The sequence below is a fragment of the Electrona antarctica genome (assembly GCF_951216825.1).
Source record: "Electrona antarctica genome assembly, chromosome: 15".
In the NCBI taxonomy this organism is placed as follows: Eukaryota; Metazoa; Chordata; class Actinopteri; order Myctophiformes; family Myctophidae; genus Electrona; species Electrona antarctica.
The window spans coordinates 21,626,958-21,699,046 of NC_136796.1; the positions used below are offsets into that span (position 1 = coordinate 21,626,958).

A 72,089-nucleotide genomic window follows, 5' to 3' on the forward strand; every position below is an offset into this window, starting at 1 on the left:
TCCGACCGATTTGACACCGGCCACTGCACCCCCTGGTGGTGTGGAACGTGTGTGTCTAATCTGAAGTCGGTGGGGCGAACCGTTCTCGAGTGGATTACACGTATGTACAGACAGACAGATAGATTGTGTATTCTGTTGTTGGAATCATATTTCAAAAAGTATTCCACATTTTGCACTTTTTTCCCCCCAAGATTTATTTTTGGAACATTATCTAAAGTAAAGTCTAAACGTAAAGTGTAGTCGCTTCTTTTGGGCTTGCTTTCAAAGACCTGGTTGCTTGTTTTTCCCTCACAAAAACTGTTCTGGCAACACCAGTGTGTGTGCACGGATCCCGGTCGGGACATCACATCAGGTAACGTAACATCATCATCATCTCTGCTGTATCACTCCAGCTGTTTCTATGTCATAAACGGCACGTTAATAATCACCTCGTTTGGTTTTAGAATTGCGGGTTTCATTTCATGCGTAAGTGTGCTCACTGTGGAGAAGTGTGTCGAGGAGGAGGCCTGCGCGCGCGCGCGTGTGTGTGTGTTCGCGCTCGCGCGCGCGTCGCAGGGCTGCAGTACAACACCGACGCAGTGCTGCTGCTGACACTGATAAGAAGTTGCGAATTGTATTGTGAATGTGAATATTAAAACGTTAAAATGTGTGTTAGTATAGGCCTATATGGCGCTAGCTATAGCATGTTGGCATCGCAGCTGGCGCTAGCTTGACTTGTTGATTAGCAGCACTGATTTTTTTTAGACCTTTTTCTTCTCACAGACACAACATGAAACATCCTGTTGCAGACTGCCTGGCGCCTGCACAGTGTTCTATGACTACCATTAGTATTAGTAGCTAACTGACTGGCGGGTTGAAGTGCAGTTTGACTCAAGCTATTCTTCCCAAGCTATAGCAGGGGTCTTCAATGTTTTCAACCCAAGGACCCCTTAGCCTGAGAGAGAGAGGTGAATCAGGGACCCCCACTGCATATTGGGTTCATGTTAAACGTGTATTTCAGACGTTTGATGACTTAAACCCTCAATAATTCACCTTTTGTACTTGGTCTTCTCTTTTTTCCCTGTACACCAAATCCAAATGAACTTCTTTTCCGAATCGGCGCAAATAGCTATAACGTTACCCCCAGAATAGGGATGCGAGGGTTCAAGTGGTTAATGTAAAAATAAAAGAATAAAGTCCCTAGTATCAGCTATCACAAAATATTGGCGACCCCTGCAGTATCTCTGAGGAGGACCCCCTATAGGGGCCCAAAGGTCATCAATATATGTCCATACATAGGCAAAAACTGTCCGTGGCAAATGTTCTTATTTTGATCATAAGACCCAGTTACTGAATGCTATCTACCTAGTCAACATTGGACTGTTAAGGCTCATTCATAGTCTGGATTTGCGGTGGTGAGGTGACCACCGAACTACAACATGACATCACGAGCCGCGGTGAAGAGAAAACCACCGCCACCGCTCCAGCCCTTCTCTTTGTTTTTACTCACCACCGCTCAACGTTATTTCAGCTCCGGTGGTCAGCTCACCACTGAAAATCCAGACCAAGCTGGGGGTCTGGGGGTCCTCCCCAATAACCTTTTTTAACATAGGCTAGTAGATGTAAGTTCTGGTGAAGCCAGGGTGGCGATGACCCTTCTGGGTCACAATATTCCATAGTTTCAAATAGACTAGAGTTGTTCCGATATCCAGTATCGGAAAAGCTGCTCTCTAAAATGCTAGTATCAGCAAGTATGCCAGTAGGCGTCTTACTGGTGTTCTTACTGTACTATTTACACTAAGGCCCCTTTTCCACCAAAATAACTTTGGTTCTAGAACTGGTTCCGTTCTTTATTTTTGAGTGGTGCAACCACTCCTATAGACAGCTATCTGTGTCCCTGGGTAGCTTTAGCTGGTAGCTTTTTGTTGGTTTTCACAACCAAGTGTCACTGTTGCGCAGCCTAACTCACACACACACACACACACACACACACACACACATTAACTCTATATATGATGATTTGGGGTGTTACAGTGACAGTACAGTACAGTACAGTACTAGCCTGGCTAATAAGCCAGACCGAATCAGCCGTTGGCAAAAAAAAATAGCCTGCCGGCAGTGTGATTTGAGTCTGGCTTATTAGCCAGGCTAGTACAGTACAGTAGATATGAAATGAAATGAAATGAAATCTATATTTACCCAGGGTATCTGGGCTAAGCTCAAGAACTTGTTTCCAGCCAGGCCCTGCTCATAGAACACATTTCATCGTAGTGGTTGATGCCTTGTTCAAGGGCATTTCAGCGGTGGTAATTTTAACGGGTCGGACGGCTGATTCGAACTGGGAACCTTCCGGTATCTAGACCGCGCCGCTATCCGTTCGGAGATAGACCCCCTGGGGACCCCCACACGGTAACTCTGTCATCTCTCAACCATTTCGGACGTGGGGCAGCTCGCCGAAACCCGTCGCCCCCCCTGGGTGCGTTCCTGGGGGTCTGGATGTGTTCCGGGGACCCCCCAGGGACCCCCACACGGTAACTCTGTCCTTTCTCTAACCGTTTCGGCACCTCTAACCGGAAAGGCACCCTGGCCGCGTCCCTGTGGGTCTGGAACTTCCAGGGAACCCGGGGACCCCCACATGGTCCCATGTGTGATTTTTAAGATGGTTTATATCACATCTGCATCTTCCCAACTGAATATGACTTTAGTTCTCACTTCAGGGCAATAAGAAGAATTTTTTGGTTCCAGTTCTGAACCAACTTTTAGGGATCTGAACCAATTCATTTGTTTCATAATTTAGCAGGAAAAAATACGGAACCGGTGGAAAAGGTGCCTAAGAGTATACTGCATCATTTTTATTTATTTTTTTATTTTTTTAAGATATTTTTTTGCGGCTTACGCCTTTTTATTGGTTTTTGAAGGGACAGACAGTAGGCTGACAGGAAACGGGAGAGAGATGGGGGAAGACATGCAGTAAAGGCCGTGTCGGGATCGGGAGTCGAACCCGCGGCACACTGCGACTGGATTACCAGTCGGGTGCCCAGACGGTTACGCCACCGCCTGGGCAGTATACTGCATCATTAACGATATTAATGGATTTCTTATTTATTTCTAGATCAGTGGTTCTCAAAACCTTTTAATTTCAATGATCCCCATAACAGAGGTGTTCCATTTGTACACTCTAGTTTCATTTGGAAACGAACTCAACGAACCCAGATGGTCCCTGGATCCCACATTGAGAACCACTGTCCTAGATTTGATATAAAATTAGACACATTGACGCATTGGTACTCCGTATCGACCAACACGCAAGTTAAGGGTCGGAATCGGCATTGGGAATGACATTGTTTTATTGATACATCTCTAAAATAGATATGTTTGCTAAGGCATGATGCAACCCAGTGACCACGTGACAACACTTTCAACTGTTCTCTCTCTCTCACTGAGTACCTGCTGCATGAGTCTCTCTCTCTCTGTGTGTGTCTCTGACTCTGTCTCTCTCTCTCTCTCTCTCTCACGCTCTCTCTGTGTGTGTGTGTGTGTGTCTCTGTCTTTCTAAATATTTTTATTTGCAGCTAAGTCTTGTTCAGATAATTATTGTTGAGGTCAGGTTTTCACTTTAAATTCACAGTTCAGCACTGACTTAATATCTTCATGGTTGTGATTTCCCTTTCTTTTTTTTCTTTCAGGAGAAGAAGCATTGCTTTGGAGGGGGGAAAAATGCAGTATTCTAAATAGGTATGTATATGCTGTTTTTACAGACACATACAGTGCCAACATTTTGCTTTTGGATGACCAAGTGTGCCCGTGCTGTGCAATAGATCTACAAAGCTTGGCTCTCCTGAAGAAACGACAATTCAAACATTGTTTTATTTATGCTACTAAGAGCTGCACACACTGATAAATGTCAGGGCCTCATTCATAAAACTGGTGATTTAAATTGTGTGCACACAAAACAAACAAATGGTCTATGCAGTCCGCGCACAATATGCCTACAGTACATGCACAAATCATGCACCGGTAATGTAAATTAACCATACATGGTTCATGCAAAGGTGAGCAGCTCCGTGATGAAACTAGCATGTTGCAAAGTTTAAGCCGACAAGGCCCTAAGGTATAAAGCAGAGACTGGAGCCCTATCAGAGCACTGTTGTTTAATAACTATGCACTTACCAATGTGTGAAGTCTGTGTGTTTCCTACGATGCTTTGTCTCAGAATAATCATCGGTTGAGTCTGGCCACCAATTGATTTGTCACAATCATGTTTGCGACTTTGCGTGATCACAAATAATTCGTTTGTGGAATTAAAATGGTTTGGATTAACTATTGGTTCAAGGTTCAAGGTTGTGCTTCATTGTTACATCCTGTGTAGATGTAGGACAGTGCAGCAGCATAGGTAATGCTAATAACAATAATAATAAAACCGTGACAAATATTTAATAAAATAAAGACTAAAGAGAGAGAGAGAGAGAAAGATTGTGCAAAAAAAGACAACATCTGTGCGTTGTAATAAGAGTACAGAAATCCTGCTGATTGTTTTTGGGAAATCAGACATTTCCGTGTTGGCCTGCTCACCCACAGTGCAAGAAATTATCCTAACGATTTGACGTTTATTTAGTCAATAAGATGGTGTTGATGATAAGAGGTGTGTGGACAGTTAGTACAGCTGAGCTACAAGAGAAATCTCACCTGCAAGTGCACTTTGTGGATATTGTCCTGAGAAGGCTCAACACCAACATTCGCCCTCTGCTGTGAGTCAAAACTTTATTTAATTTACAACTAGCAGTGTCGTGCTTTTAACTGTGTGCACGAGCCCTGGTCTTTATATGTTGTTCACGTCTGGCTGTTTTCGTCGCTGTTCATTTTCACTTTGGTGCTGAAACCTTGTCATGAGGTGGTGCACTCTGTGTGCACACACACACACACACACACACACACACACACACACACACACACACACACACACACACACACACACACACACACACACACACACACACACACACACACACACACACACACACACACTGTGATTGAGTTGTGTGTTCAGTCATTTAAGTTCTTCTGGTGGTGTCTTGCTCTAATATCCTGTTAATCGTGGGTGGATCAATGGGTGGGAGTGCATGTCATATTGTTAAGGCTGTGTTCCTTCTCGTTGCTGACTGCGGTTCGAGTCTGAACCAAGATGCTAAACTGCTTGTCCCCTCCCCCTTCCTTCCCTGTCCAGTGTCAGACCTTTCCTGTCTCTCAGTTGTTCACTGTACCAACCAAAATGTACCAACCAAGATTTCAATTATTTTTGCCACAATAATCGTGACGTGTAATTTTCATAATATCGTCCTATTCCTGCTACTGCATTGTGGTGCCACATTGTGGTGTGGATACACACAGAGATTTTGTTCACAAAGTTTAATTTGGGTTTCCAAAATCAAGGTTTCGGCTTTGGGCCCAGTAACCAGTCCTTTTTGACTGCACGTTTTTGTTTTGTTTTTTCGTATCCCCTATTCATGTTTGGGTCAGCTCTTTCATCGTTTGTGTGCTCTGTCATTTGATATGTTAAACACCTAATACTGATTCTTAATGCACTGTTAAGTATGCTGTATGCTGAAAATAGCCAGTCTACGAGTTCACAACACATAGGGTTGTGTCGCGTTGTGAACATGTAGATCTGCTATTTTCGATCTGCAACTAAGTGTAAATCAGGCCTACCGGCAACGATTAATAACATTCCTTGGAATGGCTTGTTTGCCACACAAATAAGAATACTGATAGGCTCACCCCAGTGGAGCGAGACCAATTCAGTTTAACCATTGTACAATCAATAGTCCACCTAGTCTCTGTGAATGCTGCCATGTGGTTGGAAAGTTCCTGATGCATGACCTTATTAAGCCATCATTGTATTGATTGATCTGCCTTTGATTAGGTCATGGTGGTCATATAAGGATTTCCCCATTACCTTGAAATTTGAGCATGATTCTTAATAATATGGTATGATGATGACCATTATACTCTGTCTTCCTAGGTAAATCATGACCCCTGGCCGTCACTGAGTACCTTGTTGTGGACGAGCAGCCTGTGTACCGCATCCTGAAGCCACGGTGCGACATGTTCACCGACTACGTCTCAAGGTCACCCAAGACAAGTTGATCTACTGGTTTTGCAAAAGTTACTAGACCTGCAAAAGTTCTTCAACTCCACAGCTTTGGCCTCACTGATTCCGCAGCCCCGTATTGGATCAAGTATGACTATAGGACCAGGACACTTTTAGTTTGGGCCCTCTCCACACACACTATCTTGAGATGTTGGTGGAGTAGAGAGACCTGAAGCCTAGTGTAGATGATGAGCCACAAGGAGTGTGTTATCAGTGAGTCCCTATGCTCCAAAGGACAAAGTCTCACTTTGAGTTGGGCTTTGTGGACAGAGCCAAAGCCTGGTATTAGACACACTGGGACTGGGATGTTATGGGAAAGGGTAGCGGAAGCTATAGGCTAAGAGAAGAGGTGACATTTAGCGAACAGAAGTAGCAAGGCTGAGCAAGTAAAGATGAATTACATGTGCGTGAATGAGAGGAAAGACAGCAGACTGGTGAAGATGACTGGACTAGAGGTGGGTGTGTTTAAAAGACTGGGGTTAACACAGTAATGTGAAGTGAGGTGAGGAGAGGGTGGAGAAAAATGTCCAGATTGATTTGCGACAGAAGGCTACCAACAAGAGTGAAAGGGAAGGTTAAGGTTTCTAGTTCTGCCAGCTATGATTTAACTTAGTGATGAAAAGACAGAAAGCTGGAGTTGGCAGAGTTGAAGGTGCCAAGATGTTCGTCGGGAGTGGCGAAGATGGACGCGATTAGGAGTGGAACAAAGTAACGGAGGAGAGGCTGAGTAGGTTTGGACATGTGGAGGTGTGATGATGCTGGGCATTCTGTATTTGGAGCAGGATGTTGAAGACAGAGCTAATAGGCAAATTAATGAAGAGAGGAAGGCCAAAGAGGCGGTTTATACTGCAGATGTGGTGAGAGGACATGCAGGTGGCTCGTGACAGAGGGAGATACAGATGACAAGAAGAATCCGCTGTGGCAACCACTAATATCAAAGGACTTACAGGTGTGTACATATGAAGGAATTCAATAGTGGTCTATTTATACAGAATGGACATTTCATCGGTACGGGGATGGTTTTTATTTCCAAATAAGGACTGAAATGTGTTTTCCTTAGGTGACTCCAAATAAGACAGATATTCAGAGCGACGACAAGCTGTGTTGATCTAGCTACAACATCACAGACTACAGCACAGGAGGTTTGTGGTTGGAAATTGAATACCAGGTCTTAATTATCATTGTCCATATACACATTTTGTAAAAAATATGCAGAAGATGAAGCCAAGAAACCAGCAATCGCATAGACCTGCGCATCTGTTATTTGATAATAAATGTCCCACAGAGAAAAAAAAAACCATATTTACTTTTTCTGTTATCTCCGTTTCTCTTTTCTCTGTCTCTCACAAAAATGCACACACTGTCAAATTCTGTGTCTCTTTGTTTGAATGCCACTATCTATGGATAGATGGAAGCTTATTGTAGCAATTGAGTTACTAGTACCTGTACACATTGCCTGGTGGTGCCACCTGATGGTGAGGGTGTAACACTGCAGTCCCTAAGTTGTAATGATGACTTGCATGAATTAATTGACTTGCATGGGGACTAGAACCCCTATCACCCCCTCAAGTTTGGGCTCCAGGCTTAAGTGCACTACAGCCATTTCCATCCCTGATTAACGTGAAACCAGCTCATCACCACAATAACAGGGAAATCTTCCTTGTAGAGCTGCAACTATATTTGTTTCTTAGTGATTCTTCAATCTATTACTTTTCGTATTAATTAATAATTGAGAAGCACTTTATTTTTAATTTTGGTTAAATGAATGAATTGATGTGAAATTTACATTCTGATAGATTTTTCATAATGGACTAAATCACTAACCACTTAAGTCCTATACTGCCCTACAACGGTGTTGCACATGAATAGCATAAATAGACTATCTACAAGCTTATTGTGTTGCATCGTGATGTGTTGTAAGCTTATAGATTAATTGATACACCTGATGATCAAATCATAAACTGGACAACTTGATTGGTTGTGTTTATTTAAAATTCATTATCAATTATGTCTTATAATTGATTAAATCAATTTGTTTCATTAACTGTTGCACCCCGGCTACGTCCTTGCCATCATGGTAATACAAAGAAAACATTCCTATAAAACAAGGTTGTAGATATTGTCTCAAAGTATTTATTTTAGTGATTAAATTGATAAAATAATACATTTCCGAACATGGCAGATCTACGAGTTCACAATGAGCAGCAATGTGACATTTTTAAAATCTTCTCTTATGAGTGTCCCTGGCACAAAACATTTTCAGATGGGGCGTCTGCAGCCAAAAAATACTGTATCAAGTTGGGGGGTCCTTGAGAACTAGTAAAGAACTACTGATTTATAAAACATTTTTAAATCAGGCTTTAATGGGGTTTCTATGAATGGGTTAATAGAAAATGTAATGGATAAATTGAAAGAAAAAAAAACAATGGAGAGCTTGTACAGTAGAGATCTGCTATTTGTCGAATAGCAATAGTAAAGTAATGGTACTTGTTACCCCAAAATTGTACTGTACAGTACTTGAGTAAATGTACTCCGTTACTTTCCACCGCTGTGGGTGAATATGTATTCCGTGTGTGCACCTGTGATATCCTGTCCTGTGTTGCTTATAGTCCTACACAGCTTGGTTGACATGGCAACAAACGATTGAATGGTGAATGTGAAGAAGTTGCTATGACAACCGCAGGGTCACAAGGGAATGTGGCTGTGGTCTTTTATTATTTTTAATTTTCCTTTCCATTCACAGAGCTGGTGTTCCTGCATAAGAATGAATATAAAACTATAAACCCCTATATACGTCCTCGTACTACGAATAGCAGAAATAGCCAATTTACATGGCGCAGCGCCATGCGTTGAGAGCTCGTTGAGAGCTCGTTTGTTTAGCTATTTCGGAAAAGTTTAAACCTATAATGACATGACAACAACAGTAGGGTTGGGACCCTGCGTAATACGTATTATCCTCTATCGGGTGGAAACCTCATATGTAACTTACTTTTCAGGATTAATATTCAAAAGTAGCAGATCTACAAACTCAAAACGAGAGCTTGTGGCCGTGGATCTGCTATACTCTTGATGCTTCGGTAGGGTGATCAAGTAGGACGTTAATTTACGACAAACAAACAAACATGGAGATATAAGAGGTTTCTGCCCGACAGCAACGATACACTGTGTACAATTCGAGGGCATTTGGTAGAATCTGCCTCAGGTCTTAAAGGGTTAAGTGATTATGGGTCCCAGGATGGGTTTGTGAAAATAATAGTCACCCATAAGACTATAAGTATTGGCCACTGGTATACAGTAATAAGTAACACAAGGTCACCTCACCAAGTGGTGCTTGAGGAATGAGAATCCCATCAAATAAAACCCTTAACATGCGGTTCCTTTCTGTATTGACGTGTATAGGAGCTGTGTGGTTGGACGCGAGAACGCCATGCTCGGCAATATACCGGACACTCAATCTCTACAAGTACTGTATGACCAGAGAGAACCAAGTAAGAGTCCATAAGAAAATAATATCTTGGTACACACACACACACACACACACACACAATTTAACAGTAGCTGGGTAAAAGATACATCCATGCACATGCACACATCTGTGGGAATTTGACAAAATAAAATATGCGAAGAGATATAGGTCTCCAATATTTATTTGAAAGATTAAATAAATAAAAGGGGGAAAAGATTAAAAGATGTCATTTAAAGCTCTTTCAACCTAGTGTCCTGCATGTTTTGGCCATGTCATTATAGGCAAATGATAAAAAAGCGAAAATAGCAGATCTACTTATCTACAGATCTACTCTAGTTGTGTAAAGATGAATTTGTGAATTTCCAAAAAAGATATATTTTTAAACAGTCAAATATTTATCCTGATATCTCACTTTGCAGACAAACTGTACAAGTTTTAATAATGTCAAATATAGTCTGCAACTGTAATTAAAATTGGTTCGCTTTCATAAAAAAAAGCTAGTAAGACGTTTTGGTAACACTTTACTTAAAGGTCACATCTATAATGCATTATAATCTCATTTATAATGCATTAGTGCTTATAAGGCATTGTAGCACTCTTCATGAATGTGTATAATCACATATGACAACTTATAACAACCGTTTAACTTATTATAAGTGCCGGAATGCTCAGTATAACTACTGTAGCTTAACTTAGTTATAAGTGTCTGTTTTAAGTTGTTATGCATAATTATAAACATTTATAACAAGTATTATGAAGCATTATAAGTGCATTATAAATAATGCATTATAAATGTGAATATAATACATTATAGATGCAATTATAATTCATTATAGACCCGACCTTTCAGTAATGTGCTGTTCCACTGGGTTTATAACAGCACTTATAAATTATATTAGTATACGTATAATTATAAACCTTACAAGTGCTTTATAATGCACTATAAATGTGGCTATAATGCATTCTATAGACCCGTCCTTAATATAAAGTCTAACAACAAGTATAACAAAAATATTTTTTATATACCTTGCCCAAACAATGCTAAGATATAATGCTAAACCTTTCACTCCTATTAGGCCCCTGCTCCCCTGCCAACATCCATCCGTCATTGTGTGCATGGCAGCCATGCATGGCCCCCTCGCTGTGTTGAATCTTAACAGTTCCTTCTTCAATCAGCAGGATAATCGTAGAGCCATAGATCAGCTCACAGCCAGGGCGGGCTGTCCTAACACAAACCCACTCTCTAAGAGTAGTGGATACAGACGCCCCCTCACGCCCCCCCAACACACCCCCGGGTCACGCTTTAATGTCATTAACAGGTGGAAGTCAAAAATAGAATGCGGAGATGTAAGCAAACAACCCTGGGTGAGCTGCTGTACTGCGAACACACGTGTGCGTGCAGGCGCACACACACACACAGTCACACACACACACACACACACACACACACACACATGCATGCACATACGCACACATTCTCGCACACTTGTGCAGAATATATGCATCCACATATTTTTGTAAATGTGCAGATTTGCATGCACACTCGCAAGCACACACACACACACACACACACACACACACACACACACACACACACACACACACACACACACACACACTTCTATTTTGGGTGTACTTGGCAGTACTTGGACTGACATGGTTCCCAGCTTGCAAACATATACAAAGACATACACATGTGAACACCCACAGGAACACACACACACATGCGCACGCACACACACATGCACACATGCACACATGCACACGCACATACCGTGGCACGTGTAATGGCACGCCACTCTGACCTCCACCCCCTTTTCCCCTCTCTCTCTCTCTCTCTCTCTCTCTCTCTCACTCTCTCTTCGTCTGCACCCCCCACCCGCCAACTCAATTCCTCTCTTCGCCTCGCCCTCTTTCACTCCGAGCAGAGCCACACACACACACACAAAAACAGGTCAGCAACTTGTTAATGTCATTGTTGTGATTTGTTAAGTGGCCGAGAAATGCTGTCAAGCACGTGTGTGCTGCTGTGGCACGTTAAAGACTTTAAAAAAGAAATTGAAGGAAAAAAAGAAAGGGGAAAAGGATTTGATTCATTTCAGCATGGTTTGTGTTGTGTGAATAAAACGAAATGGCTTCTGTCCTGAGTGTCCTCTTCTACGCGTGACGTTTGGTCTGGGACGCTTGTTCCTATATCAGGTTGTTTGTGGATTTGCTGACAGTTTTAGTATTTGTTCTAGCCACTGTGCGCTAATTAGTTCCTTCTTTTGCTCAGGTTGTAGAACTGACATTTTGTAAAACAAATACTATATATATATATATATATATATATATATATATATATATATATATATAGTATTTTGTGTGTGTAGCTATCTCGTCTGTCGGGTGGAAAGTTACCTCATATGTCCAAAACCGTTACTTTTCAGGAGTCAAATTCAAAAGCAGCAAAAGAAACGGATCGACTAGCACAAAATGCGTGGCGCTTCAAGTTTGCAGATCTGCTACTTTTTTTTTTCATGATTTTTTCTGCCAGTGGTCCGGGCTAGATCTAGATCTGCTACTTTTGATGCTTTTGTGTGACGTCGTATCATCAAGTAGAGGGCATTCATTTTCGGGAAAACACAAAACCACAAAAGTTAGAATATTGTTGCCCAACAATAACAACGATATGAAGGAGTGGAATTTAAACAAATTGTTACTTCATTATTTGGTTGGAAAGTTTTAAGCTGGAAATGTAGCTTGTGCACAAGTCTCTTGAAGCAGTTTGTTGAGTATACGCCTTTCTGTAAACAACTAATTTGACCTGAGTTTCTGCAAACATGTTTAAACCGAGGAACAATATTCAAAACGAGGAACAATATTCAATAATTCAAATCGAGGAACCGAGGAACAATATTGCAGAAGCCGTGTTTCTCTGGCTAGTTCTGTAAAATATTTGCACAACTAATTTTTAATAAGGAAGATGTATCGATCCACAGTCATCGCCATGGCCAAAATTTGCCTTATTGTTTCTCAAAACAGGAATAACAATGAAGAGTCTATAATAACGGCATGGCTTTGTGTAGATCTAGATCAGGGGTGTCAAACTGGCGATCCACGGGCCGCATGCGGCCCGCGGAGCCGCCCAATGCGGCCCGCCGGCCATTCTTTTTTTTTTTTTTAAGTGGTGTGTGGGCACACAAAGTGTTAATTGCTTAACAATGAACAGCTGAGTACCAGGAATGTGTGTGTGGGATGGAAGGAAGGAATAGCTATGGTCTAAGCCAGGGGTGTCAAACTGGTGATCCGTGGGCCGGTGCGGAATGTTGTCACTGATGGGCTCGTTAACAGTCTATTCAACTACTAGTTGAGTTGTTGTGGATTACTCTCCTCACACTCTGATACAGCAGGACATGGAGAGGCTAACCATAGTTGTTACAGCTCAGTAGAGTTTAATTTCCCTTACCAAGTGAGGAATATAGTCTACTTACACACGATAGTGAAAGCAAAGAGATGCAAAGTGTCAGATTTCATGATGGCTACATGTCAATTTGCCATTTTGGATATTTTTGATAAAATAATGATTGCATTTTTAACTATTTTCGAGTGGTTTATTGGGTCTTTTTCCACATCTCATACCAAACATCTTGTAGCCTACAACTGTAATACAAATAAAGTCAATTTATGTCAATAAACAGTCTAGAAAACAAAGCCAAGTATCAAGTAGTGTAAGTCAACCCATGTGAGCTGCAACTGGCCGCGGCCCTCATCAAGTCACCTTTCGCGCAATGTGGCCCTTGCCCCAAAATGAGTTTGACACCCCTGATCTAGATGAATAGATGAATTGTGACATCACAACCCAAGTGTCTAAATTGGGCTTTTTAAGCGATAAACATGTCAAGCAGGACATGAATCAAGCTTTCCCTGCGGATTCTGCCAAGCCCGTTCCCTTGGCTGTGCTTTCGCTAGATAGCAGGTAGGGACAGTGGGGATCTCGTCAATCCATCCATGTGGGTCAATAATTAGATGACAAGGCATTTTGCTACCTTAAGAGAGTCATGACATGACATGACATTGATGAGCAGTTCTTCTCTCCAGAAGTTTAGCTATTTTCAGCTTGAAGCATCCCAGGGTGCTCCGCCAGAAAACGCTGGGCGCCAGGATTGCTTAAACACAATGCTCGGCGTTGAGAAGTGTGAGGTCATCTTTACCATAGAAATGCATGAGGGCAGAAAGGTGCTGGCAACATCATCATACCAATAACTTAAAGGAACTACATCATGCATTTTAAAACTGTTTTTAATATTAAATATCATATTGTTTACGTCCCTCAAACGCATTTCTAATGGTTTGAGCCTAAATCACCACTCTGATATAACCAGTCCATGTCATTTCTTTCTGGCTTCTGAAGCAGTTTTAGCTGCAGTACCACAATGTCCTGAGGTGGTGGGGGCGCTGAAATGCAAATTATTTTATCTTTGAGTCATTATAATACTGATGCTAGATAAACCCAGGCTTGTTTCCGTTCCTTGCCAACTTGGAAAATCAACAATGGCGGACATTGTAAACAAAGTGGAAATGCACATTTGGAACTGAAGACTGAAGTGGGGGAGGAATTATACAAAGTAGGGTGATACTGATATCACGCGTACAACCAAATCAGTTGAGCTGGTACTGAGTGCAATTTCCAGAAAAGCCCCTATATGATGAGGAAGCCTGATTGTTCAATATTGCGTATTTGTGGGGATAGAAAACACGTAGGGGAGCGCAAAAAACACCAACATTTTGAAAAGTTGAATTTTATGTTGTAGGTCCTTTAAATCGTCTTTTTGGATATAATATGGTGTCCATATGACGACGACAATATGAAAATATAAATGACATTTCTGTTTAGCTTTTTAACCGTTTCCGTCCATCCGACGTGTCCACACGTCCTATCCAACCGACGCATGTGTGTGTGTGTGTACACTTTTTACTCACTTTTACTATACTGAGGGTCAACAATCTTCTCTCATGCTTAGAATGTTGTGTGGGTATATAAATTAGACCCAACAGTGCCATGTTGCAATTAAGCAATATTACACGAGAGGGTGTGGGTTAACGTGATTATTGCCACGACAGTGATGCGGTCAGGAACGAGACAAAGTCGAGTTCCGCAAGCATCACTGAAGTGCTGCTGTGGGAGAACAGAGCAGCTGAATTCTTTGTTTTGATTAGGTGGTGAATGGTGCTGGTTTAACCCACGGCTAGAAGGCTGTTTAAACCAATCAGATTGCTTCCACGAAACGACCTGTGGTATAATACGTCTTCTCTGGACCAGAGTTTCCTGCAGCCATTTTTAAACCAGTAGTCACCAACCTTGGTGTCAAATTTTACAGTGATTTTAAGATTGACAAACATAAACTCTGTTGGTAATGTTTTCTCGTTTTTTTTGTCAGGTGAAACCTGACTAATGAAAGCTCATGAAATGTAGACGACAAGATCGACACCTAGTCATACTGACGGCCTATAGCCTGATTGGCTGCCACACACGCTGCCTAAGCCAATGGGAGTGTAGTATGATTGCCTGACTCCTAAGCTATGCCACACACACCGCGAAGGGCTGATTTCCGCAATGCAGCGAGCAAGCTTTACCACCGCAGCCTCGAAGCGACAACAACTGCTAGCAGGAAAGCCATAACAAAACACAGTCATTGAACCACGCACAGAACGTCGGAAACGAACACAAACAACGGCCACGAGGCGCAAGGTTGTGACACACAAACATACACGTTACTAAAATAATAATCATACTTATTTGGGGGGGAGAGAACACAACGCAGACAAGAACACAACGGAGACAGCGCTTCTTTCACCTGACAAATATCACTGTGATCATTTCTTGTTTGGTTTTTTAGTATTTTTGAAACTATTGTTCCATTTTTTTTTTAATGCTTTTATCTCAACCTGTCTCGACAACTGTAATGATTGATTGATTGATTGATTGAAGAATTTATTAACAGTTTGCAGAATTACAGTACATTTCAAGCACAAACTCAATACAAAGGCTGTTAACTGTGAGTGGACGACCCAATTAAGCATTACACTTGTTTCCAATAGGGTCCACCATGTTCAAATCATCAAAACATTTAGTGACGTACAAATAGACACTTCTATAGACAGAACAGGAATTCATCATAAAGGAGGTAAAAAGGGAAAAGAAACATATACAGTGAGGGGGAAAAAAGGGGTGGGCGGTGGGGGGGATTCACGTTCAGCTCCGTTAATTTGTTTGTTTTCCTTGGAGGAGCTGCGTTGGGTCCCCAAGTCGGCTCCGTGGCCGTACCTTGAGTTGGCTGTGTGGCCGTGACCGTAAATGCACTTTATGTTGTCGTTAGCCAACATGCTGCAGCTTTTGCTGCTGTTTTAAATGTGCTAGAGCACATTTAAAATAAAAAATAAAGTGGATTGGATTGGACTAATCTAATGACTATTGTCCTGGTCCTCGCTGGTGTCGCACATGGAAACTATTGCAGCGCTTGTAGGTTGTTGTGAGCTTGTAGATCTGCATTTCTTCTGGTATTATTATGCAGACGTAAAATCCCTGATGCTCTTATCTGTGTGCGTGTGCGTGTACGTGTGTGTGTGCGCACGCGCGTGTGTGTATATGTATGTGTGGTGATAGGGGGTGTACTGTATGTCTAGACACTCTGCATCCAGAACCTGTGTGTGCATGTGCGTGTGCGTGTGCGCGCACACGTGCATGTCCATGTCATCACACACACTACTGGAATGCCATGCAGGAGGGTGCTAGATTCAGGCTACAGGACACAAAGGATTTGAAGGCATTAACAACTCCTCCAAACGCTTTATACCAGGGTTGCCATGGTGGTCTATTTCCCGTAACTCTTTTGTCCAGAGTTGCGGGAAAAATTGGTGAGTTTTGGTTGTGTTTCATAAAAAATGTTGGTCTTGTTTAAAAAATCACACCCGTGTGAACTGAGTGGTGCAACTCCCCCCCCCCCCCCCCCCCCCCCCTCTCTCTCTCATTAGCAGGCAACAGTGCGACACTATCTCTCTCTCTCTGTTTCTGGCACAACAGCGCCACCTTTGCCCCTACTGGTACTCTAAACATTGGGACATAGTCCCATAGGGACATTGCTGTTCCTTGGAGTGGTTGCACCACTCAAAAATGCTGTGGCTCCTCTAACAAGCCAACATTTCTTTCATGTACTATATACTATAATTGTTTCCACCAGGCCGAAGGCATGGGGAGAGTTTGGGTTCCATTTTCGAATTCTTTTGAATAGTTCAACTAGCCAATCTACATTGACACGTTGTGAGCTTGTAGACTGGCTATTTTAACTATTCAAAAATGTTTTGCAAAATAGTAAAAAAAGGCAAAGAAGTTTAGGGATAAGGGGTTTAGCGGTGAGAAAAATGGAGCCCCAAATGTTTTGCACTTGCACGTCCGTGTGTGTGTCCGTCCGTCCGTCCATTACCAGCTAATCTCCGGCACCGTTAACCCGATCGATGCCAAACTTTGCACACACTCCCTAGATGCCAATGATGAAGCGCTGCCCCAAATTTTCCAGAACGGCCTGTTATAGCGCCACCAGGAGGCCGGCTTTTGTAAAACACATTTTTTTACATTACTTCTCCAGATTTTGTCCAATAATCCCGCAAATCGTTACACAGTATCTCTATAGTTATGTGTTCAAGATGGATCTGTCCAATATTTCATATTCCATCCTAATTGGCTAATATTGGCTTTCAAAGTTTGCAGGATTGGCCCGTTTTGAAGAAATCATCAATCAGCCTCAAATCATGAACGCAGCGTGCAAGTTATGTGAAATCTTTCACGCACTTTCCTACTAGGCTGAGGAATATATCCCACCTTTTTCAAATTTTTGGAACAAAATGCCTCAAATCATCCAATTGCCATCAAAGGCGTAAGAGCAAATGGCACCCTTTTCACATTGGCCTATTATAGCGTCAGGCCACAACCTGACCTTGCCTGGTGGAGACCTGTGCCCCGAGGGGAATTTTTTCTAGTTCCCCATAGGTTTGGGGGAATGTGAATCACATTGAGTGACAGAATAGGTCTGGTGTCTCTTATCAAGCCCTGTGTGTAATGCTATAACAAATAACCAGAGCATAAATTATTATAGACCTATACTAATTATAATGATATATGCATCTATATTATATATTTCTTTATTTGGAATATATGAAGCACAGGGGAAACTATTGTGCCTTTCTTCATCCTTGTTCCAAATTAACTACAGGGGCGGTCTGCATAGAAAATAAAGGAGAACTCATTAGACCGAGATTTAAGAAAAAAATCATTTATTTTATTATTTCATATTTTAGTTTTAGTGCTCATGGTGAATTTAAAAGTAGCAAACGTTTCGGTCCTGGGACCTTCGTCAGTGCTAGCACTATTTTCTACGAGTGAGCGAGTCTTTTCTATTAGGAATATATGGCCATTATTGAGCTTGTTTTGGCTTGTTTTTCGAGGTGAGATTTGGCTTATTTCTCTTGCAAGATTTGGCTTGTTTTTTTGGACTTCTCTATGACAGCATCTAACAACGGCCATGTTGGACTATATGGGGTGAAAGCTCTGTAAAGTTTCAACATGTAGCCTATTGTTGTGAAGCTTTGTTGTTGGTGAATGATTTTAACCACAAGAAACCTATAGCATATCCCGGCAAAGGTATAGGCAAATCTACATACAGTGGTTAGCCATTTAAACCCCATGTGATTGACCGGAGTCCCTCAGGGCTCTATACTGGTGTATTTTCTGTTTTCTGTTATTGTGGGGAATGCTTTAGCTGAAAATGCTTTCGCTGCCTGCCTGGGGTTTAAGCGTTTAAGCCATGGTCATTTTGACTAGGCTATGGAATTAATGTGGAACATGTTATAGAATTTCCTTTCGTAAAGCTTCATGGAACATTAGGTTATAACGTGTATTAAATATGATACATAAATATTACATACTTCTTTTTTTGTTTGTTTGTTTGTTTGTTTGTTTGTTTGTTTGTTTCCAGTCTGTAGGAACCATCACCCCACTGCCTCCTGACCCTCCACCTCCATATCATCTCGGTGGATTTATTTTATTATATTTTTTATTTCTCGTCTTCCCACAATGAGCCTTCATTCGGTCGTGTGCCTTCTCTTACCCGAGCCGCCATGTTTTCCCCAACCTGCCTGAGCCTGACTGACGCCCACCCACTGCTGCTGTCGTTCTCAGATGCACAGCATCTTTAGTTTTGTAATCCAAAGCAGCATAAATTAGCCGTGTTATTTGTGAGTTTGTTTTCTATCCTCATTTTACTGACTCATTCATCATCCCTCCCTCCTTTTTCTTGCTAATTCCATTTTGCTGGTTCTTCTCTTCTCCTCCCACTCCTTTTTTCTCTACGTCTGAATCAGCACCTAAGATCTGCTCATCTCTGTCGTCCCCATACCTCAACTCCCCTATGTATATTTTTCTTTGAATTCCTTTTCATTTTTTTTTAAAGTTGTTTGTTTATAATTGTTTTGGTTTCTTTTTTGCTTGTTACCCAGGAACATTACATAAAATACAACCCCCCCCCCAACACCACCACGTCTCTTGATTAACGTACATTTTTAAGTGTCTTCAAGAGGCCGAACCCTCTCCACCCAGCTGAACATCTGCTCTGCATTCTGTTTTGAATCTTTGGTATGATTTTAAACCATTCTTTGGTGCTGTTGTAAAAAAAAAAAAAAAACCCCAACCATGTGGTCGACGTTTTCCGTCCATGATGAGGACGGCCGGACGGTGGGGACGGGCCAGGGCCAGGGAGGCGGTGGAGGGGGAGGCCAGGGCCCCGGTGGCCTCAACTCACTGATGGGCGGACGGGGCGCCAAACAGCGCCGCAGGGCCTCTGGGTCCCGCGCCATGAGCGAGGGCATGGAGGGCAAGGTGACGCAGTGTGCTTGTTTAATCACTCTCCCATCGGTGTCCCCAAATCTGTCCCCCAAATCTGTCAAATTATTTTATATATATATATATATATATATATATATATATATATATATACATATATATATATATATATATATATATATATATATATATATAATATACACACACATACATATATTCCTTTTTATTTAATTGTATTTTTAATTTAAAAATGTTTCTACATTTTCAGATTTACAAGCTCACAACCGATGTGTGAGCGTGTAGATCTGCCATTTTTGTATTTATAACCGAAGTATGAAATTGTGCTATAGTTGTTATAATGTGAAACGAGATAAGATCGGATCAGACCAGATCAATTTAATCAATCCGTTAACAAAGTACAATACACAATATTTCAGACAACTTACCGAGGAACTGCCATTGAAATGTGATTTATATCTTCAAAATGTGTGACGGACCACATAAGATATTTATTCTATTCTATTCTATTCTATTCTATTCTATTCTATTCTATTCTATTCTATCATTAGATCAAACTGGCATTCTTTGTGGCCATTGTGGGTGTGGTCCTGATGGTGCTGGGGGTGGGGACAGAATTCTGGGTGGAGCTTGCGCCACCTAAGAGCTTCTATAACAACCAGGTGAGTCATGTTGGAATCAGTGCTAGAGAGAGAGAGAGAGGGAGAGAGAGTGTAAACACACCCCCATAGACATCCGCTCTAAGTGAAGAATATTCGGTAACACTGAATGAAGACTTGAATTCAGGGAGATATTGTTTTTGTCGCATCCCTGAGCCAATCATGTGATGACCGGCTACTGAGTCTCTTGCTGACTAATGACCCAGTCATCAAATTATTGGCTTAGGAATGCGACAAAGAATCTCCATGAATTCAAGGCTTCATGGGGTGTGTTGACAGAAAATTTGTTTTTATGTGAACTACTCCTTTAACACCTACCTTATCAGTTCCAAACATTGAGTCTCATAATTGGTTGTTGATGAGACACGCGCTACATGAACCACGTGATGGCGTAGTCGTAACTCTCTCTTTCACAGGCTCTGCTTGTAATAAGACACCAGCCTCTGAACTCGCTCAGGGTTTCTAAAGCAATGATAAGGGCTGGGTTTCCCATGTTTTGGTGGGGGCACCCGGTCTTTAAGTACGAAATACTTGTACTTGTTCCACCACTGCAAGTAGGAGTCGGGTGGAACCCAAACAAATACAATCAAAAGGGAGATTTGACATCCTGACAGCTGCTGTTCTTTCTTCCACCACCAGACGTGCGTGGCGGCTCACTATGGCCTGTGGAAGGCCTGCACCAAGACTCTGTGGGTGGCTGATATTGACCCAGAGAGAGAGAGCTGTGGGCCGGCCGAGCTGCCTGGACTCCCTGGAGGTACAATGAATTCATTAAGTACATGTGCACCAGTAGTGGAAAGTAGCAGTAACTAAGTAGATTTACTTAAATAGGCCTACTATACTTAAGTACAATTTTGAGGTATTTGTACTTTACTTGAGTATACCCAAATTTCCAATCTACCACCTCACTACAAGCTGACAGTGTGTAGATCACGCTGTTATTTTATTTACTATTTATATATTTAATATCTGTTGCTGTTCTGTTAGATTGCTGAAGACCCAAAAGTTCTCAAATTAAAGAGAGATGACAACTGGTCTTAGTCACATTTGAAGACAACCATGGTTCTGAAAGAGTTAAATAACAGAAAGAAAAATAGAACGAATCAATACCAAATCAGAATACCATTTAAACTGTTCAAAGTGTAAATTCAGATATCTTCTAGAATCTAGTGTTTGCAAGCCCTGCCTGAATTTAGTGAATTTAGAACAGCTCGTTGGCAGCAATGGTATTAATTGTAGAGAAAAGACAGAATCCTTTGAGAACACAGCTTTGATCACACTAATGAAAAGTGACATGTGTTTGTGTGCCCAAGAATCTGCACACACACACACACACACACACACACACGGTCATGGTCTAAGACATTTAGCATCACATTTTATTTAGGGGCTAACTCTAATTACTGTAACACAGTGGAATGCTAATTGGACAGGAGGAATTGGATGGTCACCTTCAGGATGTCATTGATGGAGCATCATGTCTGATGGTTAATAAATTATTAATCCATTATTAATAATAATGGATATGGTTAAAGTGGATGGTGTGAGAGAGATTTAGGCAGAGAAAGAGCACGAGGGAATGAAGGTGTAGAGAGAGTAACAAAGAGGAGGATGCAGGGTTATTTGAATAAGATTTCATCCAGATTGCGGTCCTCACACGGCATAAGCATCGATATTTACACTTCTCTCAGTCTCTCTATCTCTCTCTCTCCTGCTGCCTCAATGTCGCCATAATCCTCTACCTCTCTCTCTCTCTGTCCCTTCTCGTCCCTGCTCCCCCCTATTCTCTCGTCCACTCTTTTTTTCCCCAGAGTCAAACTGCACCTATTTCAAGTTCTTCACCACGGGAGAGAACTATGTGATGTTCCACAAGACCACCCAGAAGAGTGAGTCACTCGCATGCTTTCTTGTCCTCTCTCAGTTTCAATCTTGCGATGTCCGTTCGCCCACGCGCTCTCCATTTCCCTTCCTCTCACCTCAGTGCTTCTCCTTCACCTCGCTCTCTTTGTGTTTCTCCACATACTTCTTATTTATGTCACTTCTCTCTCCTTCCTGCCTGCCTCTCCTCTACCTCGCCGTCTCTGTCTCTCTCCCCCCCCCTCTGATTTGTTTTTATTTTGTCCCATGACGTACATCACCGTCAATCGTCATCGTCCTCTCACTTTTCCTTTCCTTCCCTCCATCCTTCCATGGCTCTCTTATACCTCTTGCACGTCTCTCTTCTCTCTCTTTTTGCCACGTCATTTGTTTTGGCTCACACAGATGACAGACTGTCTTCTCATTTTAAAACAGGATTTAGATGTGTTTCTCGCACTCTGTGTGTGGGCGTGTCCGGTCGCCTTGACACTGTCTAAATACCTCATATTTTACACACAGTCTAAGCTAAGGGCTTCAAACTACATACGCCCACCAAAGTCTAGTAATTTAGATAAAGCTATTAATTTGACAATTAACACATTGGCTGCTATACAGTCCAGAAAGGCCTAAACACAGGGTGCTGAAGGAAAGCATTGAAGGAGGACCCTTTTCCAAGGCCCACAGCAAATGTTCTCTTATAGCGAGAATCACACTGCATACCTCAAAAGAAAGCTTAATTTATCCGCTCCAAATGTATTCTTTATTTTACCATCTTCCGTTCTGGAGATATTGACCTTTATGTAACACCTGTTTTTGTCTGAAAGTGCTGTTTTTGAACAGAAAGCTGAGATATGGACCGATATGGACCGTTTTATCATAACCATGATAACCATGCGCTTACGCAAACAGTACACTAAGACTACACTAGACTGACGAAACACTCAACACTGAACACTGAAGTACCTGATCTAAACTAATCTAACTAAATCCTACTGCTATACTCTACTACTAAACCTAACCCTGACCGGAAATAAAACGTGTTACGTGGCCTATACTAAACGAACTAAACTAAAACTAACTATATACTAAATATACTACTAATCTAATACTAGGCTACTACTAATACTACCACTACTACTACTACTACTAAAACGGACGGCTATAAACTAAATAAATCGCTACTATAAATCTCTCAGGTGTTACCGATGATACTATTTAAAGCTCTGTTCCATTTAGTGTACAGTGATTCTCAAACGTTTAAATTTCAAGGACCCCCATAACTCTCAGAGTTACAGACCCGTACGGGGCCATTTGGCACCCACTCAAGGACACTTTGAGACCCACTGGTGTAGCAGAGTGTTTGAAGTGTTGGAAGTAGGGAAGGGGCCCAAGTTCTTTCCAAAATGGTGTGTGTGTGCATAGAACCCATTGCCATGGCATACTGGAATAGTTGTATTGGTTTTAGAGCATGCAGACCAGTGAGGAAGGAGTTGCCATAGCGCAGCCTAGAGATGACGGAGAAGAATCCTTGGTAGTACACGTAAACTAACCTCTGTGTGTTTTAAATGTCAGTGTTTCTTACCACAGTGAGATGTCGTATATAAGTATATTAATTATACTAAACAACGGACAACATTCACCAAACAGTAATTGATGGTTTGGTGTTTGGTAGGTTATATTGTGAGCTTTTCTGTGTATAGGTAAACAGGGTAGACTATCCTTTTAAGAAAGAGCTTTCGGGTTAAGTGAGGTCTATGATTATTTTTGTTTAAGGAGTGCCATGTTTTATTCCTTTGGTCAATTTGTATATCAATTGATTGATTGATACAGTATATTACAGTATGTCATCTGTCGGGTGGAAACCGTCCAAAACAGTTGCTTTTCAGGATTCAACTTTAAAAATGGCAAAAGTAGCAGATGGACGCTTTGCGCCCCGTTTCGAGCTTGTAGATCTGCCACGTTTGATGCTTTTGTGTGACACTGTAGTATGACTGAGTGCTGCATTCATTTGTGTGAAAAACATAAAAAGGTAGAATATAGAGATAAGAGGTTTCTGCCCGACAGCAACTATATTTCCACCACAAACTGAAGAGCTCTTCAGACTACACCTAGCACTTGCCCTAGCCTTCACGATCTTGCAGGCTTATGCAAAGGTTAAAATGTAATTTGATAGCATGTTATGTAGACGCAGATGCCAGGTTCATTCTAATTATTAATTCATTATTAATTATTTTTTATAGTATACTATACTGTTTTGAGACTGATAGGTTCTTCTAGATTATTATTTCTATGCATTTGATGTATTTCCTTGGTTTATGTAAAGTGCTCTGGACTAAGAGTAGTAAGTAGCCTTGCCGAGCCATGAGGCCCATAGGGCAGGAGCCTATCTCCTGTTTCTGTAGCGTGAGGCAGCTTGATGTACAAGTACACCCCCTGGACATGACGCTAGTATGTCGGAGGGACTTACCCCCAATCCAACCCTTGATGCTGAGTGTCAAACAGGGAGGCACTGGGTCCCATTTTTAGAGTCTTTGGTATGACCCGGCCAGGGATTGAACCCCGACCTCCTAGTCTCAGGGCGGACACTCTAACCACAAGGCCACTGAGCTGATCTGGACTAAGAGCATCATGCTAAATGCCTAATGGGGAGGGGCGGAGTGGTGCTGTGGAAGGCTTGCAACCATAGGCTAACAACCCGTGTGTAGTTAAAAGTTATATAGAACAGACGTTTGAACAGTGAAAACTTTTCAAATAACTTTGGCATGGCTTTGTAGATTGCGGTGGTGGCCGTGTTGATCCGGATGAGCATGTAGTGTATCTCACAGCGTGGTGATGAGGCTGGCCAATCACAGCTCTGTTTTGTCGTGGGGATCGGCATGTGATCAGGCTAGCCAATCTCAGCTCTTGTTTGTCGTGTGGAATTCTGTAGGTTAGTATTTGTGGTGTGGCCGAATTAGCTGTTGAGAACATGATGGCGATGTTGCACAGAAAACTTTGACCCATACATTAATCTGTGTCCCTCTCAACATGCATTTCACTGTGTGACATGTAATCGGCGGGTCGATGGCGATGCTAGGAGTTGATTTTGGCGAAAATGAAGTAAATTAAGGTAGTGCAAGCAAATGTTTAGTGCTTGTAAGCAGCGCACATTGAGGTGAGAGCACAGGGCGGTGTTGCGCGAGGTGCGTGTACAGTAAGTTCTCTGACTGTGCACCGTGGCGTTGTGAGATGGGCCTCTAAGCGAGCAGCAGTCTTGCTCTGTGCTAAGTGTTTACAGACAGACTGACTGGTTTTCTTGAATTGTAATATGATACATTTCACCTTGGGCAATGTTGACATCGTGCTCCTTCGTTCAGGCCTGAACGTGGCGGCGGCCATGTTGGCTCTCTTCAGCCTGTTCCTGATGGTGATGGGGGCCATCTGCATCACCATGTCTCTGAGCAAAGACATCATCTTCTTCCTCAAGCCAGCCTCCTTCTGCTTCATCCTGTCAGGTTAGTGGCATGAACGCTGTGTAGAACAGTGGTTCTCAAACTTTTAATTTTTTTGTGCCAAAGACCCCCACATTGATATGTATTCGGCCACGGACCCCCATCTGAAAATGTTTTGTACCAGGGACCCCCCAACCCCAGAAGATAAGTTTTATGTAAAAATAATTCAAAAGAATTCACCCAAACATTTTTGACATTTTTCATAATCTTTCAAAAATAGCAGATATAAAAGCTCACAGTGCAGCACTTTGTGTGCTATTGCTTAATAGCCAACATATAAATGGATAAAGTGGTTCAAATGAGTGCGATGCTATTTTAACTACTTTTGCTGGGGACCCACCTGGACCTCCCCCCAGTTTGAAATGAGAGAGAGAGAGAGAAATATCAAAGAAATATCATGTGTCATCATCCTAGTCATAGCAAGAACAGCAGTGAGAATGAAACACTGGTGAGTGTTTAGAAGTAAAAATCAAGAACAGATGTACAATCTATCAACAGTGAATATGTATTGACATTTGACAATAATGTACAGTACAGTCTATGAACAATGGGTGTAAGGATGGATATTGATTTGTGAGGAAGGTTGTAATTCTTTCCAGCTATAAAGCTCTTCTCTTCTCCTCTACACACACACACACACACACACACACACACACACACACAGTCTTTGTTCTATCAGTAATATACTGTATATTATTGTGCATCTATTTATCAGTCTCCTGTATCAGTGTATCAATAAGCCTCTCATTCAATCTATCTGCCTTTCAGACTCTCACATGCGCACGCACGCACGCACGCACGCACACACGCACACTACACATGTTATCTTCGTATCCTCTTGGCCGGCCCCCGCACTCTCTCTCTATATATATGTCTCCTTTTTTCTGGATAACCTGCTGTTCATGTCTCGTAGTCAGTGTTGCCATGTCTGCTTATTAGACTTTGGGCTTGTTTTTCTGTAACGTTTCTTGTAAGTAGTTGAGGGTTGCGGTTCTTTGGGCTTGTCTCTAAAGGGTAGTTGCTTATTTGGGCTTGTTTCCTAAAGTTGTATTAACCGATGGTTCTCAGATATGTTCATGTCAAGGACCCCCACATTGATATGTATTTGACCCCTGTACCGGATTGATATTGTTAAAATGCTTAAAAAGATTATCCTAAAAATGTTTCACTGAGCTATAGATCTGCAATTTTCTAATATCTGATAGATATTAGAGATATTAGATATATAGATGGAGACATAAAACAAATATATATTGTAACTGATCACTTTCACACATAGATATATATAAGAAAGCTAGATGGCTCACCCGCGCTCTGGCCAATGGAGAGCGACGTTGCTACGTGGCGGCCATTTTACCTCGGGGCAGCATAACATTGTGTCTATGGGGCATGTACTTTTAAATAACCATAACTTGCTCAATTTTCAACCGATTTTCAAACGGTTTGGTTTGTTATAAACATCAGAGACGTCCGCATACTTATATTATTTTTTACGACGTTCATATAAAAAAACAAAATTAAGCAGATAAGCGTCCTGCATCATAGCCACGTTGACAACTTTTGTAATAAACCAACCCATTTGTAAATCCGTCAACATTTGAGCGAGTTATGACTCTTTTTGTTTGAGCTGCCATTGAACATACTGTGAGACTCCGCCTTGAGTCATCTAGCCTTTATATGTCTATGCTTTCACACGCATGCATGCAACCTACTTTAGATGCTTTTGTGTGACGCTGTAGTATGATCAAGTTTTTTGAAAAAAGAAAAAACACAAAAAGTTAGAATATGGAGATAAGGCCTGGGCCGGCCTAGCGGTCCAGGCACCTAGGCTGGTGTTGCGGGTTCGAGTCCCAATCCTGGCGACCTTTGCTGCGTGTCACACTCCATTTCTCTCCCCATTTCCTGTCATAAAAAGCCCCCAAAAATATCTTTAAAAAAAAGAATATGGAGATAAGTGGTTTCTGCCCGACAGCTACGTTATTCTATTCTATTCTATTCTATTCTATTCTATTCAACCAGTTCAAGTGGCTGTGTTGCACTGTGCGCTGTGTCCTCTCTGTCCACCAGGGGTGCTGGTGTTGCTGTGCGTGGTGGTCTTCCACCAGTCGGTGCTGGCCTTCCTGGGCAGCGACCACACGGTGCCGCTGCACCACGAGCTCTCCTGGTCCGTGTCGTGCGTGGGCAGTGCGGGAGCCGTGCTCATCGTGGGCGGGATCCTCTTCGTGCTGCTGGCGCTGCCCTACAACCCCTGGCAGAGGTGTTTCCCCGGCAAGGAGAGCGCCACCGCCAGCTAGTGGTGTCGGAGGTGCTGGCGTTGCACTTTAATACTGAAGCCTTCCACATTCTACCTGTAGTGGGGCGGTGGAGGGTGGAGGGGGGGGGGGGGGGGGGGGGGGGTTTGGGGGAGGTAGGGGGGGGATGGGGAGTTCTCAAAGGCATCTCAGCAATGAGGTCCTCCATGTCGGATGCTCTTAAACGGATTCTGGTCTCCAGTGTGACCTTTCTTTAGTATGTAATTAGTATTTATTTATTTATTTAGCATAAGCCAGGGTTCGCCACTCTTTGCCTAGTGAGGGCCAGATGCCTCCGCATAGCTCCGTAGGCGGGCCGTAGTTTTGTCATCGACAATAAGCTAAAGTTTGAACGACTGTTGCCAAATCGGACTTTCAACTTGCCAATCTTAGTTGAATAAGAAACCCACACATCTTAAGATGTTTATTTTTTACATTTTCAAAGAACATTTTCAACTCTCAATCGTTCCAATCATGAACATTTTGAAACAATAATTTTTAGTACAAGCAAAGGTAAAACATTCTCAAAATATAAGGTGCCATCTGCAACATCTTTACAAGATCATGAGGCAATATGGTACTGACTTCAATAGGTGCTAGTGTTGTCATGAATAGACCTTTCAAAGTAATGTATGATTTGAAAGTGTTTCAATACGGCTTTCTCTTGATGGCAAATACAACTGTTAAATGGGTTGGCCAAGTTAAGCCAAAGTGGTGGAGAAAGGGATGAAAAGAGAATAATGTGTGCTTCCTTTTCAATGTCTTTCACACAATTACAGGTGGATTTTGACAAAAACATTAGCCAAAGGGCCAGACAGGAGGTCGGACTGTATCCGTTGTTTTCGACAATGCTTTTTGCTCTGATCAGAAAGTCATATTATCAGAGAGCCGGTCATTTAAAATCATTTTTTTTAACAAAAGCCAAAGTGAGTGAGTGGCCTCACTCCATGTAGTTAGGGTAGCCAAAGCTGTTCGGCAGCTGATGTGAGACCCAGTTGCACGTGGTTGTCGCGAACCGCAACAACCGCTCTACAAGCTCACAGCGCTTTGCGGCTTCATGGCACAGTGGTATATACAGTGCAGTGTATTGAACTGTTGCTTTAAGTCTGTATTGACGCAGTGGTGATCTCAGTGCTGAGATGCGTTCGGGAAACCTTTGTCCTGTATTGTCTTATTAATTACCACTCAGGTTTTGGAGTCAGTTCATTGTCAATTCATTCAAACTACCCCCCCAAGTAAAAATAACAAGTTGGCTGCATAGGGAGGTTTTCGACATTTCCGTTGAATCATGACACACAACCATCCCACCAACAATAGGAGAGCAAGCAGTTCTTGGCAACCTGATGAAAGAGTGTGTTGTGTCAGTTGACACAGTTGTCTCTAGTATAATAATTGATTTTCTACAACAACAAAAAATAACATTTGAGGTGACTGAATTGAAGATGAATTGAGCCCAATCCTGAACCCTTGGGTTGAGAAACTAGTGCTATATTCTGTTTTTCACTGACGTGTGAAAGACAGGAGAGAGAATATGAAGTCTTGTATGTTTCTTATCATCCTCTGAGCTCTTCTGTGTTGAACTTTTATTACTGTACTAACTTGTTGAGTTGTGTCCAACCTATACCGTAACTTATGTTCTGAAATATTTTCTCTTCTTTCATGTGATTTCATATCTAAGTTCTTTTTTTTTCCAAAACATCACTCAAAATACTTAAAAAGATGCGACAATAATAGCAAATAGAGGATAAGATGTTTACCATTTATACAGCAATTCTCAGTGAACAAATTGTTGGTTTACCAGCCACACCACACCTGTTGTGGTGGAGTGGTTCTATCTGCAGAGCTTATGAGCGTAGAGAAATTTGTTCTGGGGAGGTTGCAGGTATACAATTATATCAGCGGACAACTGGTTGTGTTTCAGCACACATTGAAAAGTGTAAATTACTGGACAGCCATGTTCAACAAACCACCTCAAGGTGGCAAATGAAGTAAGAGTCAGTGTCATTTCAACACAATATACATAACAAGTTGTGTAAGTACCTTTTATTGGTTTATGTTTCTTAAAATGACTTAGTTCGCTTTCTACATGTTAATGAATAAATTGATTTGCCATAATATATTATATTGTAAAGTGGACAAGGGTAGATATAGTACACATTAGAACATTGTAGAGTAATGTTCAAGTAACTGCCAAAATTAGGTAAACACTGCCAAGTGACATGATACAAAGTATATTGAACGCAGGGGCCTTGGGGCTGAAGACACTTTATTGATCACTTAGACTAGGGAAAGCTACTTCTTCAGGAGGAAAACATTTCAGGAGACCGCCTCTATACGTGAGGCGCGAGTATAGTGTTGTCTTTATTTTGCCAACCACCTTTAAACGTTAAACCATAGGTTTATTGTGTTAGGAGTTCTCAAAGTGTACGGTTCTCCAACACCTGAGAACAGCACCATTCAGGGTATTCTAAAGTAGAGACTATTTTACACAGTAAAAGCTGGAGTGGATCCACACTCACAGTTAATTTACAATAGGACACCAAGTGGAATGCAGCTACTGTACATGGTAAACTAGAGATAAAATGATGTGGATCCCCTATGAGATAGACCCTCCAGAAAAAATGGATTATGCGATTGCATAATTTACCATGCAATCGCATGGTAAATTTCACCACATACAATCTCATAAAACCCTGCATATTTCGCAACTTTTCAAACTTTTCCCAATATTTCAAACTTTTCCCAATATTTCTGCATATTTCACAACTTGCAATTTCACCGCATAAAATCACATAAAAACTTGCATATTTCAAGGATTTTAGTCCGTCTAATCAAGTGCCCACGTTTTTCTGGAGAGTCTAATTAGGGACAGTGTAAATTATCAGAGTAGATTATGCTGTTCTATTGAATTTCTATCTCTTTTTCTAGGGCTATTTGTGTCTAAGGTTTTGGCCCCGATGGCCTTCGGATGTCCCTGCTTGATCATTCTGCATGTTTGACTACGTTGATGTTGGACCTGGCCACTTTCAGTGCACAGTCCAATTGTTGAGTTTGTGATTATGTGATTTATTTATTTATTGTTTAGCTCCCGTCCTGTGTCTGCTCGCTAGAAGCTTTGGAGGTTTCTACAGTTAAAAGGGATGTTTGAAAACTCTGGCTTGTTAAAGATAATGAGGGTTGGGATCCTTTAGAATTTTAACGGTACCCTCTTTCCTCTTCCTCTTTCCTCTTCCTGTAGTAAAAAAAGAAAAATCAATATATTTGTGGCCTTCATTATAATTTTTGAGTATTGCATATATTATTGTAGTGGTTCTCAAAGCGAGGTCCAGGGACCCCCTGGGTTCTTCGAGGTTCCAAATAGACCCTTCAGGTCTGAAACTCTGAAAGTGTACACTGTACACAATGGAACCAAATGGTCCCTTACAGGTTTATTTTGGCTCCATTTGTAAACTCTCAAAGTAATGGTGGCCCCCTTGAAATAAACAAAAATAACTGTACTTTAATTGTAGAGCAGATATACTCTAAGTCCATACGCCAGCTCTGACAGTGTGATAAAAGCGGTTCTGGAAACACTTCAGAATGTGATGGAACCGATACCGGTTTCTCATTGTTGGATCCGATTCTTCCGGTTCCGGGTCCCAACCCTAAACATAACGCATTATAAGAATAGGCGGTACATGATACAACTAAAAGTGGGGAAACCTCCAGTATACACAGTAAAAGTGTTAATTTATCTCCTCGGACCTCAGTGATAAAGTAACACTTTTTCCTGTGCAGGGCAGCCACTGGACATCAACATAACGCAGCTGCATGCAGACTTAAGTGGATTGTGAAATTAAACTCGGATGTCAGTTGTCTTTTCTCCCGTTTACTGAGGGGAAAAGCATTATATCAGCGGACATGTCTTGCTGCATGCTGTCTCGTCAAGGAGTCTTCTGTGAAAATGTGCATTGGTCGCGTCTGTACTGTGTGCAGATCATGGAAATAAACGCAACATAGTCTCGCAAGCCAGAGTGTTGCCAACCACAATTTTCAAATGCATCAGCCAATGACCGCCATACAGTCTGGAGCACGGAAACTCTGAAAATGATCAAGTGATAAAGAGGATGTGACGCCTCCTCCCCAATTCCGTTTCGTCTTTACACAGACGCGCAAATTTACCCTTGTATAAATCTAAATCATCGAAGCATTTATAGGCTGCTTGCCTTAGCGGAAATGGGAAAAATTAAATGCAAAGATATTTTGAAATATGTCTTCTTGAACAGAAATGACGAACACCTTCCTGCTCTCTGCCTCGGTTATTGGGAGGTGTAGTTCCAGACGCGTTCGGAGATTGTGGAATAGTTGTCTGGCTACGCGAGACTAAACGCGACATGAATACAGGTATAAGGCGACATCTGGAGGCTATTTGGGCTCGTTAGAGAAAAGGGCCTCTCTGTGTTTGAGTGCAAGGTGAATTGTCTCAGGACCTTTTATAGGATTGAAAGGACCCAGTATGAATGACTTTGTTTTGTTATTATTAATAAATATGGATATTTAATGTCACCCTCTGTCTGACATTCCTCTCTCCTTGTTTTCTCATCCATCTGTATATGTATTGAGTCATGTATTGAGAAAGGAGTATTCTTCTATCGCGTGCGTGCGTGCGTGTGAGCGTGCGTGCGTGCGTGTGTGTGCAGCTCTGTGTGGTACCCATAGCGATGATTGGCTGAGCACGGAATGTGAGGATAAAAAGTATGGACGCCAAAAATGATTGGCCGGAATGTGATGATGTATGATGATAAGAGCGCCCCTCACTTCACACAAGTGTGAATTTTTAAATTGCTAGTGAGGTTGCTATAAAGGGTATGCACGTGACATCATCATACCCGGACGTTATGCAGGAACGCCTACTGAGTGGCAAAAAACGACTTTTCTGGCCTTGATAGCCCATATCCAAAAAGAAAAGTCCTATCTGATTGCGTTAAACGACATTAAACTCACTTTGCCAAGTCACTTTGCCACTCGATTTGCCACTCGATTTCCCATTTACTTTATGCATGCGCATACCCTCTATAGGCATATTTTCTTGCCAGCAGAGTGAACCTGCTTTTTGTTGACAGAAAAGTGAAGCTTTTGGTCATGGTTCAGGTTCACACACTGTTGTCATGCTTCACAGGACATCACAGTATATAATGTAAATGGTACAGTACACACAGCAAACATGGCTAATTATATATATATATATATATATATATATAGGGCAGTGGACCCCCATCTGAAAAATGTTTTGTGCCAGGGGTCCCCATGAAGAGAATGTTTGTTTAAAGGTATATTCAGTGATTTCACTTAATTCAAATATCACTTATTTTTTCTTATTTTTTGGATAATCCTCCCTACTATAAAGTGTGCTGAACATATAAGGAGTTCCTCCCTGTCCCCAGTGAGCCCCTGGGGTCAAAAAACCCTAGTTTCGGTTTGGGCTTTGGGTGGCAAAGCCTTCATCCAATCAGGATGAGAGGGGCCTTCCTCCAATCATGATCGAGTGGGGCGGGCATTGGTGCACGTGCTGTTGGTCTGTTGTACTTCCCCCACTGTAGAGCGTGTGCATGTGCACATCTTGTTACCGGGTGGACCGGGTTTTTTTCCAAATCACCCAAATCACTGAATGCTCCTTTAAGTTTCCAAGCATTCTCTCTCTCGCTCTCTCTCTCTCTCTCTCTCTCTCTCTCTCTCTCACTCACACTCAAAAACTCATTATTCTGGAGTGTTTTGTCTGCCTTCATGTTCAAAGATGTTGAGCTAGGCTGTTTTTGTAGATGAATGAAGCTTACCCACATTCTGAATGTGCACACTGCACTCACATAGCCATGGGAACCGGCATACATTGAACCACCAAGCAACGAGAATAAGTAACAAGATATTATTTCCGCTTGGCCGTCCGTCTAATTTGGAAACTCACTCATCGTGTCCAACTCTCATGCATGCACCATAATGTATCAGGTTTCACCTTAAAGAAGCGCACTGCTTGCACGCACGCACCCACCACGCACGCACACACACACACACACACACACACAGACACACACGCACCCACCACGCACGCACGCACACACGCACGCACCCACCATGCACGCACCCACCACGCACGCACGCACGCACGCACGCGCACACACACACACACAGACACACACACACACACACACACACAGGCATTCAGCCTGTATGTAAATAGATACCATAAATAGATAGCATGTAAATAGATGACTGAATGGAATATCTAGGGTCAGGGTCACAGTGGTTTCTCAGAGAAGTGGTTGTCAAAACCTTTTCATGCCAAGGTTCCCCAAATTGATATTTATTTGGCCGCAGACCCCCCATCTCTAAAACATTTTGTGCCAGGGAAATCATAATACTTTCAAGATACGAAAAAAATATATACATAGCAGATGTCCAAGCTTGCAGCACGCGTTGTGAGCTTGTAGATCTGCTATTTTGTAATAGCCGACGTATAAAATGTGGATAAAGTGGTAAAAAAACAGCATTGGGTTCACTTTGATATCAAATCTGTGATCAAGGAATTTCATCACAGTTTCATTAATCTAATAAGCAAGGGATAATACTGTATGCCGTGCACAACTACCGGCACTGAATATATTATCCCGCATATTACACTGCTCGGCTGCTTATTACATTACATTACAAAATTGGCTCAAAAGTAACCACAAACCAAGGTATTTCCTTGCATATGGTAATGGCAGTGTTGCGTTATGTCTCAACAACTACCGGTGCTGCGTATATTTTGTCTTGCATAACACACCACAGAATTCAGCGATGGACCAATCAGAATCAAGCATTGAACCAAGCCATGTAATCGATGGCGATTGATTCAGATACTGTATGATCTCAGTGTCCGGAGCCTAGCTGATCCTGTAGCGCGTTAGTGCCTGTCAAAAAGATCAAATCGACAAGCTAACGATGTGGCACATCGTTAGGTTGTTGATCAGGTTATTTTTTGACAAGCGACACCGCCGTGTGAGGGAGGATCAATTTAGCTCGAGGCATGTGTGTCATGGAAAGCAAAACATGGGAAGTTGACACCAGGGCCAGACCTGAAGGTGGAAGGTCAGGTTGAAGGTCATCTCCTAGGAGGGCCGTGACCGCCAACCTGACCCCATCTTCGCAACTCGGAAGCTTGGAATCCCCATCGATGATGTCATTGGTAGGCAGGTTTCTGAACTTGTCCACAGTTCACCAATCAGTGTTCAATTTGTCGACTAAAACTGTGAGGAAACATGTTTGTCGACTACCTTTTTTCACTGATGGAAACCAAATAAAAACTAAGCTATTATAACTGAAACTAACTAACTAACTGATGATTTCGTCAACAAATAAACACTGGACAAAAATGTTCCAATTGAACTAAAAGACAAATCATTTTATGTTTGGTTGTGCTCGGGTATTGCGCTCCAAGCAGCTTGTCTATTTTCAGCTGCAACAAAGTGTAAAATCAGCATTCTAAAACGGTTATTCCCAATACTTGATTCTGATTGGCTGGTTTCCGTTGTAAATCTCACGATAATCCACACCTTCAATCACTTTATATCATTCCCAGCTGATCCTGCAGCTCTGTAGCTGGACTGGGGAAGGGGAGACTTGATTGCCTTACACACCCTGGCCGTGCGGGCGTCTAAGCACCGCCCACGCTCATGTGACTGTGAATGTGTAAAGACATCAAGCGCCTCCTATTCCCCCGTCACATTGACTGGAGTAAATACAAGGAAGTGTGGCTCGCTCTGGTGGGTGCAAAGCATAGCTACTTTTGTGAATTTAATAGTTTTATAAGGTTAATATTGCTATATGTTTACAACCGTTTTAGAAAAGCAGTAAGCCACGCGAGGTCCCAGCTTACTGTATATTTTATTATAAAATACCTGGTAACCTGAGACCTCTTGTGGCTTATTGCTTTATTATGACGCCATCAAGGTCGACAAAACTGTAGATTTGAATAGTCGACTAAAACTAGACCACAACTAAAACATTTCAGATGACTAAAAGCTCCAGACCGAGCAGACTTGTCCAGAGACTGAAATGGTTGAAGAAGTTTACCCAGTAGATCCTGCACTTTACAAATCAAATCAGTCAAAGGCTTACCAGCTCCTCTCCTGACCTGCTGAGAACGTATGATGCCGTAACACGAACCCTCCGCCTTTCGTCACCTGATTCTCAACAGCCCACAGCTGTATATAGCCGCCTAATCGTTTTACCACCGAGCAGAGAGAGAGCGAGAGAGATTTACACGCGTGCGCGCGCACACACACACCACACACCACACACACGCTTGCGCACGCACACACCTTGGCTGTACAACAGAACACAGACAATGGAGAGCTGTTCTGAGCATCAATCTCCATCTCCCAGCAGTGCTAGGAGCCCATGCAGTAATTAAATCAAGTCTTCCTCCGTGCTGTCTCAGAGGAACCCACAAGTGTCCAACACTCAGCATGGTGCTCCCAGCAGGACTCGTGAACCCTTCCTTCACATTGAGATTAGAACCCATCACATTACTCAGGACCCCCCTGGCTACTATTATAGTAGCCAGAGGAGCTTGCAATCTCTGAATTACAATCTATCTATAAATGCACCATGTCTCTGTACGTCTGTCTGTACGTACATGTGTACGGCTGCAATGCACGTAACTCGAGAACCGAGTGTGTGTGTGTGTGTGTGTGTGTGGCTGCGCAACAGTGACACTTGGTGGTCAACAAACGTGATTTCCATATTCGGACACAGGGACAGACCCAGGCAGGGACACACATTGCTGTGTATAGGAGTGGCTAGCACCACTCAGAAATAGCAGATGTTCAAGATGTCGATCGGCTATTTTCAGCATGCAACCAAGTATAAAATCAGGCATTACGATGCCATCATGGCCGGCCAAAATACATTTTTGTCATCAACGGTACATTTAGTCGTCTAAAATCACATGATATTTTGCAGACTAAAACTAGATCTCAACACTGGCGCCTCCACACATCCAAACTATGTCCAAACTATCTCAACGTCGATCCTGGTCTTGTCCCTCCTTGTCCCTCCTAATGAGAATCCTATAGCTCCACGTACAGCATGGCTGGTCTCACTACCGTCTTATACATCTTCCCTTAAGTTTCACTGTGACTCTTGCTTGAACTCTTCTGTCACAAATCCCTCCTGACACCATTCCTCGATCCGTTCCAACCTGCCTGCACTCTCCTTCGCCTCTCTTCCACACTCCCCATCACTTTGGACAGCTGACCCCAAGTATTTAAACTCACTTCACCTTCACCACCTCTACTCCTTGCATTCCCGCAGTTCCACTTTCCTCTGTCTCATTCACGCACACACACACTTGTATTCAGTAATACGCACAACAAAAATATTTTCATATATAACTTTATTGAATAATATATACAGTATTATATACAGTCTATATACTGTTCATATATGTATGTACACTTTTCATTATTTTTTGTCCTGACTGGCGAGGATCGTTATATTGTATTGCTTCCTCCATCTATAAAGTCGTTTACCTGTATTTGTCTGTAGTAGAAATATACTGGCTTGCCGTATGAAGACTGTGGCATGATGTGTCAATAGTGCAGTGTTGGGGCAGTGAGCGCACTGATTCACTAGTGATTCAATGAACCACTTTCACCCTGGCATCCCGAATGTTGACATAAAATATTTAAGAAATATAGAGAATAGCACAAGCTCACAACGCACCGCGATACGACACAAGCTTGTAGAGTATAAAGTAGGGCTTAAAGGAGTATAGTTCACCCAAAAAAAAGTCTTATTTTCTATCAATGCACATCCCACAAAGCCTTGAATTAATGGAGATCCAGTATCTTAAACCAATAATTTCATGACCGGATGACCGGCCGACATCGGTCAACACGAGACTCATTTGGAGACTCTTCCTACTGGAGACATTTTGAGTCTCCTACTACTGTTTGTTGTCCAGTTCAGGTTGTAAACTGCAGCACATTAAAAACATCCAAAAGGCTAGTAAGCAACACAGCTTCAGAATTAATGGTTAGATTAATAGACGTGGTCAGAGAAATGGGTGTGCTTTAATTCTGTTAAAGCACAGACAGTAGTCAACAATATTGTCAATGCCTTCTCATCAGCAAACTACAAACTCATATAGGGTTGCATCCCTCTTTAAATCTGATTTGATGGCCATGACGGTTGATAAATTAATGGCAGAGAGATCCCAGCTAGCGTATCCAATCACATACCACCTGTGCCTCCCCTACGTTTTCTCTATGGAGAATAATAACATTCTTAGAATTATGATCCGAAAATAAACAAACTGCCTAGTCGATATTGTCGGGGAGACGGCTCTAGTCAGTCACTCATATTTTATACAGCCTGTTTCTAGTGAAAATGTAACTAGCTAGTTCAGCGACAGTAACATCAGTGTTTTCTCGCTGTCAGTTGATTCTTCATATCCATATGAGTGAAACCGCCGGGATCATTTGTTTATTTTTGGAACACACTTCATATTTTACACAATATGAAAAACGTTGTATGGGAATTGAGAATGGGGGAGAAAAAAAACCACGAACCATGTAGGATGTGTAAATGACGTCAGACTTCAGTGCTCTATAGCACCCCCGCTCACAAAAACAACAGACATTCTCACTGTGTGAACACTGTACTGCTGACTGCTGTCACAGGTAGCCCAATGATACAGTGTGTAGGAACTCTAAAACAATAATGACAATTAACTCACTCAGTGCCACAGGACGCCTTATGACGCCTCCCCCTTATGAACATCTATCGAAACGTAAATATTGTCCCTGTCGGGTGGAAACCTCATGTGTCCAAAACGTTACTTTTCAGGATTCAAATGCCAAAATAGCTAAAACGTAGCAGATCCGCAAGCTCGAAACGACACGTTTAGAATAGCCAATCAGGTAGGGCATTCATTTACGAAAAAACACAAAAGGTTTAAGAGGTTTCTGCCCGACAACAACGAATACATACAGCATATACACCACAAAAATATAAATAAATATATACATCAAGATAAATTCTATCGCCTACAGTTACACACTAGTCAGAACATTAGAAAACACAGGTAGTGTTATTAGGCTACGTTGGTAATATTGTTTTTATAAAACAAGATCAATTGACTGAAGAGAAAGTATTGATAATAGTTAAGCTGATGATGGTGAGTCAATGATGTTATTCTAGATCAGTGTTTCCCAAACAGTGGGCTGGGACCCATGTTGGGGTCGCAGGCCCATTTTTATGGGTAGCCTAGATTTGCAAAAATCTAAAAAAAAAAATCTGATTTTTCTTTTTTTAAAGAATGTGAGAAATCAATAAATAAATAAAAAACAAATCCGTAAGAAATAGTGAAAATAGCAGATCAGCAAGCTAACAACAGCTTGCAGATCAGCTATTGAACCTGGTTTGAGGTTTCCTGTGCAAGTGCTGAAAATGTTACCGTAGAGCTAATAGAGCCATAAATTAGAGGCATAAATTGAATAAATGGAAGAGCAAGGAGACCAAATACAACCACCCTGTTATATTGTATTATTACAGATTGGACAAAATTATATTTTATTCATAAACAAAAGTGGTTAATTCATGTACAGTATTTTTGTACATTTGGGTGCCGGGCGGGGGAGATACCGAATTGGATCTCAGCTGAAAAGGATATGGAAACCACTGTTCTGTATACATGACACCATCGACTTTAGTGTGAGGAAATGAACACATACAACAATGAATGAACCGTATAAAAAAAACACCCCAAAAATAGCAGAACATTAGATTTCAATACATACAAATACCCTGAAATAACCATTTTTACAATCATAGAAACAACAGCAACATTATTAATAGTAGCCTATTTATATAATATTCAAGAGTCACAATCTCGTAACGGATGAGACGTTGATGATGGCGGTCCGTCACTCGGAATGATAAAAGACAACCCAAAAGGTCGATACAGACATTATGCACTTTGTGTCAGAGCGAATGGATCGATAAGATACTCAATAATAATTTAGTTAATAATAATACATTTATTATAGTAGCGGAGTACGATATAGTTATATCTTTTAAAAAAAAAAGAGAGATTGAGCACTAGCTGTGCTTGTTCAATTAATTGAATAAGAGCATTTAAACTACAGTGTTATAGTCACATAACCGTGAAGTTTTCATAATCTAGCATCCAGACTTTCATTCCAAAATGCTGTAAAATATGAATCGATTTTCCTTATGACCTCATGAGCCCATATCTTCAAATATCCATAATACTTTCCTTTAATTTCATCCAGCTTGCAAACCTAACCAAAATAGGTGTGAACTCCTCTGATATATCTCCTTCATTTTGGAATGAAACCCTTAGTTTGGAACCCCTGTCACTATTAGGGTTGGGATCCAAATAGACCCTAACAACAGGTCTGTAACTCTGAGAGTTATGGTGGTCCTTGAAATTAAAACGTTTGAGAACCACCGGTATTGTAATTGTATAGCGGACGTGAAGTCCACATACCAGATCTGACAGCGTGATAACAGTGGTTCCGAAAACGGTTCAGAATGTGATGGAACCGATCCTGGTTCCTCAATGTTGGATCTGGTTCCGGATGCCAACCCTAGTCAAAAGGATCTAGAAGTTTCTAGTTTTAAATCCTATTATAGCAACAACAAAACCCCCTGAGTGTATATATTACTGAATTATAGTCTTAACCCCTTATCATGTTGTCTACAGTGTACAGCCCTTTGTGGTGACACTGTACAGAATATGTCTTCAGTCTTCAGCATCTGTCAACATTATGCGGTCATAAAAGCCTATAGAAAGATGTACTGTAGGCAGGGTTTGATTTAAATGTCTGACCTCTATCACAATGAGTCACACTAGTCTCTTACAAGTTTCAAACAACATCATCTAAAACCATGGCACATTTAACGCTCCCTGTCAGCCCACTGCCCTTGGAATATTGTCGAATAATGCAAATGCAATGCAAATCCTATCATTCGTATCGTATCATTCGTATCGTATCATTCGTATCGACTTTTACGTTAACAGATGGCGATTTCCCAGCGTTGTGGTCCCTATCCACAGAACGCATTTACAGACAATTGTCATGCCACACACACACTAGTTAAATATCAGCCAAGACAATGTTGCCCTTTTAACTTCAGCTGCCTCCCACTTCAGAATAGAAGGCCCTGGCCTTTCAACCTTTTTTAAACCATTCTCCACATTGCATGCCCCTTTCGCCTTCTGTTCTTTTTGTGTTGTTCTGTAACTGTTATTTATCGCCTGATATATTTTACACAGTATTTGCAACACTAGCTGTGAATGTGCTTCATGAAAAAAAGTGAGTTGACTTTGACTGGACATGGACATTACCGCCCACAGCTCTAGCCTTTCAACCTGCGAATGACATGACATGTTCACATCAGGCCTGCTAAAGGTGAAACAAACAGGCTTTTAATGCAATGGCTGTTGTTCAGATCTCTGGTTGGTTGTGTGCATCTTGAGCAGGGAAGAGCCAGTGAGCATTAACACTCTATCCTCGCCTTGCAACCGCCATCCAAGTGACCTCGAACAAGGCACTTCAAGACTTCCAATCCTTTATAAACCTAGCCATGGTTCACATGACGCTCGTACTTCACGAGCGTCATGGCTTAACTTCCGCCTGTTTTACGCGATCGCTACATTTACAGAGCAAACGTGTACATAAACATTCAGATTTCAAATATAAAGTACTCACCACGTGGGCCACGGGTGTTAGAAATTTGCTGCTACAGTGATTATCATTGCTTCTTCTTCTTCTTGCTGCATTCCGTGTTGTTTAATAAAAAGCATTTTTATCCGAGCAGTTTTTTTTGCCATTGGCTTTCAACTGCGTGCCCCTATCGGTCGGGAGGAGTGTGGCACTCGATGTGTTCGATATAGGCACGCTGACCGCACTGCCAATACAACTGTGAGTTTTCCGAACAATCCCAGTTTGAGAAAAGTAGCCGGGGCGCTCGGATAAAAATGCTTTTTTATTAAAACACATTGTGTGCCCAAGACGTCTGTAGACGTCCTGGGTTTTACCCTGCGTGTTGTGCTTTTTTTTTGGTTTTTAGATAAAAAAAAATATTTCAAAAAAATGAATGTAAAACATGGGCACCCTGGGTTTTAAAAAAAAAGTGTTGTGTGGGCACACAAAGTGTTTTAAACAACGTGGAATGCAGCAATGCTAATTGCTGTACCAGCACATTTCTAACACCCGTGGCCCACGTGGTGAGTACTTTATATTTGAAATCTGAATGTTTATGTACACGTTTGCTCTGTAAATGTAGCGATCACGTAAAACTGGCTTCAGTTGCGTCACTGTCATGATTATCATGACAGTCATGTTTCAGGGCTAATATAAACCTAGCTCTGGTTCATATTGTTAAGGACTTCTCATGATTATCATTACAGTCATGTTTCAGGGCTAATATAAACCTAGCTCTGGTTCATATTGTTAAGGACTTCTCCTTAACGTTGCTGTCGACTTCCTACGCACGCATGAAACGCAGCACAGCCTGTCGACTGCTGCAAAAATAAGAAATAGTGATTTCGCTACTCACCGATACAAAGACGATTTTGTGGTGCTGAAAGGAAGCCTACTTTTCCTAGTGGACACACTTTGAGCCCTCCACCACACACATAAAAATTAATGCACCTTTTGGCCAAAATGTTTAAGAATCCACCGGGCAGAAACAACATTTCCTCATTGGTTTACTCTTTGGCAACGCCATCACCTAGTGCCAACTCACTGGTATTACACCTTGAGTACTAATACTCATTGGGTGTTATTCGGCTCTGCAACGTGGGATTCGCTGTTTCGTAAAAACATCGCTCAACCAGGAAGAGTGTCTCCGCTCGGTGGATTTGTTAACATTTTGGCCCAAAAGTGCATTTTATACATCTGGTGGGGGCTCAGACTGCGTCCAATAGGGAAAGTATGCTTTTGACACCACAAAACCGTGTTTGTATTGGTGAGTAGCAAAATCGTTCTATTTATATTTGCAGGAGTCGACAGGCTGTGCTGCATTTCATGCGTGCGCAGGAAGTTGAGAGTAACAGCATTAAGGAGAAGTCCTTAAAGCTATGATGGACCAGAGCTAATATGAACCCATATTCCTCGCTGTCACTACACCACCGTTTCATATAGATAACTGCTGTACCAAAGTGAAGCATTTTTTGTTATGGCTGTTTTAAGGCAATTGCCATGACCTGCACGTTCAGTACAGTAGATGTTTTATGACTGCTCGTGATGCTGTGATGGCAACAAGATACTGCAGGCTCAGACGAGACAAATACCATTACAGTGTCACCCAAACAATATCAGCCTTCTATTTAAATTGTCTCTCTCTTTCCCCACTCAATCCATCCCTCTTACTCACTCTCTTTCTCTCTCCGTCAATTCAGCTCCATACTGCAACCCCCCCGCACCCCCCTCTCGTTTTTGCATGTACACGAGGAGGGGGAGGGGTCCTGTTATTTTAACCTAAACTGGCGTGGTCTTCCTGTTGAGGGTGTCCGAGTTGCTGTCCCGATCCCGCTTGCCCCCGAGCCGATCCAGGGTCCCGGCCGATGTGCCCCGATCCCTCTCCATGGTCGCCGTGGAGATGGGCGGGGTGGCCTGGGACGCCGCAGGGGGCGAGGTGTTGAGCGGCATGACGCTCTGGGCCGCGGCCGCCAGGTTGGATTTGGAGAGGGACGTGAGCGTCCCGCTGCCGACCATGCCCCCGCTCCCTCCCCCGCTGCCGCCGCCGGACTCCTTGGGGAAGTAGTTGTGCAGCTGGTAGAGCGTGGCGCGGTCCACCGTGCCGTAGAGGGGCGGGGGAGCCCCGCCGCCCAGGCTGCCCAGCTTGGAGTCCCGCGTCAGCGTGTACATGGAGATGTCGCCGCTGCCGCTGCCTAGAGGGATGCGTAAAAGTGACCAACATGTAAATGTATTACTAGTATATTCTATTAATAACGATTATTTGAATAATCAACAACAATAATCAAATACATTTTTTTTCATGGTTTCTTTTATGTTCTCTTTAATGAGATTTTGTTTGGGTGAAATTGTTCCGGGGATTTGTTATTTTTTCCTAGGTAAAATCATATTTACTTCCTGTAAATAGAGAATAAATAAATATTACACCCATACTAGGTCTCCTCGAAAATGTAGTTATGGGCAGGGTTTGGATGACAAATATAGCCTTAGCAATTATTTTCACTTTCTTATCCTATTAACGATGAATGTATTATTGGGAGCCATCCGTAGGCCTACCGGTGCCGTGGTGCGGGTTGGGCAGCGTGGCCACGGAGTAGGGCGGCGCGGACAGCGGCAGGCTGTAGGCCTTGGATGCCCCGGCGCCGCCGCCGGGCGAGTTCTCGCGCGAGCGTCCGTTGGGCTCCGTGGAGCGGGAGGACGAGCGTGAGGAGCGCCCACCGCCGCGGAAGCGGTAGCTGGGCAGGCGCAGCACGGCATGCGTGGTGCTCTTGAAGAGGTCGGCGCGCGAGCGACAGCGCAGCTCCTTGTTCTTCTCTATGTAGATGTTGACCGCCAGCACGCCCACCATCTCGGCCAGGATGAAGGATAGGCCTCCAAAGTAGAAGGACCAGCCGTACGAGTAGTGCCACTTCTTGTCCTCGTCCTTCTTGGGCGAGATGTCGCTCAGCGCCGCCGAGATGTAGACGATCACCCCGATGATGTTGCTGAGACCTGAGGAGCAACAACATGTAAATGGTGCATTTATATAGCACCTTTATCCAAGGCGCTTTACATAGATTGTGCATTCACCCATTCATGCACACATTCATACACCGATGGCGGCGGAAACCATGCAAGGCACCAACCTACTCATCGGGACCAATTGGGGGTTCAGAGTCTTGCTCAAGGACACTTCGACAATATAACTCTGGGGGAGCCCGGGATCGAACTGGGAACCTTGTGGTTCCCATCCGGCTCTACCCCTGAGCCACCGCCGCTCATGTACAATGAATGCACGCTTAAAGTACAATTCCGGATTAGCCATTTTCTATATCCAAGTGGTACAGGTGAAAAATTACATAACAACATCCAGAGAACAGCGCAGCTCCGACCGTGCACGCTTGGTCTTAGGCAAAATCGCTTATTTTGATACATGTAGCTCGATTTTGTTTTCTACACATTATGTTTCATAATGACAAAAGGTATTCCACAGTGTTTTGTCCCAAAGGGGCTTCTGTAACAAGCAAACTAGTCTAAGACCCAGTGTGCATGCTCTGAGCTGTGGTCCGCTCTGAATGTTGTTGTTTTATTGTTTGCCTTTACCACTGGTCCAGAACTCTCCTTTAAAAACATATAATAACAGATTTGAAAAATCTTAAACACTCGAAGGTTATTTGCTGTCTGCTTTGTCTACCGGCACTGTGGGGAAATATCTAAACATATCTATCATTGTAATTAAGTCCTTCAAATGTGCCCTGTATCCTAAATGCTCCAACAAACTTTGACTTTGACTTTGACATCACACAGCGAGGCACACAACATTATCAAAATGATAAACAAAAAAAAACACAAAACTCATGTTGTGTTTCTGTACATTCATTCAGTGAATTAATGTGTTTAATTAGATGCCTGAAATGTCTACAAATATAAGCAATAAGATCACCTGCAGCTACAAAGAGAATCCCTCCTCCAAGGATGATGTTCCTCTTGTTCTTGTAGAAGCTGGATGCAACGCACACTCCGCCCAGCAGGAGCAGTATAGCACTCAGGATCGGGAAGATGCTAGAGGCTCGCACCACACCTGAACACATGGATAGCAAGGAGATTCTGGGTGCATTCGGATATAGGCTCACTCAGAGCCATAGAGTAAGACAGCGTTGCACCATTGAGGGGGCAACTCAACTAAGCGCTCGAGCACTGTTCATGCAGCCTGGAGAGTGACAAGCTGGAGTTTGAAATACATTGTTTTCAACGAGGGTGGCGCAATTTTATGATTGTTTTAAACAACTGTTTTAAAGTATTGTACAATGACATATTATCTAAAATAAAGGGATTAAATCTGGCCTGTTGCTTGAGTTCAGTGCATTCTGCCTACTTCTGGTCCAGGACATTGTCACTCTTCGCTATGGTGCCCGCCAATAGAAGTCTATATAGAAGAGCCGCCATTGGACTGGCCCCATGAATGAGTTGTCGTAACTCTGTCTTACTCTATGGCTCTGAGTATGCCTGAACGCAACCAGAATCTCCGTGCTATCCATGTGTTCAGGTGTGGTGCGAGTGGCACACTAAGCCAATACAAACTGAAACTAATAGGCAAGTGCGCTCCCGGGCATCCTGGTGCGCATTTCCGAACGCACCCTAGAAAGGGGAGATGTCACAACAATCTGTTTTAAACAATTTCTGTTAAAATATGGTTGAATATATTTTCTTTTTTTCTGTTGACAAGGTTTGCTCATAGGGGGAGCTGTGGGGGAAAAGCATGTTATCAATAGTTCCAAGAAGTGAGGTACCAGGAACAGCTATAAAAGTACAGGAAGTGAGGTAGGTGGATGTTCCATTTGGTGGTGGTTTGACAAAGAGACTCTTTGAAGGCCAATACTAAACCAGAATCAGAAATTGAATCTGAAACTAATTTCGGTCCGGACAACTTTGAGATATGAAGATGGACAGTTTGGTCAAGGAACATTGCTGAGGGATTAGATATGATTCAGAGCTTTTGGACAAAGGAACCTGCTGTAGCCTGCTGACTTGAAATTGCTGAAGGCAGGGGTCTTTATTGTATATATTCATCTTCACAGTCTGTTCCAACAGAAATGCTCATCCATAATAGCACACAACATCATCCGATTAGCGAAGCAGTTTGTTTCAAACCACGGAAAGCATTGGTGTCATTTTAGATTTTAGCTATAGGTCTATAGCAACATACGTTTTTCAGAAAACTCTTCGGATTTAGAACAGTGGCTCTCAGAAACAGTTGTAGAATCGGCTCCAGGTCTTAATTGGTTAATGCTGCAATGGCTGAAACTGATGAGACAAACCTATACTAAAAGAAACCTTTTCCCATGCATTTCAAAGTTCTGTATCTTTATCAAGCTGGTGTGAGTTTGAAGTGACAATGGAAGGGATATCAGTGTGATTTGCTATTGTGAGCGCTTAAACGTGTGATGTCTTTATTATTGGTATTTATTGTTGAGCGGAAAAGCAGATTTTGTTGTTCTATACACGGCCCCACATGGATTCTGTACATCCCAAAAATACAAACCTAACCTGTCTTGCTCTAAATTAATTGCCGAAGTGACCTCGAGTAAACCCCTATAATTGCTCCCCATGGCGAGCAGGTTGGTGCCTCACATAGTTTCCTCTGCCGTCGGTGTGTGAATGTGAAGCATATTATAAAGCACCATGGGAACGGCGCTATATAAATGCACCATTTATGGATGGATGGATGGATCTGAGCTGCACACACACACACACACACACACACACACACACACACACACACACACACACACACACACACACACACACACACACACACACACACACAGTTCCATTCCATCTACCGAGTATGGAGCGCTTTCTCTCTCTACACCCCCAGACTGTGTTTCTCTCTCTACACCCCCAGACTGTGTTTCTCTCTCTACACCCCCAGACTGTGTTCCTGACAGTGGCAGACAGGCTCTCTCAGCACGCACGCACGCACGCACACTCTCCCACAGCTCACACGCACACGCATGCACACGCATGCACACACACACACACACACACACACACACACACACACACACACACACACACACACACACACACACACACACACACACACACACACTCTCCAACAGCTTTTCACTTCAATCTGACATCCGTGTATTGATGTGTGCAGCGCACACCACCCCCGTCTTATCATCCTGTCCCTTTTGTTTGTGCACATCCATGCACACCACGTGTGTGCCATGGATGTGAGCACGTGCACATCTGATGTAAACATTTTCCGTGCATATTCTGCACGAGCGTGCCTCCTACTTCATTGTATGTCATTAATCTCCTACTTAATTTTATGTCTACTTCATTTTATGTCATTAATTCTCCTACTTCATTTTATGTCATTAATCTCCTACTTCATTTTATGTCATTAATCTCCTACTTCATTTTATGTCATTAATCTCCTACTTCATTTTATGTCATTAAACCTCCTACTTCATTTTATGTCATTAAACCTCCTACTTCATTTTATGTCATTAATCTCCTACTTCATTTTATGTCATTAATCTCCTACTTCATTTTATGTCATTAAACCTCCTACTTCATTTTATGTCATTAAACCTCCTACTTCATTTTATGTCTACTTCATTTTATGTCATTAATCTCCTATACTTCATTTATGTCATTAATCTCCTACTTCATTTTATGTCATTAATCTCCTATACTTCATTTATGTCATTAATCCTCCTACTTCATTTTATGTCATTAATCTCCTATACTTCATTTATGTCATTAATCCTCCTACTTCATTTTATGTCATTAATCTCCTATACTTCATTTATGTCATTAATCTCATAGAGATTTCCAAATATTTTTATATGGATTAATTTAAACCTAGAATCAAGCTATCCATGCTCCTGGTGAATTATGATCATGAAACATTTGATTATGTGATTCTTTATTTTCTTAGTTTTTTTGCTTTTGTATGTTTCATGGTCATAATTCACCAGGATCCTGGATGAGGCAGCGGTGGCCGAACGGTTTGCGGAGCGGTCTTGATACCGGAAGGTCGCCAGTTCGAATCCCCGGACCGGCACGTTAAAATTACCACCGCTGAAGTGCCCTTGAGCAAGACATTGAACCCCAAGCATGAAATGTTCTATGAGCAGGGCGTGGCTGTAAACAAGCATCTCGAGCTTAGTCCACTTACCCATGGTAAACAAAGAACTTTGCTTTGAACTTTGCTTTGCTTGATTCTAGGCTTAAAGTAGTTTATATAAATCTTTTTAGAAATCTCTATGGGAAAAATGTATGGAGTCTGGAAAAGAAAATGGCTGCCACTTCTATGCCCTATACAAGCTTATTGTGTGCAATCTGAGCCCATTCGTAAAATAAAGAAACAAACAAACAAACAAAAACAACAACAACACTATACATGTTTAGGGCAGTGGTGCTTTAACCAGAATCTGTCTTGCGACATTAGCTTGTTTGTTACGCATGCCATGCATTTGTATGTGTGCGCGCCGCTTATACCGTATATCAATGCCTATACTAGCAGTTATGGCCAAATTTTCCCGCAAGTGTGTGTGTGTGTGTGTGAGAGAGAGAGAGAGAGAGAGAGAGAGAGACTCACGCAGCAGGTACTCGGCAGCATCTTGGTCGTAGTCTGCATCCTCCGGGAAGTGATTGATCTGAGAACACACGCCTCGCTTCAAACCTGTCAGACAGGGGGCGGAGTGGTGGGCGTTAAAAGGAGCAGAGGTGCGGTGCAGAGAGGGGTGGGGGTTAGGTGTTGTGTGAGTGAAGAGGGGAGGTGTGGATGATGGGGAACAGGAGGAAGTGCTCAGGGGGTGAGTGAAGAGGGGAGGTGTGGAGGCATGGGGAACAGAGCAAGTGCTCAGGGGGTGAGTGAAGAGGGGAGGTGTGGAGGCATGGGGAACAGAGCAAGTGCTCAGGGGGTGAGTGAAGAGGGGAGGTGTGGAGGCATGGGGAACGGGGAACAGAGGAAGTGCTCAGGGGGTGAGTGAAGAGGGGAGGTGTGGAGGCATGGGGAACAGAGGAAGTGCTCAGGGGGTGAGTGAAGAGGGGAGGTGTGGAGGCATGGGGAACAGAGGAAGTGCTCAGGGGGTGAGTGAAGAGGGGAGGTGTGGAGGCATGGGGAACAGAGGAAGTGCTCAGGGGGTGAGTGAAGAGGGGAGGTGTGGAGGCATGGGGAACAGAGGAAGTGCTCAGGGGGTGAGTGAAGAGGGGAGGTGTGGAGGCAAACAGGAAGTGCTCAGGGGGTGAGTGAAGAGGGGAGGTGTGGAGGCATGGGAAACAGAGGAAGTGCTCAGGGGGTGAGTGAAGAGGGGAGGTTTGGAGGCATGGGGAACAGAGGAAGTGCTCAGGGGGTGAGGCATGGGGAACAGAGGATTAGAGGAAGTGCTCAGGGGGTGAGTGAAGAGGGGAGGTGTGGAGGCATGGGAAACAGGAGGAAGTGCTCAGGGGGTGAGTGAAGAGGGGAGGTGTGGAGGCATGGGGAACAGAGGAAGTGCTCAGGGGGTGAGTGAAGAGGGGAGGTGTGGAGGCATGGGGAACAGGAAGTGCTCAGGGGGTGAGTGAAGAGGGGAGGTGTGGAGGCATGGGGAACAGGAGGAAGTGCTCAGGGGGTGAGTGAAGAGGGGAGGTGTGGAGGCATGGGGAACAGGAGGAAGTGCTCAGGGGGTGAGTGAAGAGGGGAGGTGTGGAGGCATGGGGAACAGGAGGAAGTGCTCAGGGGGTGAGTGAAGAGGGGAGGTGTGGAGGCATGGGGAACAGAGGAAGTGCTCAGGGGGTGAGTGAAGAGGGGAGGTGTGGACTGGAGGCATGGGGAACAGAGGAAGTGCTCAGGGGGTGAGTGAAGAGGGGAGGTGTGGAGGCATGGGGAACAGGAGGAAGTGCTCAGGGGGTGAGTTTTGTACATAATAGCCAGATGGAGATGAAGCAAAGAATTTGAAGTTAGGAAGGAAGTATGCATGAGAGAGGAAGGGAGTGAACGTTTGGAGGGTGGAAAAGCAAGGAGGAATAGAGTATCTAATATCTAATATTTCAATATTGTCGCTGTCGGGCAGAAACCTCTTAACCAAATATGTAGATTGATTGCCCTATACTTGATCAATACAGCGTCACACAAAATCATCAAAAGTAGCAGATCCAGATATTTTTCTATTTTTTAATTTGGATGAGGTTTCCGCCCGAAAGAGACGACCCTGAGGGGTCATCAATAGTGCCTCCCCTCCGTTTCCCCTCTACAGTCTACACACCACCTGAGTCAGATCCGTGTGTGTGTGTGTGTGTGTGTGTGTGTGTGTGTGTGTGTGTGTGTGTGTGTGTGTGTGTGTGTGTGTGTGTGTGTGTGTGTGTGTGTGTGTGTGTGTGTGTGTGTGTGTGTGTGTGTGTGTGTGTGTGTGTGTGTGCACTCGCGCATGCTTGTGCGTGATGCCTTTCATGCAGGTTGAGTTGTGTCATTCATGGCTGAGCTGTGTGTCAGCCGTATTAGAATGGACACAGCTAGGAACACACACACACATACACACACACACACACACACACACACACACACACACACACACACACACACACACACACACACACACAAAACATGGCTATTGTAACTCCCTCCTTACTGCACACTTGATCCAAAATGCCGCAGCTCGCAATACTCTGATGCTGGCATTCAAACCATCCAAAGCCCAAAGGCACCCCCATATCTTGCAAATCTGATCGGTCCTATACAAACCCTCCCGCACGCTCAGATCAGCCGATGCAGGGAAGTTGAAAGTACCTTTGCTAAAAACGCTGGGACAACGTTCGATCCACACGTCACAAACTCTTCTCCCTTCTGGCTCCAAAACTATGGAATGCACTTCCCATTACAATCAGAACTGCAGACTCACTCTCAATCTTCCGGCGTAGTCTGAAAACCCACCTCCTCAGATTCCATCTTCAAATCAAATCAAATCTTGCCAGCACTTGCCATAGCAGTTGCCCGACTTTACAGGCGTATGCATTGGCTCAACTTATGTAACTTAGATAGCATTTTATGTAGACATACATGCAGTAGCACGCATAGTTTCATATTCCACTGTTAAATGTCTAAATTGTAAATTGTACTGTAAAAATTACAGAAGTAATAAGTGCTGTACAATTTTGAGTTATTTTGACTTTCTTCAGTATTTACTATTTTCAATTGTTCTACTCCACTACATCTCAGAGGAAAATATTGTACTTTTACTCCACTACTATTATATGAAAATGTGTGTTATAGTTATTTTGTAGATTCAGATTATTAAAAATAAATAAATAAATAAAACACTATTAAGCCCTATATTTTGGCTGTTTAATAATAGCAGATAACAGTAGACTAGATCGGCTATTTTCGGAGAGTGACACGCATGAACAACCTAAAATGACTTGTCTTAGTTCTAAATGGATCTCTAGTCCACTGGTCCCTCCCTATTACATTTCAGTTTTTCTAGACTGAATTGTCAGATTCGTAGCTTAGTTTCTATTTCGTTCCCATTTAGTTTTCATCAGTGACAAAAAGGTAGTCGGCGCACATTCTTGGTCTGTGAAATACAACAGTGCCACCCTGGCCTGCACCCACTCACCCTCCAGGCAGCAGATCCTCCAGAGCCCTGAGTGGGTGAGCGCTCCGGGGTCCTTCTTATCCTTGTTGCTGCTGCTGTCGTCCTGCGAAGAGGAGGAGGAGTTGGCGGTGCTGTTGCAGGTGAAGCCGCGGGCGTACAGCCAGTAGTCTGTGCCAATGGCCACGGTCATCAGGGCGAAGGCTGCGAACGCCCCCATGGTGGTCAGCAGCACCTGGATGCCCCGTTCACACCACACCATGGCTGAGAGGAGAGGAGAGGAGAGGAGAGGAGAGGAGAGGAGAGGAGAGGAGAGGAGAGGAGAGGAGAGGAGAGGAGATCTTTTAACCTGTTTGGGAACTGGGGAAAACCCATTAAAGTAGAAGTAAGTTCACCCAAAAAATTGAGACTTATTTTGTTTTTGCCGCATTCCTAAGCCAAGCCAAGCTAATTTGATGACCGGGTCATTGTCGGTCAATAGGAGACTCAGTAGGAGACTCTTACTGGAGACTCCACGACTCTGCCGGTCATCAATTTATTGGCTTAGGAATGCGACAAAAACAAGAAAATCTAGCCTACATGAATTCAAAACAACACTCCGGGGTGAGAACGATTCATTGAATAGTCAGCGATAAAATATTCTAAACATTCTGGTAATCGCGTTGGTGATGTATCATTTCTAATGCTCTAGTGCTTGTTGCGCTTTGTTGCATATGAAATATTATGTTTTTTACTGCTGGGAAAAACACATTAAGCAAACTCAAGATGCTTTTTTTTTTTGCCTTATTTTAGATTCAAGAGAGATTAAAAAAAGAGAGATTCAAGAGGGTTATAATTATTTGTAACTCACTCACACAGGTACAAGCAGTGAAATGTTGGTGTGCATCAACAATAGAAGACAACAATGAGCAAATTATGTATATAGGCTACTGCTATTGCAATAGCAATAACAACAAAAAGAGAATAAAAAATAAATGTTGGCAAAACACTTTGGCAGATGAATTAAAGAGTTGGCAATAGTACAGATAAAAAGCACCTTAGCAGCAATGAGAAATGTGCAGAATGTGGGGATTTCGTATCGGGATTATACACATATACAGCAATTTTTATGCATTGAGTTGATAGTGTATAGCATTCTCCTCTAGTTTGAGTTCTGGCATCATTCGGCTTGAAATTCAGCAGTATCACAATTCCTTACTCCCTTTTTTCTGTTTTGGAAAGTTTTTTGGGGAAGAAAAGCATAAGTTCACACATAATTTATTTCCCTTCTTGTTTCAATCGTATTTGCAAATAAACCAACACTTGAACATCTTAAACGCTCAGTACACACGCATGCACACCGACGCACATGCGCACGCACGCACGCACGCACGCACGCACGCACGCACACACACACACACACACACACATGCGCACGCGCGCGCGTGCAGTTCCAGTTGTCCACTTAACATTTAGATACGTACAGTCATAATGCTATGCCATTGCTATACTGTATTTCATGAATCATGAGTCATTTCTGAGAGTATAATACCTTGAAACTATAACTAAAGGACAGGCACAGGTGGTGCATTGGGACATTTTTAGATTGTTATGGAAGGATGGATAATGGGATCAAGAGAAAGATAGGGGGGGTGCAGTAAGGTGATAACAGAGCTATAGGGAAAGAGAAGGATGTTGGATTAGATGTAAATGTAAAATCTCATTGAACGGAGATGTCATTCACCGCTGCTGCTTTTGCCTTTTCTTCTTTGTACATGATAGTGTTTGTATTTGTTGATGACATTTATTATTGTGTACATTTTTCATGATATTGAATTGAATACATGGGAACACAATGGAATCAAGTCCCCAGGACATTTTAGCCGCAACGCATTGAACGCCAATGACGAATAGACGCCTTAAGAGACGACGTCACACTGATAAGAAACAGCATGCGCGCGCATAAGGGCTGCAGAAGAACACCACCTCTCATAAGATGCAATGGAAAAGTTCTAACTGCACTCACGTGTAAAGAAATGCCCCATCAAACTTTCAGATGCTGTTTTTCTCCCAGTGTGGAGGAAGAATGATTAGGATTTTTATTGTGATCTCTCGCCCTTGAAATATATAGTCCTTGGTTCTATATACATTCTAGTTGTCATAGTTCTATGTTGTCTTCATGTGTATATTAGTAGTCCGGCAGCTGAGGTGGACGGGTGGGAAATTTGGTATATAGTCTTTTTTATTGGCCAATATGTCAGTATTGAGCAATTTTTAATAGGGGTTTCTTGTGACCCTACCATTAACATCCTATGGCAGGCTAAAATGTCAAACTTTCCTTTTGCTTTAAGTAGCATGTGACATGTCCTCCCTCCAAACTAGGGGGTTTCATGATTCTGAGTCCATTCCAAGCATTAGTTTTGCAAAAAATACACTCCTTGGGCTAAAACAGTCTCATGACCTCCATAGCTCTGAGAGTGTACAAATGGAACTAAATGGACCTGTACAGGTCCATTTGGTTCCATGTGTACACTCTCAGACAAGGCAAGTCTTGTCATGGCTGATGTCGCTATGCCGATTCTTGTTTTTATTTCCTTTGTGGAGCTGCCTCACTCACAAAAGACCTGAGGTATTTGAAGTATTTTATATAAATGCCTATAAGAAGATTAGGGATAAGGAATAAGGCCAGATAGGGCCCTTGGTATTGAGAGAAAAGGAACCCCCTCCCACCTGATCAACTAAGTATGTAGGGTTTAAGTGGTTAAAGAAGCGCCCCGGGGGACCATGAACAACTAAGTATATACTGTTTAAGTGGTTAAGCTGCAGTGTTCATTATTTAATCCTGATGGACAAAATGGACCCATAAGGCTTTCAAAGGTAAATTAGCTGTCAGAATAAAATCTGTGTATACTCTCACTCATATTCAGAAGAACTCTTTCATATATTTGCTGCATTCTATTTTGAGCCTTCAGCTGACCAACATAGGTATGAGCTAGGGTTCAGTCACTGCCTTGCTCAAGGATATTCAGGTGTTGCTGTGTCTATTGCGGTGGGGATTAAACCTGTGACATTTTGCCCATAGCACAGGTTCTGTTATTCACTATAAGCCAGGAATGCCACCTCAAGTCTCAGTGAAATTTCCAGGCACGGTGCAAATTAATATTTGATATTGGAGATCATCAATAAAAGATATATAAACAAGAGGAGAGGTACCATAGCCATAGCACAGGAGAATTAAGAGAAGAGAAGAGAAGAGAAGAGAAGAGAAGAGAAGAGAAGAGAAGGAAATACAGTTTATAGCAGTCTTCAACGTTTTCAGACCCCCACTACTACATATTGTATAAGTTATAACTCTGTTGCATAATTAACTTTAAACTTTTTCATAGATTTCACAGATAGCTTCATAGACTTTGACAGCACCATCATCAGTGTATGTTGGATACATGTGTATTTCAAGACATTTTACCACTTAAACTGTCAATAATTGTTGGCTCTATATACTTCCCCCTCTACACCAAACCTCTTTGCCGAAAATAGCTGATCTACAAGCTCACAACGCCATAGGTGTGAGCACTATGAACCAGACCCCTGGTTCATAGTGTTATTGTTATGCCATTGAGTCATGTGTGAACATGATCGATTTCAGAAAACAAAGGAGAAAGAATCACATGGAAAACATCAATTCAAAAGTGGGCTCCAGAACATTTGAGCTAATAGCAACCTGTTTCCATAGCAACAGAATCCCCAATAACAAGTCCCCAGGCACTGTGACCTCATACTGACCTTGCACAATTTTCACCCACTGAACTGTTATTGTAATTTCCAAACAGTAGCCCGACGGCAAGCCCTCAACTTAATACATTGATATACAGCATAGTATTCATTTACAATTTCGGCATTTAGCAGAATCCAGAGCGCTTACAGTAAGAAAGGGAAACACAAGATAATACATCACATGCATAGAAATAGTTTAGGTAAACCAAGAACCTATCATTCGTCAGTCTAAACAGTATAGAATATCCAATAAATCAATAATCTGTACATTGAAATATATATGCAAACTATAAGATGCATCATGATCTGTCTATGTAACATTCTAATCTAAAGTAATGCTTCCTTAGTTATACAATTATATACACCTTCATGCTATTCAAATCATGGAAGGGGAACCTTCTGAGAGTGTCTGTCGGTATGTCTGCCTGTCCATCTGTGTCCGGAATTAATCTCACAAACCGCTGGACCGATCAGCAACCAGCCACAGATGTACCACCACTAATTTCACATAATTATGTTTTATACTTAAATAAATATATATATTTCTTTACTTTCGTTTCATAATGACGACTGTGATCAGGCTGAATCCTTTATTCATTTATTTTTTTTCTTCTGCATTTGGAGTAGCCAATTAGCAGCGCCCCCTCACATTTGAGTCATTATGCCAATTAATTCCTCCCACTGCTGCCACTGCTGTTGTATACCCTACTGGCTCACCTGCGAGTGAGGAGCCCCCACCGGGAGGTCGACATAGCATCTCCATCCTACTCCTCCTGTTCAAACATTCCCCGCTGACAGGTGCTGTCTCCAGCTTGTAGGAGTATGTGTAGTGACACGAATAGCCCTAACCCGCCTGGCTTCCATCATCTGAACACGGTCAATTTATTGTGTTACTGTATAGGGCTCCATCTTGCGCCACCCCTTATCCCTTATCCCTGAACGTATTTGCCATTTTTTACTATTTTGAACATTTTAAAATAGTTCAACTAGCCGATCTACATCGAGACATTGTGAGCTTGTAGATCGGCTATGATCGGCTATGTCACATTGGAAATGGTGGGTCAAGCTGTAAATTGTATGTTCTATTTATTGATACTGTAACGGAAATGCATTGCTGAAGTATACTACTAATGGTTTTAAATGTATTTATTGATTTGAAGTTGAATTGGTTGTGAGTCATCTCTCCCCTCTGCAGTGGCATTCCTGTTGATTGGGAAGGTGCCACGTGCTGCAGAGGAGGAGGGGTGTTTGATTCGAGAGCAATCTTATTTAATACTAAACTATAGTTTACTTTGTGTATGGACGTTTGTGTATGGACGTCATGAATTTCATGTTTAAGTTAATGGTAACCCTAAAAGGGCATTCTTGGACTCTTCTGTCTTTTTGGAGCCTTGGCCGGTCGGCCAACTTCACAGGCTATTTTAACTATTTTAAAAGGTTTTTTTTAAATAGTAAAAAAAGGCAAATTAGTTTAGGATAAGGGTTAAGGGGTGGCGCAAGAGCGCAAGTAGCCCATAGAGTCTATATATCGGGCAGAAACCTCTTCTCCACTTTTTCATACAGTTTACAATTTACAATTTAGGCACACATTTAATCCAGAGCGATTTACAGTATCAAGTAACAAGAACAACACAAGGTAATACATCAAATAAATGGTTAACTAGGATCATAACTAAACTAAATCAGCACCCTACTACAGCGTCACACAAAAGTAGCAGATCCGCAAGCTCGAGAGAGACTTGGTGCAAGGCGAGATGGTTTGAGCTCGTCGATCTGCTACTTTAGCTGTTTTTGAATTTGAACCCCAAAAAGTAACAGTTTTGGACATAATGACGTGTCCGCCCGCAAGCACAGGAGCAGCGTATGTTCGACCGCTGTTTCCGCATGCCGGTCCATTGGTGTGTCTAATCTGTGTGTGTATCCTGAGTCGGGTAACAGGCCTGGTGCACCATGGTGGATCCACATACAGGAATACAGTATGGTAACAGGCCTGGTGCACCATGGTGGATCCACATACAGGAATACAGTATGGTAACAGGCCTGGTGCACCATGGTGGATCCACATACAGGAATACAGTATGGTAACAGGCCTGGTGCACCATGGTGGATCCACATACAGGAATACAGTATGGTAACAGGCCTGGTGCACCATTGTGGATCCACATACAGGAATACAGTATGGTCTAATAACAGGCCTGGTGCACCATGGTGGATCCACATACAGGAATACAGTATGGTAACAGGCCTGGTGCTCCATGGTGGATCCACATACAGGAATACAGTATGGTAACAGGCCTGGTGCACCATGGTGGATCCACATACAGGAATACAGTATGGTAACAGGCCTGGTGCACCATGGTGGATCCACATACAGGAATACAGTATGGTAACGGGCCTGGTGCACCATGGTGGATCCACATACAGGAATACAGTATGGCCCAGTATGTGCATGTGTTATAAGCCCTCCGTTAGGGCATACAATATGTCGTAGTGTCACGGACATCATATTGTCGCTTAATGTGGTACACCTCAGCTATATGGCTGCGCCCAGGGCACCCCTCCGTGGAGTTGTCCATACTGAACCTAATAATCTTAGCATTCTCCCACTGTGACATTTACACATTTCCATTCTTTTTGAGGCGTTTATAGCCGACGCTCTTGCACACCGACTGACCTTAAACCACTTAAACCCCATGTGGTTGACTGGCGTCCCTCAGGGCCCTATACAAGGGTCTTTTCCGTTTTCTGTTTCCCCGCAACACGGATGCCGGGGTTTAAGTGGTTTTAACAGGTGGAACGCTGAGATCCCATGGCTTTCACATTATGCTAGTACTGTATGCAGCAGCCGACAGTGACAAGACTCACTGTGCACACCATGGTTAGATAATGACCATGTGCAGTACATTCACATCTCACACAAAAGGTATTTGTGATTGGGTACAATAGGTTGCGCTCTCTCTATCTCTATCTCTCTCTCTCTATCTCTCTCTCTCTCTCTCTCTCTCTCTCTCTCGTGTAGGCCCTAATGTAGGGCCTACACGTAAACCCCAAGAACCCCTAGCATCCTTAAGTATATCTCTTGTCAATTATTTGCATGAGAGGGGGAGAGGTAGTGGAGTTAGCTGCCTGGCTTAGGAGACAGTTTGAGGGTCCAGTGGAGTTAAGAGGTTTTGTCCGAAGCACTTTTTAATATATTTTTTTAACCAACACACAGACGTAAATGGTGTTCAATAGCACCGGTTATAAACCTCAAAAATGGAGTTAGTGGACAGCGACGAACTGTGTAGAGCAGGGATCTTCAGAGTCTTCAGCGTTTTTCAGGCCGGCTACACACTGGCATTCCAAAGCCCAGGGGTTTTCAACAGGTGGTCTGTGGACCACTGGTGGTCCATAGAAGTATTGCAAGTGGTCCCTGACCATTCATTTAGTAATGTAGGATTTGTTGATTAAAAATGTTTTGCTTTCCACTAGCTGAGAAAACAGTGAAATAAACAGAAATAGGGAGTTGGAATCTCAAGAGGGGGAAGTGCACCGGATTGTCTGGTTGAGTCATTATTATTAGGAAATTATTAGTAGTCAATGAACCATTGGTTGAAACAAATACACATGGGATACATAGCAAGTGTTACAAAAGCACTAATCTTAGGCCATATCCCCACCCAAAACACAGTGGTCCCCAGGTTGATTCTAAGTCAGGGTGGTGGTCCCTCGTTCACAATCAGTTGAAAACCCCATTTATTTTCCGACAAACTGCCATTCCGACGCTCAATACTAACCCTGTCCCTGACCGCACACAGAAGGCCACTCTCTTCCCTTTCAGGCCAAGAACGCTTTAGCTGAGAGAGAGATGAAGCAGGATTCATATTGGATTCATGTTAATGTGCATTTCAGACATTTAACGGCTTAAACTGTAAACTTGACCTTTGACTGCTATTTTTTCCCTGTACACCAAACCTCTTTGGCCCATAACCAAAGAACCGATGCTCGCGGTTACAAAATGTATTTTCCGGGTGAAATAAAAGACTGGCAGTGACAGCATGTGTACAGCAGCACACAGAAATCAGTTGGCATAGGCAATAACATGGACATCAGGTCCAATTAACATGCAGGATGTTAACCAGGGGATTAGTGCCGCAGAGTTGACAGGTTCAAATTCCTCGCAGCAGCCAGTCCAGTCAATCAATGGACTGAGGTGCCGGTCAAAATCCACATGTCACACTGACTGAAATGGCCTTGAGCAAGACACTGAACCCATTGAATCTTCTCTCTTATTCTAATTAACCACATGAACCCTATGGGGCAAACGTTTTCAATCTATAAGCTTAGAATGCGTCATATTGGAACACATTGTGAGCTTGTAGATGGGCTATTTTTGGCAGAGATGTTTAGTGTGGAGGGGAAAAAGGAGAGGTCCCTATAGGCCAGGGGTCATCAGTATGTCCGTATACAGACAATTGTGTCCATGGCAAAGACTTTAGATTTTCTTTTTTACAGACCATTATAATGTTCTTATTTCGGTCATACTGTCCCAATTACTGAATGTCAAGTCTCCAGGTTTTCTTCAGAATATGTATCCACGACACTATATGGCATAATAGGAATCCAACTAGTAACAGTAGTTCTTCAATTTTGACAAAAATTTCCACCACAAGCCAGCATGGCGATGACCCCTGGTGTTTACGTGGTTACAGAAAAGGCTTACTATATGAATATAAAAAGGAGAGTGAAAGTACAGTAAAAACAGGATGTTGAAAACTCAAACAATATGTTTCATGTACACTATGTCACTCTTCCAGCAGAGAGAAGTATTGCAACGTTCAAACTAAAGATGGTGGCACATCCGGTGCCACGCCAGTAACCTCCCCATTACATAACGGATCCATTTTTCACAACCATGTAGCCACGTACTGTACATGTCAACAACAACAATAACATTTGATTTCCGCTTTAACATGAACACAGTTATACAATAGGATCAAAAGCAGTGTTACCCATAAAACCATTATCATCCAGAGTGTTAATAACTGTAAGAATTGACCTGTCAGGCTTAGACCATTAAAGCTATACAATCTGTATACAGTACGTTTCATGTTCTGTTGTCTCACTCTCTCAATGGAGAGGGTTATTTGGCAGCAATACCTGAATTACAACGTAATGGCAGCACAGTGCCTGTGCCGCCTACTTCAAATAACTTTACTGACATTTGTCAACCGGTATAGACGATGTCCTACCCGACAACAGAGTCAACATTTCTCAAAAGAAGAGGGAGACCTGCACCTCCAACCACTGCTGATACACTCGTTATATCAAATGAACACACAGATTGTTTAACCACTACATCCGTACTGTGGGGAAAGCTTTCACAGGAAACAGCAGATTGGCAAGCTCGAATGAGCAAGCTTGTCCATCGGCTATTTTCAGCAAAAGCTTTCGCCACAATAAAAGAAAACAGAAAATACACTATAGTATAGAGCCCTGAAGGACTCCGGTCAATCATGTAGGGTTTTTTAAGTGGTTAAAGATTGACACTTTGTTGTGTTCGTTCTACGAAAATAGCTCACATTGCATTGCATTGCAGTTTGATTGTACAGATAATAGGCAATAAGTACAAATTAAGCATTAAAGTGCATGTGACTTTTCCACTGCAACACTGTGTGTGTGTGTGTGTGTGTGTGTGTGTGTGTGTGTGTGTGTGTGTGTGTGTGTGTGTGTGTGTGTGTGTGTGTGTGTGTGTGTGTGTGTGTGTGTGTGTGTGTGTGTGTGTGTGTGTTAGAGTCACTCTGTTGCGCCTGCATCTCTGCGTCTGTCCGTTGCTCATATACAGTAAATAAAAGACAACATTTAGCTTGGTTACACAATTGTCAACACGTATTAATTAAAGCCAAGCCCGGGTGCACATCTGCTCCACACCATCTATGTGTAGTATGCATGCACACTTGCCTGTGTGTGTGTGCGTGTGTGCATGCGTGTGTGGGGCTGTGCATGCATATGGATATGTGTATTGTCTCGCACATTTAATTGTACACCTGTGTGAATGATGCACAGTTTATATTGTGTGTGTGTGTGTGCGTTCGTGCGTTCGTGCGTGCGTGCGTGCGTGCGTGCGTGCGTGCGTGCGTGCGTGCGTGCGTGCGTGCGTGTGTTTGTGTTACCTGGGGGCATGTTTCTGCTCTTCACGTCCATCCTCTGCTGTTGCTGTTCTTCTCCTCTTCCTCTTCCTCAGTCAGTGAAGAGCGCTCAGGAGCCTCACACTCCCAACAGCATCCGTCCGTCCGCCGTTTAACCCTTGCTTCTTCTCACCTATCTTCTCTCTCTTCTTATCCTTTCCTCCCTTCAGTCTTCAAGTCTTCTACCTCTTCTTCCCTCCTTATCTTCTCTCTCCCTTTCCCTCCTCTTTCTCTCTTTAGCTTGTAGGTCTCTCTCTATGTCTCTCTCTGTCTCTCTCTGTCGCTCTCTGTCTCTCTCTGTCTCTCTCTGTCTTTCTCTGTCTTTCTCTGTCTCTCAGTGTACGTGGGTCCTTCAGTGTGCGGCTCCGGCTCCGCTCATTGACTTGTCACAGACGCTTCTGCGAGGGAGCGAAGAGAGAGAGAGAGAGAGAGAGGGGGGGGGGGGGGGGGGGGGGTCCTGACAAACAGAAACAGAGAGAGAGAGAGAGGAGAGAGGGATTCGTTCGATTAGCAAACATGACATGAGGCATCTTGGAGCAAAAGGGTTGATGTGCTGCTTCTGTTTGCAAAAGGTGTTCTGTTCTCCACCCAACAAAACCCGGGGTGTTCACTCAACCACATAAACCCTCTGGTCTCCGTGAACGGACCAGAGTTGAAAACTTGAATCACTTTTGTCCGTCTACACCGAGTGTCTTTGCCAAAAAAAGCCGATCTGCAAGCTCACAACGTGTTGCCTTGGTTAAAGCCGTGGTTAACCACATCAAACCCATAGCATCCCTATTCTGGGCATGTCGTAGCAGGCAAAACGTTTGGTGTGTGAGCCTTGTAGATCTGCTATCTACGGCCAAAGAGATTTGTGTGTAGAGGGAAGAAAAAGGAGAGGACCAAATATAGACCTGTGGGGGACACCGTTCACCGAAGTATAGACTATAGAGGGTTTCCATTTTCTTTTACGGCCAGACTTAAATGCACAGTGATTTTGCTGTGTGCACAGACCTGCTGTCTATACTATAATGAATGAGAAGACTCACACAATGAGAGAGAGAGAGAAAGAGAGAAAGGAGAAAGAGAGAGATAGAGAGAGAGAGAGAGAGAGAGAGAGAGAGAGAGAGAGAGAGAGGAGAATTTATATAAAGCAATAGAAAAGAACAGCAATGCAAGAGAGCGTTCTCTGTTCCATTGCCATGGCAACAGTGGATCCCAAAGTCTAACAGGCAAGCGAGAAGTGTGCGTGCGTGTTCATACGTGCTTGAGTGCACGAGTGCGTGCATACAGTGTGTGTGTGAGTGTGAGTGTGTGTGTGTGTGTGTGTGTGTGTGTGTGTGTGTGTGTGTGTGTGTGTGTGTGTGCGTGTGCGTGTGCGTGTGCGTGTGCGTGTGCGTGTGCGTGTTCAACTGTGTCGGATTGAATGATGTTCCAGGAAACAGCTGAGAGGATGTAGAGAGATTACCGGTACGTCTAGAAAGTTCCTCTGCCATGGTGTGAAGTAGGGTTGCCAGCCGTCACTCCGAAATACGGAATCGTCCCTTATTTGGCAACTGAATGACGTGTCCCAGAACAGTTCAGTAAATCAGCATTGTTTGCCCTTCCAGAGAGTGATGCGTCACATAAACAATGTCATGTGTATGTACTTACATAATGATCAATGGTCTACTGCAGGGCATAGCCATAGAGTAAGACAGAGTTACGACAACTCCGTTCACTTCATGGGGCCAGTCTAATGGCGGCTCTTCTACATAGACTTCTATTGGCGAATAGGGACACCAGAAGTTTACGGAATGCATTGGAGTCTATGGGCTCTCGCGCGAGTATATGAACCACGTGACGTGGCGGTTTTCTGTCCCCTCAATGTTGCAACTCTGTCTATATGGCTCTACTGCAGGGGTCCTCAAAACATTCTTGGCTCAGGGCACCCGTGGATTGGAAATAACGTTTGGCACCCCTGAATTACAGGGTTAATTTTTAGAACCTTTGTTGATGTCGTATTACTATTACGGTACGTAAATATGTAAATCTTTCTCCCGGTGTGCTACGAGGAACACTTGAGAGATCCATTTCCATTAGGACAGATTGACAACTTTATACTATACATTTAACCACCTTAACCCTATTCTGCTGGGTAACATTCACCAGAAATCTAGATCTACAAGCTCACAACGTGTCACGCTGTGACACTGTACTTGTGTCAAGGCACCCCAGGGTGCCACAGCACCCACTTTGAGAAACCCCGGTCTATTGTACTGTACTTTTCATTCAGGCTGAGATGATACAGTAGTGTCTTGTGCTGTATAGACAAATCCATGGAGTGGTGCCCTGTATAGGCAATCAATGCTGAGATGTCAAGCTGCGCTTATGTGACACCTCAGCTATGGCTGCGCCCAGGGCACCCATCCGTACAATAGTTGGCTGGTCTGCCTCAATTTTCACCTACAGTGATGGCAGGAAAACCTTAATTGGAAACAGGGGTACCTCATTGATCGTGGCTGTACAATGTTCCTGTAGAAGACAAAATAACAGCAGTGAGCGTGCACACTGCACAGGTATACACTTCTTCATCTTCTTCTAGTTTGGATTTTAACGTTTAAAGTTTGGAGACAATTGCACTGTTGGTGTGCTGTGAGGAGGCAAACAGACCCTAATTATGCACGCACTATATGCCATGCGTGCACTGCAGGTTATCATTTCAACAGGTTTTCATTCCAACACTGCACCAGCTGATTTCTCTAATTAGCTCCCCACTCTGTTTGAAGGTGTGCTAATTAATGACATCAGCTGACAGAGTGTTGGCTGCTTTGGAATGAGAAACGTGCTAATTCCACCAAACATCTGCGGTACAGTATATGTTCCTGCACTCAAATGAATTCCCCAATAGGCCTGACATAGGCCTACCGTATATCTTTTCTCACCAATGTATCCCTCTCGGCCTCATCAGAATCAGCTTTATTGTCACACCACATGGTTTACAGATGCAAAAGAAACAGTTAATGACATGCCCACATGTCATTAACTTCTGCTGTCAATCACATTCTGCTGTCAGTCACAGTAGGCCTACTGTGTGATTATACTCATGCAGCAAATACAGATCTAGGATGGAATGTAGGACGTAGCATTCATAATTGTGGTATGAGTGACAAAACAAGCAGGAAAGACATAGCCTAATTCCGCAGGCCTTCTAGCATCCAGCCATGGTTATGTGTGTTAAAATCCTGTAGTGAGATAAAGCTGATCCAATTGATAATTTGCCTGCAAATGATTCCGCAACCATGGTTCTTACACAAGCCCATATTGCAGTTTGATGACGTAAATAGGCGACCAAACTTAGAGCAACGCAGGCACATGTTCAAATCTGTAAACATTTGCTTACTGCAAGCAAGCATGTATCCAAATCTTAATCTCAATGGATGGCAATCTAAATGTCTGAAATGAGGAACCATCATTCGCCAGTTGGATTTCAGCATATGTCGACTTGTCGAGACATACAGGATTACAGTGACAGGTGTTTGAACAAACTTTGACCAGTCACTGCTTATACCTTTAGACTGAGACTGAAACCTTTGCAGTGCCGCTGATGCAGAACTGAGACGTCACATTGACCTTGATCTTTGACCTTTGACTTCTAATCAGTTCATCCTTGAGTCCAAGTGGACCTCTGTGAAAAAATTTCATGAAACTACCTCAAAGCGGTACGGAGATATATCATGTTCACAAGAATGTTAGAACAAAAGTTGAGCTGCTCCTTTGGAAACTGTCCGTGTTTTTTCTTTCCTCACTAGTGTGGCAGTTAGGCCAACACACACATAAATGAAGAGATCAGACATGTGGTCTGACGACTTTAGTCTAGGACCTGGCTAAGATATGTATGCACTTCATTTAGGAGAGAATATCTCAATTGTTCTTGGCTAATATGACCCCCGCGAACAACTTGGGAACTGTGAAAAATTCTCTATCCGGGGCGAAATACCCGAAAATGACCACGCCCTTTTTAAAATGACCGCTAGTTCAAACATGGCTCTATTTTCTAAACTGTTGGAGCTACAGATTTTCAAGGTGCTCAAAATTTTCAGAAAACTCATGTTTGTTGAATCCGTGCCCGAGCCAGCAACCCTCCAGGTCATCATAGTGGCCAAATCCAATATGGCCGCCAGTCCGCCACCTGAAAAAGGTTTTGTCTACAACTTTTGAACCAGATGAGCTATGAATGCAAACTTGGTGTCTAAATCATGTTTTTTGACAATTAGACACATTTTGGAATGCTTATCAGTATGACTGGGTGTGGCTGAACCTCTATTTTACCAGAGGTGGACAGAGTACTCGACCCCAGTACTTGAGTACAAATACGACCTGTTCAGATTTACTCCACTACAAGTAAAAGTAGTTCAGTTAAAATGTTACTTGAGTAAGAGTGAAAAAGTATGTGCTATTAAATGTACTTAAGTATTCAAGAGTAAAAGTAAATTCAGGCCTGGACTGACCACTTGACGTACAGGGCATATGCCGGTGGGCCACCCAATGAATGGGCTGCTCCATCCATTCCTTTTCTCCATTCCATTTTCTTTTTGACCCTTTCCAGCCTGCGCACGCACGCACGCACGCACGCACGCACGCACGCACTCACGCACGCACGCACGCACGCACGCACGCACGCACGCACGCACGCACGCACGCACGCACGCACGCACACACACACACACACACACACACACACACACACACACACACACACACAGAGGTAGCTCACATCATATGTAGGCTACTTAAGAAAAGTGTTAAGATGTATTTAAGTATTAAAGACCTTTTCATGGTACAAAGAAAAAAAACAGACAGACATGTCTACTTCTCTTTCCTTTCAGAATAATGCAGCTTTCAAGTACCGGTACTTCAGCTGTTTTTGTAGCTATTTCTGAGTTTTGAGTGGCTGCTGTCCATTACTCCAAAGAAAGAATTGTCCTTCTAGCTAGTTTTGTCTTCCAATTTCTCCATCTCCATCCACTATGGTTTCATCTGTCCTTCAGTGTCTTGGGCTGAATGAAGGTCTAACTCTCCATTATTGATTATAATGAAGCACATCATAAGACCTTGTGCTCTTATAAGCCGGATGCTTAGGGGGAAGAAAGGGAAAAAAATACCATTCCTTAATACGAACATGTAAGCACTTCACCATGCTAGTCGGCCTCCAATATTTCAATTCAATTCAATTCAAAGGGCTTTATTGAAAGAGCTCTTTCACTACATCCATAAATCTTCTCTTTGGTCTTCCTGCCTGGCAGTTCCAACCTCAGCGTCCTTTTACCGATTACTATCCCTCCTCTGTATGTGTCCAAACCATCTCAGTCTGGCCTCTCTGGCTTTATCTCCAAAACATCTGACATGTGCTGTCCCTCTGATGTACTCATTCGTGATCCTATCCATCCTTGTTACTCCCAGAGAGAACCTCAACATTTTAGTCTTTGCTACCTCCAGCTCTGCTTCCTGTCTTTCTGACTATCTCTAAAACATAAATGTGTAAACTACAGATGTAATTTTATTGAAACAAGAGAAAAATAGCATAAGAGCTAAGAGCATAGCTTAATAATGTATGCTGAGCATTAGTCAAAGGTATCAAATTTTAACAGTATGTTTAAATTGGAAACACACACACACACACACACACACACACACACACACACACACACACACACACACACACACACACACGCACACGCACACACACGCACACACACATGCTCCATCCTTTAGATTCCAAACGGAGAAGACCTTTTTTTGTCCTGACCAACTTCTATATATATCGAGGTGCAAAGGATTCCAGCTTTGCATTATTCCAATGTGTTTCTAATGCTCAAAAAGCACAAAATAGGCACCAAGTTTGCAAAAAAGGACAAAGTTAAAGTAAGTAAAACAAATTGTCAGATAGTCGCCATCTTTGATGCAAAATAGAGATTCAGCCACACCCAGTCATAAAGATGATCATTCCAAAATGTTTCTAATTGTCAAAAAACATGATTTAGAGTTTAGACACCAAGTTTGCATTCATAGCTCATGGCGGCCATATTGGCCACTATGATAACCTGGAGGGTTGCTGGCTTGGGCATGGATTCAACAAACATTTTGAGCTCCAATGGTTTAGAAGATAGAGTCATGTTTGAAGTAGTGGTCATTTTTAAAAGGGCGTGGTCAGTTTCGGGTATTTTGCCCCGGATAGAGAATTTTTCACAGTTCCCAAGTTGTTCACGGGGGTCATATTAGCCAAGAACAGTTGAGATATTCTCTCCTAAATGAAGTGCATACATATCTTAGCCAGGTCCTCTACTACTTGCAAAAAGTCATGTCGGGTGGAAACCTCATATGTCTAAAACTGTTGCTTTTCAGGATTCAAATTCAAAAGCATCAAAAGTAGCAGATCTACAACACGTTGCCAGCTTGCGGATCTGCTACTCTTGATGCTTGTATTTGATGCTGCAGTATAATCTATACCAGGGGACCCCCGGAAATGCTTTGGCCATGTCTCGCTATTTTTATGCATTGTTTGATTGTTGATTGTTTGATGATTGATTGTTAACTCCAGTGTAGGGAGCAAAGGAGCATAACAACTGTGGGTTTGTGCAGGGAACATGATCCACATTGGGCATGTTTACATTGTGTAAAGTACTCTGGATATCATTAATTATATATTATGTGGATGATGTGTGAAATAATATGTGACACTTTAAATGTGTGCGTGAATTGTGATGTCTCTGGACATTGTGGAATTAACTGGATAATTTTGGAATCAATTCAGGTTTGGTATGGTCCAGTGGGAGGGGCTTAGCCTATTTAAGTGGGGAGACCTGCCACAGCCTCGAGTTGTAGTAAAGGTAGGATTGTTGAGGGGAGAACACCCAGGCCATTCTGACCAGTTAGTATTGTAAATACTTTTGTTCTTCTTCTTCATGTTTATGACTGCTCTATGTAGAAAGGTAAAAAACAAAACAAAAAAAACACTTCATCTCTCTGCATCACCCAGGACTCTGTCTGACTATCTTTTCAGTATTTTTCTTTTTACAGTTTTGTGTGTGGTTTTCTATCAGAATCCTATAGGATGTTTTTGTTATAGGGTAACAAATAATCATATTTAAAATCCTATTAGAATTTGGAACAAATCCTGAGAATACAAAAAGAGGTCCAAGACACTCTGCTGCAGTCAAGTAAAAAAGCCTTTATTTAAGCGGCATCTTTGCAAAGAGCATTAAAAACAACGACCTATGCGTTTTGTCTGTAAAAGCCTTCGTCAGGCTCCCATAGTGGAACAAATCCTGTTGGATTTACTAATAGGACAATAGTTCTATAAGAGAAACTCCAATAGGATTTGTTCCAAATTCGAATAGGATTTTTAATGGGTTTTCGATCAGAATCATATACTGTAGGAGTTTTAGACTATAGGGAAGGTTTGGACTGTGGATGGATGGATGGAGGGACAGACATATGTACTGTATGTACTGCATGTACAACCTGGTGTGAAGGTCGTGTGTGTGTGTGTGTGTGTGTGTGTGTGTGTGTGTGTGTGTGTGTGTGTGTGCGCGTGTGCCCTGTTGAGCAGAGTCAATTAACACAACTGGGAGCACCTTGCTCCCATGGCTATTTAATGCCTGGTTGTTGCAGCTTGCCCTCTCTCGCTCTATTTGGCCAGTATCACACACCAGTGTGTGTTTGGTGGCTTTAGCGCTGTTGATTTATGATCCTCAATAATTTTACAGTTAACACCTTGCATACACCTTGCATACACCAGACACTGTCTGACACTATTGTGATGGTATCAGACAGTGTCTGTCTGTCTGACAGACTGGCCCCGTGAAGTGAACGGACATGTCCTATACTCCTTCAATGGCTCTGGTCAGGATGGGGGGGTAACCCATCGCCGTGGGCCTTCACCCCTGAACCCTAGCCCTGTTTGTAACTTTTATACTTTTTAAGATTTGTTTTTGGCTTTTCTGCCTTTATTGATAGATACAAGTGAAGAATGACAGGAAAGAGGGAGAAAGAAAGGGGACATGCAGCAAAGGTCGTCGTGAACGGGACGAAAATAGGAACGAGCCTATGTGGCATGCGCCTGGACCACTAGGCCAGCGGGTGCCCCGTAACCTCAGTTTTAAGTGGTTCATGTGTTTAGTTGGCCCGGGGACATAGTGGCCCGGGCACCCTAGACTGCAATGCCATCCTGACAGTGTTCCATGGGTTCGAATCCCAATCCCCGACGACCTTTGCTGCGTTGTCTCTCCCCATCTCTATCCCTATTTCCTGTCCGTCTACTGTCCTATCAATATAGGCATAAAAGACCAAAAATAAATCGTATAATCAGTTTGTTTCTCTTGTTATAATAACCATTCGGCATATCCATCTTTCATTCTGACATGTAGAGCGAGTCTGAGCGACTAGCGAGACTAAGACTAAACTAATTTATTTGCATTATGTGGGAAACAAACAATTAGAGGCCAACCGGAACCGGTGCAGCTACTCCCTTTCTTTTAAACCAGATCATATGGCTCAGTTTTAGAATGAACAGGCTTTCCTCCTTGGTGGACAGCCTGGTTGTTAAGTGGCCGTGGTGTTACAGTAAGTGTCTCGCCAAGAGACATTTTCCAGAGACAAGCTGGGGTTTCGAACCGGTGACCTTCTGATTACCGCCGGCGTCTACCCACTAAGCTACAGCTGTCCCAAAGCTAGGAATTATTCCAAAGGTCTTAAGGCAGAACCATTCTGTTTGGTTTCATGCATGCATGCATTTCATCCCCCCGCCCGGACCCCCCACATGCAATTTATTCCTTAATCTCAAATTCAAGAGGCTCCCCCATGCCAATCAATTTGACTGGCAGAATGACCTCACGGACAAAAAGCAAGGACATTATTCAGTCAGGGGGACATCAGGACATGCATACTGTAAGTGGAAAGGGATTATGAATTATATTGTTGCTGTCGGGCAGAAACCTCCTATTTCCATATTTAAACATTTTGAAAAAGCATAAAAAGTAGCAGAACTACTATGCGTGGCGTTTCAAGCTTGTGGATCTGCTGCTAGTGCTGTTTCCTTTATTCTAATCCTTTTTCGACTTTACACCTGACAGAGACGATATGAAAGCAACCTGCAACTGGCCGGCCATTCTGAAATACCCTTGCACACTTTAGGATCATGTAACAAAGATTTGTATAACACCATAGTGTTGAAGCGGTTACTTAAAACCACATGAACCCTATAGCGTCCCTATTCTGAGGCGAGCATTCTGCAAAACATATCAGTTTTTGAGAGATTTGGTGCAGGGAAAGAGAGAGGGCCTTGTTTTTCTTTTTAGTCCCCCAGGGGTTTACAGTAAACCCCTGGGGGACTAAAAAGAAAAACAAGAATGAAATAATAAAAGACAGACTGGGTGAATCCAGAAAGATGCGATCCCTTAATGATTTTGCCTGTTAATTCATTTAAATAAAACTCAGGATTTGTTGTGGGTAGGATTATGCTATGAATAAATTAATAAACAAAAACAAATGCACAAATAAACAAATTCATAGAAAATGCAACCAACTGAAATGGATTCACAACTTTGAGTGAGACCAATAGCAATATCAAAACATGTCAATGGCTCCCCCTAGCTTTTAAACACATAAACATTGTATTATTATTATTATTAATATTATTATTATGGATTACAACAATCAAATATAAATCTGTTATGTCAAAAAGTGAATAGAAAACTAAACATTTGCATAATAATAATAATAATAATAATAATAATAATAATAATAATAATAATAATAATAATGATAATAATAATAATAAATATAGCTGCAAGCAGCGATAAAGCGGGACCAAGATAGAAGAAGAACAATGCGCAATGAGAACAACATGCACAAATGAGACTGACGAGCTGAGTTGTCGGTACCGGGATCTGAACTCGCAACCTTGTGGACCAAAGGCGGGAGCTCTACTGACTGACCTACACAGAGACAATCAGTGACTATATTGTAAACAGTAAAACCATTCAGTGATTTGGTAACAAGAAGGTGTGTCCTCATTTTGGGCATGTCTTAATCCATTACTACAGTGTGTT

At 42.7% G+C, this 72,089-nt stretch overlaps 2 protein-coding genes across 5 annotated transcripts; one reads left to right on the forward strand and one right to left on the reverse strand.

Moving 5' to 3' along the window:
* Positions 1 to 306: 306 nt before the first annotated feature.
* Positions 307 to 27,874, forward strand: LOC306938288 (voltage-dependent calcium channel gamma-6 subunit-like). Of its 4 annotated transcripts, XM_079522394.1 has the most exons (11): positions 307 to 352; positions 3,666 to 3,714; positions 5,999 to 7,076; positions 7,188 to 7,269; positions 9,527 to 9,615; positions 18,605 to 19,503; positions 20,037 to 20,147; positions 20,784 to 20,901; positions 21,956 to 22,030; positions 25,358 to 25,495; positions 27,560 to 27,874. In XM_079522394.1, exons 6-11 carry the CDS (start codon positions 19,318 to 19,320, stop codon positions 27,784 to 27,786), a joined length of 855 nt encoding a protein of 284 aa, XP_079378520.1. In that variant the 5' UTR covers positions 307 to 352; positions 3,666 to 3,714; positions 5,999 to 7,076; positions 7,188 to 7,269; positions 9,527 to 9,615; positions 18,605 to 19,317; the 3' UTR covers positions 27,787 to 27,874. The 4 variants fall into 4 exon arrangements, with proteins under 4 accessions (XP_079378520.1, XP_079378521.1, XP_079378522.1 ...); XM_079522395.1 differs by lacking the exon at positions 9,527 to 9,615; XM_079522396.1 differs by lacking the exons at positions 307 to 352; positions 5,999 to 7,076; positions 7,188 to 7,269.
* A 15,439-nt stretch (positions 27,875 to 43,313) lies between these two features.
* On the reverse strand, positions 43,314 to 52,358 carry cacng8a (calcium channel, voltage-dependent, gamma subunit 8a; the record flags this gene model as incomplete). The annotated part of the gene is made up of 5 exons (XM_079521897.1): positions 43,314 to 43,726; positions 44,088 to 44,522; positions 45,454 to 45,591; positions 49,126 to 49,209; positions 52,121 to 52,358. 5 exons carry the CDS (start codon positions 52,356 to 52,358, stop codon positions 43,314 to 43,316), a joined length of 1,308 nt encoding a protein of 435 aa, XP_079378023.1.
* Between the last annotated feature and the right edge of the window lie 19,731 nt (positions 52,359 to 72,089).

Bases quoted from the DNA above. Each gene is read 5' to 3' on its own strand.
- LOC306938288 (XM_079522394.1), top strand. From the start codon at position 19,318: ATGTGGTCGACGTTTTCCGTCCATGATGAGGACGGCCGGACGGTGGGG. The intron at 19,504-20,036 runs GTGACGCAGTGT...TTCTATCATTAG, and splicing joins GCGAGGGCATGGAGGGCAAG to ATCAAACTGGCATTCTTTGT. The intron at 20,902-21,955 runs GTACAATGAATT...TTTTTTCCCCAG, and splicing joins GCTGCCTGGACTCCCTGGAG to AGTCAAACTGCACCTATTTC.